This window comes from Sorex araneus, chromosome 2, assembly GCF_027595985.1.
Source record: "Sorex araneus isolate mSorAra2 chromosome 2, mSorAra2.pri, whole genome shotgun sequence".
Classification (NCBI taxonomy): domain Eukaryota; kingdom Metazoa; phylum Chordata; class Mammalia; order Eulipotyphla; family Soricidae; genus Sorex; species Sorex araneus.
Window position 1 is genome coordinate 276,914,720 of NC_073303.1, and position 72,089 is coordinate 276,986,808.

General features: G+C 47.1%; 1 protein-coding gene and 2 pseudogenes across 1 annotated transcript; 1 reads left to right on the top strand and 2 right to left on the bottom strand.

Annotated features, from left to right (window-relative positions):
- Window positions 1-20,753: 20,753 nt before the first annotated feature.
- LOC129402730 (small nucleolar RNA U3) lies at window positions 20,754-20,946 on the bottom strand (annotated as a pseudogene).
- A 3,802-nt stretch (window positions 20,947-24,748) lies between these two features.
- On the top strand, window positions 24,749-25,402 carry LOC101551274 (proline-rich protein 23A-like). Its single transcript, XM_055124787.1, has one exon. It carries the CDS (start codon window positions 24,749-24,751, stop codon window positions 25,400-25,402), a length of 654 nt encoding a protein of 217 aa, XP_054980762.1.
- Window positions 25,403-28,121: 2,719 nt separating this feature from the next.
- LOC101542382 (serine/threonine-protein phosphatase PP1-gamma catalytic subunit-like) lies at window positions 28,122-29,090 on the bottom strand (annotated as a pseudogene).
- Window positions 29,091-72,089: the final 42,999 nt, after the last annotated feature.

Sequence of the window (72,089 nt, forward strand, 5' to 3'; positions counted from 1 at the left end):
TAGTAGAGCAAGTAGGGCATTTGCCTTGCACAAGGCCAACATGGATTCCATCCTCAGAACCCCAGATGGTGCCCCCCTAAGCCCTCCAGTGTGATCCCTGAGTGCAGAGCCAGGTGTAAGACCTGAGCACCATCAGGTGTGGCAAAAAACAATAAATAAATAAATAAGACTAACCTACAAGCAGCACAAACAAGGAAGTTTTTGGAAGGTCTCCTAGAGGGGCTGCTATGTTCACAGACTGTGACCAAGGAACAGAAGGGGATGTACAGGGAAAGGGGACAGGTAACCTGACCCCAGGGTGCAGAGCTATGTACCAGCCTCTGCCACTGTGCCAGTGATCCCAGCTAAACAGTACATTGGCCATGAACGCATAGGCTAGCACATCTCCATTTGGGCTTGAATGAAGAGGTGTGTTCTCTGGATGGAATCTGATGCTGAAACGGCACAGCCAGGCATGCGGGGCTAGAGAGATGAATGAGCCAGCATGGCTTGTGCTTCCTCGGATGCTCCAAAGATCTGCAGTGGGGTTCGGCAGGCAGGGGGAGCTCTGTGGGCTAAGACGTGGGCCATCTGTGGCCCTGTGTTTGAGTGACAACCACACAGGACCAGGATTGTGGGCAGTGACCTTAGTGACCCTAAAGTCTTGTGGGCTTGGACTAAGGGGTGAGCTGTGAGGGGTCCCCAAGACAAAGGCCCAGACTGGAGGCTGACCAAAGAAAAAGTGTTGCAGAGCTCAGGAGACCCCCAAACCCTTCCCTGCCGGGCCCTGACTCCATCTCATCTTTAGCAGCTCTCGAAAGCCTCCTGTCCTTCCCGTAAGTGGGATCAGGATACCCCTCCCCTTGGCTTGTTTAGGGTTCCCTGCTTGCTCTGTCAGGACCCCGCAGTATTGCTTCAGTCTCGGAATTTCACCCACTGGCTAACAGAAATGCTGTGTGTTTATTAGCTTCCGTCCTGCTACACCTGGGCCGCATGGGTTCTGGCTGCAGCATCTCCTCACAGGGTCCTGGGTCTACGGACAAGTCACTGAACTGCCTCTGCAGGAACATGGCTCTGTGGGTCCCTCAGCCAGTGCTCCCTGAGTGCTACTCCGCGCCAGACCCAAAGTTGGTGAGAGGCTTTCTGTTTCCAAATCCGGATTCATGGAAGAGTGCAATTCTGGGATATGTGGGTCGGCCGCATGCTGGGGCCCAGCAGCTGACTTCCAGAGTGGCAGCAAGAACCCAGACAAGATCAGAGGAGGCCCTGGCAGAAGGCAGAAAGGACGGTGGATCTGGGGTGCAGAAAAGGAAGGTGTTGCTGATAAAGCTAGAGGTGGAGAGAGTTGGGGGCCCTGGGGACATGCCAAGAGAACTGGCAGGAGGGATGGTGCCCCAAAATGCTCCTGACCTTTACATACATCCCCAGCATGGGCCCAGGAGTTGGCCCAGTACATGCAGCCCACCCCACCCCTGGGTAAGACCCAGAAGCAAGTCTACCCCTTATCTCATTGTTAGAGGTGGCAGCTGGGGCCAGAGGGGACACACAATCTGCCAGAGGACAGACAGCCAGCAGAGAGGCAGCACCCACTTCTGGGAAGGCCTGCAGCCCCACACTCCAAACTAGCTCACAGCTCCCAGCCCCTCCAAGCCTGGGGACTGGTCAAGGTGGGGGCCAGGGATGGAGGGGTTTCCTGAGCAGCACCAGGGAGCGGCTGAGGGCTGAGCACTGGCCTTGCATGCAGCTTCTCCCTCCCAGTCTTGCTAGTCAAGGCCCAGGCCTTGTCTCACCACTGAGGGGCCTTGAGAACAGGGGCAGAGCTGAAGATAGTGGGTTCGCCTTCCCACCAACTGCCCTTCCCAGCTGATGCTGGGGTAAGTGTTCACTGAGAACACTGACACCAAGAGACCATAGCAGGGGAGCCCCCAAAGCTAAGGGGAGGCTCTGAGGGCTCTCTTGAGTTGGACAGGGGTGGAGAGGGGTTCTGCAGAGCATACTCATCGACACAGACTCCTTCCCACCCCCACAGAGGCAAGTGCCCTCGGAGGGCGCAACTCTGCCACTTAGAAGGGTTTGCAGGGAGGAGAAAGGCCAGGCCTGGGCTTGCAGTGGGGGTGCCAAGGGTGAAGGTGGGATTCTCAAGATGAGAGTTAAGACACCCCATTTACATCTGGGGAAACTGAGGCCAGCCAGGCAGGGCAGGGCTCTGTTCCTGGACCTGAGAGAGGAGGGCCTTTGGGGGCCAGGGTCCTGCCTAACTCACAAAGTCTGATGATCAGCAAAGAGCAGTCTGATGAGGCCCAAGTTCACTGTAGACAGGGCAGTAGCAGCTGCCAGAAGTGAGGTATGTGTCTTCAAGAGATGGGGGACTGGAGCACCCTGATTTGTGCTCTTCCTCCCTGTCACGGGCCTGTGATGTGACCACCTCCCACCCTCCCTTTATTGGCCTCGATCCCAAGGCAGATTCCCCCAGTCGCTCAGAGAGGGGTCACCCCTCATTCCTCGGATGCCCACAGGGAGGGTTCCATGGAAGTACTAGAGGAAGCGCTCAGACCTGCCCTGAAAGCCCCCTCTAACGCAAGCTCAACTGCATCCTCAGATGGACTGGCCACCACCCCGCTGCCCCAGATGGTCCCAGCAGGTCCCCAGCAAGACTTTCCCACAAAGTGTCTCCTCTTCCCTCTGAGAAAAAGCACCACGCATCCCCGGGGGTTCCAGAAAGCACTTCTCTACTTTCTTCCCTGCCCTGCCCCCCAACAACTCAGCTCCAGCCCAGGGGCTGACACAGCTTCACTGAGCACCTCTATGGGGTGTGTCAGGGCAGGGGTGCAGGGCTCACATTGATGGGCGTATCAGAGATCAGACCAGGAAGTAGCAGGGCCAATCCCGAGAATTAAACAGACTCGAATCTCAGTACATGCTCTGGTTTCCTCTTTTTCAGGCTGTGTGGCCCTAAGCAGAAAGCTTAATCTCTCTGACCATCCTTTGCTTCTGCAAGGTTGGCCTCTCCCAGAGTAGAAGTGAGGTTTCCAGGCCACACCTCTTGTAAAGGGACTTTGGAGGGGCTTGGTGCCTGCCCACACTCCAGCCCATTTGCAGTAGTTGAAGGGCAGCCAGACACCACCGGGCTTCGGGTCCAGACAGTGAAGTTCGGGTCCAGAATGTCCTTCAGAAAGCAACACAGAGATAGAGAAGCCCACGGGGGCTTGATTTCAAAGGAAAATATGATTAAGCAGGCCCGAGAAGGCTTCTGCGAAAGAATGAAAATATTTTCCTTACCGTGGCATTTGTATGTCAACAGCTGATAGCGGGAAACAGCCACCCCAAGGCCATCGCACCCCAACTGCACTGTGTGAGGGTCCCCGGGTAGGGGCCGAGCAAGCCCCCATGGCCCAGAGGGGACTTAAGGCCTTTCCCGGCCTCACTTCTCCAGCCTGGGAAATGGAACTGTCACATCTGGCCCAAGTCTGGCCCCATCATGTCTTTTTTATATAAAGATTGTATAGATGAGCCGGGGAGATGACTTAAGTGGTAAAGCATGTGGTATGCGTGAGGTGCTGACTTTGACCCGTGAATACGGCTAGGCATGGCCTCTACTTAAAGAGCTTCTATAGTTAAGGTGCACATCATTATGGCCAGGCATATATGCACATAACAACTTGGCTAATTCAGGTATCATCTCACTTTGTTGCATGTGTGTGTGCATGCATGTGTGTGTGTGCGTGGGTGCTCATGATGTGAGTGTGATAAGAACATCTTAAGTCTCTACTAGAGAAATTACAGTGTCATTATTTCTTCTAGAAAATATGCAGTTTTATTATTATGAACCCAGGCTGCCACAAATACTATTTTTTTAATTGAATCACCATGAGCTACACTTACAAAGCTTTCATGTTTGAGTTTCAGTCATACAATGATCAAACACCCATACCTCCACCAGTGTACATTTTTCAATGACCCCAGTATCCCTACCCCCTACCCCTCCCAGCCTTCCCCCTGTCTCTATGGAAGACAATTTCCCTCTTTTTCTCTCTGTGCTTATGGGCAGTATGGTTTGCAATACAGATACTGAGAGGCCATCATGTTTGGTCCTTTATCTATTTTTAACACACATCTCCCAGCCTGAATGATTCCTCCAACCATCATCGACATCGACTTAGTGATCTCTTCTCTATCCCAGCTGCCTTCTCCCTCAGCTCATAAGGCAGGCTTCCACCCAGGAGCAATCTTCCTGGCCCTTGTCTCTAATGTCCTTGGGTGTCAGTCTCATATTATAATATTTTATATTCCACAAATGACTATTCTATGTCTGTCCCTCTCTTTCTGACTCATTTCACTTAGCATGATACTCTCCATGACCACCCACTTATGAGAAATTTCATAACTTCATATAAGCATTATTATTATTATAGCAGCTGGGTTGTTCTATGCAGCATTATTATTGCCATCACTGTGCTGCCCCACACAGCATTATTTTTATAGTCACATGTTGTACCATGAGTATTTTTATTGCCATAATATTAGGTTTCACCCCAGCTCCTCCTCTTCCTCCTCCTCCTCCTCCCCTTCTCCCACCACTAGGTATCTGAGGACAATTTTACCTCTCCGGGAGATCAGGCAGTATGTTTCGTTCTGTTCTTCCTTAGCTCTGAAAAATGCTCCAAGCTTCATCCATGTGCCACAAACTGCAAAACTTCCTTTGCAAATGCTGAATACTGTTCCACTGGAGGCTAAGGCAGGCAGTAAAGGGGTGGCGGAGACCATTCACAGTCTATTTGGGCCCTATCCTGCCCCATGTGGCAACTGCAGGGCAGCAGCTGTAATTACCTGCACCAGCCCATAGGGGGCAGTCCAGTTCAGAAAGGTTGGGATTGCTCCAGTGGTCACCGAGTTTGAGAGTGGTAGATGAAGCTGAACAAGTCCACGTGGTCACCCTGACCACCAGGTCTTCCCACCAAGGGGTTCCTGCCTTCATTGTAGACCCAGGACTGGCACGGAGGTGACCCAGGGTGCTCACCTGCTCCCTGGAGGGCCACCCAGGGGTCCTGCCCGCTCTACCCTCCCAGACCCGGCAGACATAAAACGGGAGGATTCGTTTCCGCCTGTCTTCACCCGCACTTGCCTCTGCTCAGGCAACCATGACAGACTTTTACTCCCAGTGGCTCACCCCTGGGAATCTCCTTTCCCCGCGCTGTTCTCACTTCCCTCACCTGACCTCCGTCACGGCCTGCACCCTGCTGACCTGGCACATTCTTGTTGCTCACGCCCCCTGCCCCAGATGGCCCCCATGGAAACCTCCATGCTCGCCCCTCCCTCCCCTCACCTGCCCAGCTGATGCACACCCCAGCATCCCCCAGCTGCACACGGCAGGTGCTCGTGGGTGCAGGCTGATGCCAAGACCTTTGCACAGGGCTTGGATTTGCATCACTGGGTTCCTCTTTGAGGCTTCATGTGTTTGTTTGCTGGGAATTAGGGCTCCCAAGTGGTACTCAGGGGACCAAAAAGTCACTCTGGAACTGGGACTCTGGTAGGAAAAAAACATCAGCTCCATGGTCTTGTTCCATGGTTAAATGCCGACATTCGGATCAAGCTCAACTTAGCGCCAGGGGCCCACTAGGGCCCGCTGCCAGGCAGCAGGTAGTGTTGTCCTCCAGACAGAGAGATGTGCCCTCTTGTCTCCTTTGTGCCCGCACACCAAAGAAGGACAGGGGAGCTCATGCAGCCACAAATCACTCTGTTCCCCAGCAATAGCACTCACCCACTCAGTCCCTACTTTGTTCTAAAAACAATTAGTTTGTTGGTTTAAACCAATAGCCCTGAGGTTTTATATCACCTTTGGTTTCTCTTAGTGTAATCCTTGTTGCTTCAATTTATATTTCAACACCCAGCAACTTTGGATGCAGGGGATTGACATGCAGTATCTCATCTGATTCTAGTAGCTACTGCAAGGACAAAATGATATTTCCAAATCTATGGCGGAATGCCTCTCAGGAGAACCATATTGGCCAAATGACCTAATCTTCCTAAAAGCCCTATTCTGGGTCTACTTATCAGGGTAGAGGGTTCACAACGGTGCCCCCTCATACATCTGGGATGAGGATTGTTATCTAATAAGAATCTCCAAGCACAGTGCAAGGAAAGAAACCTCTTCAGTGTCTAGAAAGCATAGTTGGGACCCTGGATCCTAACTTACTCACTGATGGGCACAGAACAAGAATTCCATAAAAGCTGTTTCTTTGGCCAGTTCTTTAGAAAGACTCACAAACCACATGCTTGATGGTAAAGATAAGGATCTAGAGAGCGTGTTTCTCTGTTTGGGATGAGATAAAGCAGTCTTTGAGGAAATCATAGAAAATTCTCCTAAAGGGCTGGAGCGATACTATAGCTGGTAGGGTGCTTGTCTTGCAGGCAGCTGATCAGGGTTTGATCACCAGCATCCCATATGGTCCCCCAAGCACCACCAGAGTAATTTCTTAGTATGGGAGTAACCCCTGAGCACTGAAGTTTCAAATAATTGTGGACTTTCAAAAGTAAAAAGTATGGAAAATTTTATTTTGAAGCTGTTCTTCTTTAAGACAGAATTTCCCTTGCTGCCTAAATCCCACAATAAAATCTGGCACATAGACAGCTCCAGAGGGCCATGCCACAGGGTGAAATGGCCAATGGCCTCAGATGGACGTGAGGAAAATGTGGACAACACATGTAGCAAAGAAAGCAAAGAAAGGGGTAAGAACTCAACCTCTGCAAGTACTGGGGACCAGAAAAATGAACACAACACACTGCCACATGGATGACACCCATTCAGAGAGAGAGAGTACTTGGCTTGCTAGCTAACAGAGGAAAAATTGCATTGCTAAACAAATCCCAAATTAAAAGACAAGACAAAATGAAAGCAAAGAGAGCTCATGTGAGGCAAATAGAAAGCACATAGTAAAAACAGATTTAAGTTCGCTGGATGTAAGTAAACTAAATGTTCCAATTTAAAGACTCAGAGAGAATGCAAATAAAATCAGAAATGAAAGAGGAGCCATTATAACTGATACCGCAGATGTACAAAGATTTGTAAGAGACCACTATGAACAATTATACGCCTCCCAAATTGGACAAGCTTTAACAAATGGATCAATTCCTCGAAATATACAACCTACCAAGTTTGCAGCATAAAAAACTGAAACTCTGAGTAGAACAATCACTAGTGATTACTTTGACTCATTAACCAAAACCCTCCCGACAAACAAAAGTCCAAGGCCAGATGGCTTCACTGGTGAATTCTACTAAACATTTAAAGAACAATTAACACCCATTCCTCTCAAGCTCTTCCAAAAAGCCGATGAGTTGGGAACACTTCCAAATTCATTTTATGAGGCCAGCTTTACCCCCTATACCAAAACCAGACAAGCATTGCCACAAGAAAAGAAATTTTCAGGCACTATTCCTGATGATCATAGAAGCAAAAACCTTTGACAAAATATTAGCAAACAGAATTCAGTGCTAAAATAGGCCCTTAAATATCTTTATTTTATTCAGACTTGTGTGTTAACATATTAATGATCAGAAAAGGAATCAATTCCAGGGTTGGAAATGTAGTACAGAGGACAGGGCACTTGCACATGTCTGACCTGAGTTTGATACTGACATTCCACATGGCCCCTTGAGCCCTGCCAGGAGTGATCTCTGAAGCAACTTAAGTAGGAGAAAGACAAAAGCTGTGTAATCTCACTTATATAGAACATAAAACATTTTATCTAATAGATACAATGGGGGCTGGAGCGATAGCACAGCGGGTAGGGCGTTTGCCTTGCATGCTACCGACCCGGGTTCAATTCCCAGCATCCCATATGGTCCCCTGAGCACCACCAGGGGTAATTTCTAAGTGCAGAGCCAGGAGTGACCCCTGTGCATTGTCAGGTATGACCCAAAAAGAAAAAAAAATAGATACAAAGTATTTGTGGTTGCCAACCACCATCAGTTGGTAGAGGAGTGTGAAATAAAATGCACGTGATGAATCGAAAGACACAAACTTCTAGATAATTAAGTTCTAGGAGTATAACATGCAACATGATGACTGTAGCTGACAAACTTATATTGTAAATTGAAAGTTGCTAAGAGAGTAAATCTTAAAAGTTCTCATCAAAAACCTTTTCCAGGAGAGACACTAGCAGAGGAGTTAAGCCAGGTGGGTGTGGCCACCACTGGGCCCAGTTCTCTGGAGCCCTAGTGGGATGTGGCAGACCAAGTCCTTGTCTGGCCAAAGGCCCAGCGCTCCACCCACGCACATCTGGCTCTCGCCACTGCCAGAGAAACGGCCCGGCTTCAGGACTGATTTCAGGACAGTGAGACACCTGCAGTTGATCCTCCCAGCTCCAGTGTCCCTGAAACAAACAGCCGATATGTGACTGTGCAACACCTTCAAACTTCACAGAGTGGACAGCCCAGGAGAAACAAGAAAAGTAGATGGGGAAATTGAGTAGAGGCCCACTAAGTTCAATGAGTGAAAACAATAATACATAAGGCCAAACTCACACCTAACAGTTTAGTAAATCCCCAGACCATAACTTTTAGCATATTTTAATATATGCTGTGATAAGCAATATAAAGCAAATTAATTAGTATCTACTAAGAGAGCAACTGTATTGGGAACAACTTTTCAAATCATTGTGCTAATATAAAGTTTAAAAATTTTAAGAAAATTTAAAAACTTCTAAACTACACAAGGTGATTTATATATTAAGTATGCTTACTGTGGTCATTTCACAATATTTACAATGTCTGGTTTTGACGCTGCACACAACACACTAACATACTATTATATGACAATTATACCTCCATGTTTTATGAGAATTCCAAGAAACAGATTGGGAGCAGTATTTGACTTAAACATACATATGCTAAAAAAGAGAAATAAGCATAACTATATAGAAGGGTCTAAATATCTATATTATGTCAAATACCATATTTTGGATGATATTTGGAGGTGGAGCCTTTGAGGGTGTTTATTCATGGAAGTGAGTCCTTCATGCATAGAACTGTTGTTGTCACAGACTCCTGAGTCCTCCCTCATTCCCCAGAGCACACGGGGAGAATATCAGGGACCTCAGTGCCATTCAACAGATGTCTTATCGCTGCTACCATGACTGTGACCTTTTCAGCCTCCAGATCTGTGAGAAATAAATCTCTTGTTTATGCAAACCAATCCACAGTATTTTCTTACAGCAGTTCAAGCAGACTAAGACAGGAAAGTTCTAAGTGAAGGATTGAAAAAGAAATACTGGGGGCTGGAGCAATAGCACAGCGGGTACGGCATTTGCCTTGCACATGGTCGACCCGGGTTCAATTCCCAGCATCCCATATTGTCCCCTGAGCACTGCCAGGAGTGATTCCTGAGCGCAGAGCCAGGAGTAACCCCTGTGCATCGCCAGGTGCGACCCAAAAAGCAAAAAAAAAAAAAAATCCTATGGGGGCCAGAGCGATAGTACAGCAGGTAGGGAGTTTGCCTTGCATGAGACTGATCCAAGTTCAATTCCTGGCTTCCCATATGATCCCCCAAGCACTGCCAGGAGTTATAACACTACATGGGTTGGCACTTAGAGAAGCAATGTAGCTGCATTATCATCAGTGAGACGCTTAAAGCAAAAAGCAGCACTACTAGCAATTCATGATGACAAAAGGTTAGGTTCATCAGGAAGACAAAGAGATTCTAAATGTGTATGCAATTAATAATATTCCCTCAAAGCCTCTGAAGCAATTCTGGGCATATTAAGGGAAAGAAACAAATTCACAGAATGAGACATATGATAATCAGGGAAGCAAACGAAAGATCAATGGGAATTCATACTAGTTTTTTATTCAACTAATGGATCACTGCATTTGATATCTGTGGGAAAAAATAATTTCAAGTACACCAAAACAATGACAAAATGAGAGCCTGAGAGAGAGCTCAAGTGGTAGTGACATACCGAGCATGTGCAAGGCCCCGAGTGCATTGCCGGGCACCAAGTGCTTCCACCCGCAGCACTTCCAGGCAAAGCCCTGAGAGCCCCTGAGCAGCACACCGCCAGATGGGCATTGAATCATCAGGCCCTCCACACTGGGCTGAGCCAAGCTTGGCTGGCACACCTCTCTATTTTTGCTTGAGGTTCCTTTGGAGGTGAGGGGCCATACCCAGCTGTGCTCAGGCTTAAGCCTTGCTCTGCACTCAGGAATCACTCTTGGCAGGGTTCATCAGAGCAGGTTATGGGGAGGACACACGACCCCTTATGGGATGCCAGGGGTCAAACTTGGGTCAGCTGCATGCAAGGCAAGGGTCCTACCTACTTTGGTCTCTGGTCTCTATTTTTGAAGTGACAAAAATCAACATATTAGACCATTAAAACAGTATCTCAACACATTGAAAAGTAATGTATAACAGAATGTTCTCTAATATAATCAAGTGAAAATGAGAAAAAACAAATTCTTTAAAACACTTGTATGTGTTGAGGGGCTGGAGCGATAGCACAGCGGGTAGGGCGTTTGCCTTGCACGCGGCCGACCCGGGTTCGAATCCCAGCATCCCATATGGTCCCCTGAGCACCGCCAGGGGTAATTCCTGAGTGCATGAGCCAGGAATGACCCCTGTGCATTGCCGGGTGTGGCCCAAAAAAGCAAAAAAATAAAAAATAAAACACTTGTATGTGTTGAAACTGAGAAATAGATACTAAAATATCCAGTGGATCAAGAACATCCAAGAGAAAACAGACAATATGTTGCACCGACAATAACCAAAAAAAAAAATAGGCACTTTTTCTAAGATTGCTATATTAGTGCTTAGAGGGGAAAAAATCCAGCATTGCTTATGTTTGAAAAAAATAAAAGTAAAGAGGCTAACGAGATAGTACAGCAGGTAGGGTGCTTGCCTTGCATGCAACTGACCTAGGTCTTATCCCTGGATCCACATATGGTCCCCAGAGCCCACCAGGAGTGACTCCTGAGCACAAAGACAGCAGTTAGACTTGAGCACAGCTAGGTGTGACCCAAAAACTGAACACAAAAGGAAAAAGAAGAGTGAAAATTAGTAAGCTAAGCATTATTTATCAGAAGTTTTTGGTAAGGTATTTGGGAAAACAGCAACTGTGGTATTAACATAGCTTTTACATTTCCAACAACAACAAAAAATAAAACAAATAAAATAAAAGACCTATTGAAAAGTGAAAAAAAATAATAAAACAAATAAATGTAGCGCTATCCCATGCTCATGGAGAGTAAGTCTCCAAAGATAGCAATATTCCCAAATTAGTTAATAGATTCAATAGGATTCTAGTCAAAATCCTCACAGGATTTTTTAAATGATTTTCCAGACAGGAGAGATAGTACAGTGGATAGGGCACTTGTCTTGCACATAGCCAACCTGAGTTCAATCCCTGGCACCCTAGATTGTCCCAAGCCTTCAGGAGTGTTCCCTGAACTCAGAGCCAGTAATATGCCCTGTGCACAGCCTGTGGCCCCAAACCAAACCAAAAAAAAAAAAATGACTTGCCAAGCTGGTCCTAAAATAAATATGGTAACGTAGAGGGCCAAAATAACCAAACATCTCAGATAAAGAACAATGTTGCAGCAGTGTTTCTCAACCCTTTTTGGATCATGGTTCCTTTGGACCTTGTTACCTTCCTGTGCCACTCCCCTCTATCCAAACTAGTTGGTCTCTAGCCTTGTGCCATGGCTCCCGTTTGTGTGATTTCATCAGTGGTATCCCGGGAATATTCTAGGGGTCCAGGAAGCTCTATGACTCTCATGGCACAAAAAGCTGAGTTAGAGGACTCATACTCCCTAATGTTATGTCATTTACCCAGAAACTACAGAGAAAGCACAACGACATTAATATGCATAGGCCTACAGACCAGTGGAACAGAAGGAGAACTCTAGAAGTAGTTGCACACACAAGCAGGTCATATTTGGACAAAGATAGCAAGGTAATTTTAGAAATAAAATATTTTTGAACAAGTACGGCCAGGAGGAAGCAGAGCAGGGATTGGAATGTGAGTCTGTCCATTCCAGATCCCACAAAGCAAAACATGGGGACAGAGGAAGGAAGGGGAGAAAGGAAACTAGAGAAGAGGGTATCGAAAATCAGGGGTTAAGCATGAACCCTCTAGACTTCGCTGTCCTTCGTCTGAGGAGCCCAAAGAATACCTCATCTCTGGAGAAAGGTGGGACATATCTGAGTCTTGTGATGAGAAGGGTTCTGGAAGGCCAGGGAGTTGGCTCAGCAGCACAGCACTTGCCTTCTATGTTCAAGACTCTGAGTTTTATCCCTGGCAACACAGAAAAGCAAACGACAGATTATTTCCTGGAGATCCTATTCCAGAAGACCAACTGACCAAGATTCCCCCAGGTTGGAGCCCAGTCTGGGCCTCAGTGTCCCTAGCAGGGGATGGTGGTATGAGACCAAGGGAAGGGAAAAATCTAAAGAGGGATGGTGGAAGCTGAGCTCTACAAAAGAAATGCTGCTCCATAACAGTCTAGAGCCATTGCCTCACTTCCTGGAGATAAAGACTAGGGCCCAGAAACTGCATGGGTGAAGGTTTAGAATACATATCTAATACATTCTCTGCAAAAGCAGCTCCCTGTGGGCAGTGGGAATCCCAGATGGTTACTGATGCTAGCCACCCCGTGAACAGCCTCACTTAGGGACTTGTCTGAAGCTCAGGGCCGTCCCCTGGGTGTGGCTCCACCTGAACCCTATGTCCCATGGGCTCTGAGCCAGGCCAGGACACTACTACCCTTGGGCAAAGTTCAATTGAGGCTCCAATTGCAAGTCCTTTTCATGTATGTCTGACTAGTAAGTCTACTGCAGCCACTCGTATGGTACAGAAAAGATGATTTCCCTAAACCCCACCTCATCAAAACTTCCCTCATGTCTCCCCTTAGACTCCTCATGGCTGACCCCTCTCCTTAGTTTCTCCCACTACCTTTGGGGTCCCACGGGCTCCCGGATCCTGGGATATACTCTATTTCCATAAATCAGCCCAGGTATAGGGATTTGGACGGTCACTAAGTCATAGAAAAGAATTTGTATTTTGAACACCGTCCATTTTGCAAAAGTTTTGGAAAGTTCCTGTGGATGTCGATAAAGGAATTGGTCTTCCACTATCCTTAGTTTCATGATCCAAACTTTCATAAATAGGAAAAAACTTATTTTGTATCTGATGATCTAAATCTTTTCTTTCCTAACTTTTATAAACATGTGTAATGGGGCTGGAGCAATAGCACAGCGGGGAGGGCGTTTGCCTTGCATGCGGCCAACCTGGGTTTGATTCCCAGCATCCTATATGGTCCCCAGAGCATGGCCAGGAGTAATTTCTGAGTGTAGAGCCAGAAGTAACCCCTGAGCATCACCAGGTGTGACCCAAAAAGCAAAAAAAATAAACATGTGTAATGATGCTATTTATATTGATTTACTTGGTTAATGGTGTCCTGAAAAGCAGGATGAGCTTCTCATCTTCACTCATACTGATTTATCACCTCCCACACAGCACATGCACCAGGACTGAGGATTCAGGATTGAGACAACAGAGACTCTTCCACCACCTGCCGGAAAGCCCTATGCAGGACCCTCTGCGGGCATCAAGGATGCCATTGAGAGATACAGACACCAAGTACCATATGGTAGGTCAGCGTCTCACAGCAAAGTTGAGAGCCAAGGGCTGGAAAGATGAACACTCCTCTAAAAGGTAGAGAAGTCTAGGAAGTCAGTTCCGGAAGAGGACTCCTGAACTGCCCAAACATTTCCCCCATCCGCAAGTTCACATTTGCAATAGTAACTTGAATCAGAGGAGTGTGGGTTCATGATGGGAACATTTCAAATGTTCTTCTCCTGTTTTTTTCGGGAGTAACTGTGATCAGAGAGTAGAGTCTAGATAGACCAAAAGAGACAGGCTGCTATACAAATGAGAATGAACAATGACACTACCTCGCTAAATTGTTGTGAGAATTAAATGTCATAATATACAGAAAGCAGTCAGCATCTTATCAGGCCTATGGTACATGCTCTTAATTCCCTTTTCCCCTTCACCCGTCCCTCAAGAAGAATAGCAGAGCACATGTGCTGTGTGGTCGCACACTCTCTGACCTGAATGCAGTCTCTGGGTGGGAAGCAGTTTCAGGCTTCGATGCTATGGCAGCTTTGCTTAAATTGAATTACGTGGAAACCAGAGAAGCTTTCAGCTCTCCCAGGGAGTTCAGAAGTGTCTGCCCCTAAAGAAACTGCACACTGCACAGGAAAAGGAATTCAACTTGATAAGGAGCCATTCGGATCGCCATCTAAGGCAGCCTGAGTCTTTGAAATAAACTCATTCCTTATTAGCACACCCTGGGGATTTCCAGGACTGAGTATTATTTCTATTACATAAAATCCATTTTGGAGACTTTTTTCTTTCTTTCGAGGTCTCATGTAATTTTATCTCTCCATAACGTTGCTCCCTTTCACACATTCAGGGTCATGGACACTGATGAGAAAGGTAGAGGGAGAGAAAATGAACAAGTCATTGATCCAACCAGGGTTTGAAATAAGACACAACGCATATGATAGGCAGCTCCACATCTCTGAGAGCCTGAGAGACAAAGCCCCATATTTGGACTTTTTCTGAAAGCAATAAACCACTGAAAACCAGCTGAGGATTTAACATTGGAAGTGACTGATCAAATTTCTCTATAGAAAAGTTCACTCTGATTATAATAGAAAAGACAGATGTATGGGTGGGGAAGGACAGAGAAGGGAAGAACGGATAAGAAACAATTTAAACACTTATTCAGTGGATAAGAGAATATGACAATATGTGTGACATAAAATATAAGCAATAAAATAAAACAATTACACTTTATTAAGTTTTTAATGTTTGTGCTTTAAAAAACAACATGCATAAAATGAAAACAGAAGAAACTATTTGCAAATATGTCTAATAAGAGAATTTCTTTATGAATCTATAAAGAACTCAACAATAAAAAGGCAGAAACAAAATTTTTTAATGGGCAAAGCATTTTAGCAGACCTTTCTCTAAAAATTATGTAGAAATGACTTATAAGTATATGAAAAGATTCAAGCACAATTAGTTACTATGGAAATGCAAGTCAAAATGAGATTCCACTTCAGACCCGTTAAAGTGGCTATAACTAATGACTTGGATGTTGGTTAGGGTGTAGAGCAACTAAACCCCTCACATATAGCTCGTAGAAATAATAAATGGTCCAGCCACTTTGAAACACAGTTTGGCAGGTGATAAAAAGTCAAGCTGATTTTGTTTATAACATGGTGACTCTTTTCAATTCCTTATTAAAGCAACTAAAAGTATATTTTTAATAGAAACACAAATAAATGTTTATAAGAACTTTATTCATTACAGTCAAGAGTTAAAATAAAGGGCTGGAGCAATAGTACAGCAAGTAAGGCACTTGCTTTGCATGCAGCTCACCAGGCTTCTATCCCCAGCACTCTATATATCCCCCAAACCTGCCAGGAGTGATCTTTGAGCACAGAACCAGGGGTAAGCTCTGAGCATCACCGGTGTAGCCAAAAAAAAGTGAAAATAATATACAAGTGTGTATTGACTGATAAGTAGCAAAACAGCCTGGTATATTCATGCAGCAGACTGCTATTCAGCCTTTAAAAAAGAATGAAATACTGACATGCTACAACATGAAGGAATATTGAAAACATATTAGATGAAAGAAGCCAGTTTTAAAATCCCACCTATTGTATGATATGATTTATAATGAGTACCCTGGGAAGAAAGACAGAAAGTAGGTTAGTGATTTCCCCAGGCTCAAGGAAAGGGGGGAAATGGCGAGTGACTACATATATGCAGGAATGGTTCTGGAATTGGAGAGTGGTGGTTGGTGCAGGACTTTCTGATTATAGTAAATACCACTGAAAATACATTTTAGGGGGATGGAGAGGTGATACAGTGGCCAAAATGCTTGCCTTGCATGAAGCTCATCAGTGTTCAACTCCCAGCACCAGATATCTCGGAGCCCTTCCAGGAGTGATCCTTGATGCAGACCCAGAAGGAAGCCCTGAATAACACTGGGTGTGACCCCCAAAAAATAAAAAGAAAAAATATTTTTAAAGGGTAAACTTTAAATAGTTGAGTTATATTCAATAAATCTATTATTAAAATATTTAAAAGCATTCACTAAATTAATAAATTTTCAGCTACTGTTCTAGGCAAAAATTTTCCTCACTGGAAATAGTGAAAAAAAGCACACAAAGTCAAACCCTCATAGAGCTGATACTGTGGAATAACTGTAGTGAAAAATAAGGGTCTTCATATTATCTTGGCATGAGAGACATAAAAATTAGAAAGGAGGGGATGGAGCAATAGTACAGTGGGTAGGGCGTTTGTCTTGCGAGCGGCCAACCTGGGTTCGATTCCCAGCATCCCATATGGTCCTCTGAGCACTGCTAGGGGTAATTCCTGAGTTCAGAGCCAGAAGTAACCCCTGTGCATTGCCAAATGTGAACCAAAAAGAAAAAAATTATAAAGGAAGTGAGACATAGAGCAGATGAAAAGCAGAGAGAAAAACAAGAGAGTGGGTATGGGCAAAAGATAGGCAGAAAGAGGAGAGGGAGGTGATTGAGTTTAAGAGAAGCTCAGAATTAATGGTTTCTATGTTCAGGGAATAGATGCCAATTAGTGGTAAATCACAGGACTTCAATTCTTAAAAAAAATTTAAATATAAATGTTTTCAATTTAAAAAGAGAGACTCAGAAGTTCAGCATATTGAGCTAGCCCCATGGACAGCAGTGATGTCTAAGATGCCCCTTTCCTAGACCCACAATGATGCTTATTATCACTAAGGACATTCATCCTGCCTCCAAGATCACAGTTTCTCCATGATGGGAAATTAGACTCAGAGATCGTGATAATCCAGAAACTTCAGAAATACCTAAAAGCTGAAAATAGAAAAGATATGATTTGAAAGAGAGTCACAGCCAAAACATAAGTTCAATAGGACTTGTACATAAAAGCAGGAGGATCCTCAAAGATTCCCAAAGTTTAGAGACGATAAGAGATGTTAGATTCTGGGAGCAGGAGAGTGCTGTGGGAGAATTCTCCCCGGGTCTCCCACATGTATGCATGTCTCATAAATGGATATTGTCAGACTATGCTTTCAAGGATGCTTAAGTAGAGAATAGTATTAGGAGGCAAAGATAGTATCTCCCTCCAAAAGCAACAGTCAAGTTGTTTGTTGTCCAGAGCAATAAAAATAATGTCTCCCCCCGCCCCAAGAGGTAAAAGCTGCAGTTCACTATAAAAGATTAGGAAATCCTCAGAGGAGGCACTGTTAGCTTTGGCACCAACCTACTGCATGGGCAGCATCCACCTGAGCCAGCTGGGCTGCTGCTGTGGGACTTGGGGAGGGAAGAAAGGGGAGATTTACATTGCAATGAAGCTCGAATTGCTTGATGAGTCATGAGCAACTAAAGTCTCTGATGCACAAAGCATGTATCTTCTGCCACAAGGCACTTACTTTTCAGTTGGAGAATTGGGTAAAATCTTAGGGATTATCCTTCCCTTTATCTCTTACCTGCTAGCACTAGGCAGTAAACTCATGGTAGTCCCAAGAAATATTGGTAAGTGGGCTAAGTAGAAAATCACATAGATAAGCCATGTTTACAGTGCAGATGATTAAACACAGCAACAGGTGACCTATTTCATTAGCTATCAGGGTTATGTGGATTAAAGCACAAGCAGGTAACTCACTCTCACCCACCACTACTATGGCTAAAATTGAAAGGATAAGCAATGCTAAATATTAAGGCCAATGTGGATGAAGTGTAATTCTTACACTTTGTGAAAATATCCATTGGTAAAACTGCTTTAGAAAACTTGCATTATATATGAACGCTGAACATCACCCACTTTGTGATCCAACAATGCCAAATGTCACTCGTTGTCATATACTCAACAAAACAGCTCACAAAGGTGCCTCCAAAAATGTACATGGTGGGGCCAGAGTAATAGGACAGTGGGTAGGGCATTTGCCTTGCACGTGGTTGACCTGGGTTCAATCCCCAGCATTCCATATGGGGGCCGAAGCAGCACCAGGAGTAATTCTTAAATGCAGAGCCAGGAGTAACTCCTATGCAACACTGAGTAACTCCTGACCCAAAACAGTCAAAAATAAATAAATAGGGCAATGTAAAAACAGGGAGCCTTTAAAAAAATGTACATGGCAGTGGGTGCAGAAAGGGGAGGAACATAGAGCATGAGTGTGTTCACATAGTAAAATCCATCTGTTAAGTTCTTGGAAGTCTTTATTCACATCCCACAAGAAAAAAAAACTGAGCAAAGTGATTTTCAACAACTGTTTGGTCCAGAATTAAAGTAACAGGAAAAATCACCACCTAAAAATCTGGAGAGATGTGTTAGTGTGGAGAATCAGTCTGGCCAGGAGCAGAAGATTCAACAGTCAGGAACTGGCAGGAACATATAAATGTAAATTAAAATTGCTGAACTAGGGGCCGGAGCGATAGCACAGTGGGTAGGGCATTTGCCTTGCACGCGGCCGACCCGGGTTCGATCCCCGGCATCCCATATGGTCCCCCAAGCACCACCAGGAGTAATTCCTGAGTGCAAAGCCAGGAGTAATCCCTGAGCATCACTGGGTGTGACCCAAAAAGAAAAAAAAATAAATAAAATTGCTGAACTAGCTTGATAATTTATATTCCTGTGAAAGGACCAGGGAGATGGTTCAGGGTATGGAGTGCCTGCATCGCATATGGAAGCTCCAGGTTCAGTCTCTAGTACTACATGGTCCCCCGACACTGTTAGGAGTGACTCACAAGTTCTACCCCAGTAGTGGCCCGGGAGTACTTCCCAATGTGGCCCAAAAAAATAAACAAACAAAAAAATCTTTGGTGTGAGGGAAGATCCACTTTTAAGGATGCACACTTTCTAGAGTTCTATCTCATAAAAAGCCCCATATAAAGTCAAGAAGTGTGTGTGTGGTGGGGGGAGGGGGTATTGCTCATGCTTCATAGGAAAGAACAGGACAGTAGAAGAATTATCCATTCTGAAATATGCCAGAGGGAAAGAATCCTCCATATATTCTATTCTGTTCATGCACTCTTCATTCCATCCTCAGTGTAACTTCATTACCAGAGAGAACCTGGAGAGTAAAGACTGGCCAAGGGCAGAATAGCTTCTCTGTCACACCTCAGAGGGTGGGGATAAAAAAACTGAAAAGAATTTGAGGAGCACAGACCCAATGAAACGTGGAAATCTATTCTATTAAAATAAGGTACCTTAGTTTTTTATCTTATGCCTTATAGATCAACAGGTCTCCTTCCTAATTAATGGGGGAGCCACATCTGAAAGAATACCAAGGCTTAGATTCTACTGGCGAAGGGGATTTGAGGGAAACCCAAAGATAACTTAAAAATGGTAACAGAAGTGTCAACAAATGGTGCTGGAACAATTAAGACAGCTACATACAAAAAAATTAAAATCAAATCCTTTGTTCCAGTTTATTAAATCTCTCTTCCCTGATTTGCACACTTCAGTAAACATCAGACAAATTGCTGTTTTGAATTTATATTAGGGAAAACTCAGAAGTTCTGATGTACTTGAGGATTTCCCTGGACTTCTGTCCCATACTGATTTTACCTTTTATTATTTCTGATATTTTTATGAATCCTAATGATTGAGTCTGAACTTAGGTTCTCTGAGCAGCAATCCAGTTGCTCCTGTTCTCACTATCAGGTAGTGCCTATGACTCTACTGATTTCTGACTACCACTAAAATCTCACATTTCTTATACTTGTGAGATTAATCTGGTTCCTATGACTATGATTTGGGTTCATCTGGATGGTAACAGGACATTTGTGGTACCAATGCTCTGTAGCTGCTATAACAGTAGGTCTAGCTGGCCTGAACTTTTTCTTTTTTTTCTTTTTTCAGGAAAACACTCAGGGATGAACCAAGAGCCGCGGCACGAGAAGCAGAGCCTCCCGCCTACTGACTGTGATCCTGAGGTCTCCTAACCCATTTTGGCACCAGAGTAGATTCTTGCAGCCATGCATTTTGACTGTGAGCTGAACTACAACCTCGTGCAGCCCGGGGAGGGATTTTTTTCCCTCTCCACCCCATTTTTCTGAGCGAAAATGGCGGCAGCGGCAGCAGCCACGCGGTGAGAGCCACCCTCTAAGACCCCTCCACCAGGAGGTAGGACTTTCTTTAGTGACGTAGCCTGTAGGTGATCCTGGGAGGGGAGGTGTTCCCGGCGCGCCTTCCGCCCAGAGATGAACCAAGAGCCGCGGGCACGAGAAGCAGAGCCTCCGCGCCTACTGACTGTGATCCTGAGGTCTCCTAACCCATTTTGGCACCAGAGCAGATTCTTGCAGCCATCCATTTTGACTGTGAACTGAGCTAAAATATTAGAAACCCAAAACCCAGACTCAAAGTCTTCACTTTTACCAAGGAAGAGAAATTATTAGATGATGCTTATTCAGCAGGCCTGATTGTTGGGGAAAATTTCCAATCAACAATAGTGAGTTCTGTATGGAAATATGAAATGTACTCAATATATAGAGAGAATAATGGGAATATCATTAGCTACTTAGATGGGGGGTGGGGTGGGAGGGGGGTGTATTGGGGTTCTTGGTGGTGGTACGGGTGCACTGGTGAAGGGATGGTGGTTTAATCAGTATTTGACTGTGACTTAAACCTGAAAGCTTTGTATTTTTTTTCTTGTTTTCACGGTGGTTCAATAAAATATTTCTTTAAAAAAAAAAAAAAGAAAACACTCAGACTGCATCCTCTTCCTTTCCTAGGGAAGAGAAGAATGATCATCAATGGTAAAAGGCAACATCTAGAGCAGGTTTCATGCTCAGGAGATGATTCTCTGGCTCCTCTCATGGTTTCGGGTGCTCTACAGAAACAGAGAAGCTTCTCTAGTAATGAACTGTAGAAATGATCCCTGAAGTATATTCTTTGGTCTGAGTTCTTGCACATGGTTTACAGTTGCTGTTGTTTGGCAGTTGATGTGGCATCCTAGTTCAAATAACTTGAGCAGTGACTGGAGATGGTTATCACATGTACTCAAAAGCATATGTTCAGGGAGCTAGAGAGACAATACATTGGGTAGGGTGCTTGCCTTGCATGCAGCCAACCTAGGTTCAATCCCCAGCATTCTAATATGGTCCCCTTAGCACTGCCGGGAGAAATTCCTGAGCACAGAGCCAGAAGTAACCCCTGTGCGTAGCTGGGTGTGGCCTAACAGCAAAACAAAACAAAGATATGTTCAGCAAGCTGGTCTTTATACTTACTTATGGTGGGGAGTTGGGGCAAGAGAGAGCTTTTTGCTCTGCCACTACAAGTCTCCAGGCGACTGATTCACACCAGACTGATGGGTGGAATTCACTTCTGATGGGGTGTCTGCTACCTGCTGGGTATCTGAGATGGAAACTCCCACTTTCTTTATCAGGAATATCTTCTCCCAACTCTATATTTGGAACAACTGCACCCTGTTTTGTACATTTTCCATATCCTAATATTTTTTGATATGGTGAGTACAAATGCAAAACTGAATCTTTTGGGATCCTGTCCTCTGACTAGGTTGAAGATTAAATGGGCAGGGTGAAGAGTAAGCCTGTTAGAGTGGAGATGTAACTGTCACTGTCACTGGGCAGAGTTGAGGCCAAGAGACCCTGCTGAGCTGTGCCAACCTCTAGAATGACAACCCCCAACCTGAGTAAAAAAAAAAAAAGAAAGAAAGAAAATAGAAAAGAAAAACATTCAAACACTCAACCGACATTTCTATACCTAGCACAACAATCCTACCAAAAAACAGGCAGAACAAATAAAGCCCACAAAGAATTGAGATAATATATAGGACTAAATTATCCCAGCATACTTACCTTTTAATAAATAGCAAGCACATGCAAGCAAAAAGGAAATGACACACAAAAATTCAAATCCATAGTGAGAAATAAAGAATGCTGAAAATGAAAATATGTGAATTGATACCAAAATGCTGTAGGTAACTTCCTGTTTCCTGTCCAGGGTGTGAGAAACTAGGAATTCTCTTTCCATCTTGACATGTAACAAAATTATGCAATTTGCCACGACTTGGATATAATTAGGGGATATTGTGCTGAGTGAAGTTGGTAAGAAGGAAAGGATATGATACAACATGATCTCTCTCATATGTGGGAATTAAAGATACACAGCATGGTTGCAGCAAAGGGTAAAGGTAACACAACAGGAGAACTGATCTATACAACTGAGTTTGGAGGGTGTTGAAAGGAAGGATCCTCGTGGGGAGTGAGATGAGTACACTGGTAATGTGTATAGAGTTGGAATTATGTTCATGAAAAACTGTCATTAACGGTATTGTAAATTACAGAAATTCAGTCAATGTCTAATATCTACTAAGCACTCACTATATTTCAAGAATAATACCCTCATCATCCCATAACTGGCCTGTACATCAGATGGCATTTTCCTTTTTACACGTGAGGGAAGTGGGACTTAAAGAATATGAAGCAAGTTTCCCATAATCACCCACCCAGGAAGACCAAGTGATAAAACTGGACTGTATCTGCTCCAAGAACATTGTTAACTGCTTAGGTGTCAAGAAAGCCCCCAGATTCCTCAGAGAAGCTCCCAGAAGACATTCACAGAGCCCAGGACAAGGATGAGGTCACGGGGGAAACTGTTAAGGCCAAGTGAGCAGCAGACACCACTCAGGGACAGGCACCACCACATCCAGAGCCACTACTCTTCATACTTTGTCCTCTCTAGACTCCTCCATCTGTCTCTTACATTATGGAACATCCACCCTCACTCTTCTGATTGGCACCCCTTGCTTATAGGCTGAGGATGAATGTTCAATGGTCTCAGACAGAATTGTTAAGGGTCAGACTGAGTTTCCTGCCAACTCATCACCATCTACATACCCCACAACCCCTACTCAAATGCCAGGAGTTCAGCATTACTGGGCAGGGGTTATGGCAGCATCCTGCTTTCGCTGAAACAGATTCACCCCATCAGGGCCTGTCTCAGGTCTGGTCCTCCTGGAAACTCTCCATAGTGCTACAATGAAGAAGGGCAGTCCAGGCTTCAAAGTCTACCAGGGATTCACAGAAAGCACTGGGTTGGCCCAGAGAGTTTCAATTTCTGCTTGACTTTGCCTCCAAATAGCAGAGTCCTGATCACGAGCATAAGCCACTCAGTATCTAATCCTAACTGCTAAGTGGAAAATGTTCAGTGATCTTAGACTTCAGCATAAAAAAATGTGGGGAGAGTTATAGTTTGTCAGAATTCCTAAGTCCCCTGCTCCAGCAAGTCTGATTAAATGGGTCTGCTGAAGGAACCCCCTCAAAAAATAATTATGATTCGCATTTTTATAAAATGTGTCAGGGAACGCCAGAGTTGCCTAGTCACAGAACATGCAAATGACCACCAAGAACAGCCAGGTTTTAATTTAAAGTCCTTCCCTGAGGAACAATGTACAACCCTAAAAATAAGAATATGTAGAATACTATTTCAGAAAAGCAAACAAGAACAATGAACATGTGGTTAACAGAACTGAAGGAAAAGGGTTCCTTGTGTAGTGGAATTCTGTGAAAATTGTGCATACTCCAAAATCAGTGCTGGGTCCTTATCTTCTCAGTTTTCTGAGAAGCTGAGCCTTGCTCACCCTCCGTTGTGCAGACCCCACCCCCCTCCCTCGTGAAGAAGACCAGCTTCATCTTCACATTCCAAATCTAACTCTTGTGATTCTGGCTCCCAGACAACTTAGTTCATCCTTTTGCTGATAATCTCATGATCTGTAAATTTGTCAGAAAACAAAGATATATTCCTGCAGTTGTATATTGGATCCAATTAAACCAGGTATACTGTAGTTCAGTGAAATGGAATAATTCCTATAGTTGTGTACTGTGCACGAAACCTTATCATTAACTGCACGTAAGCCACGGTGACCACAAGAAAATGAAAAAATTCCTGAGAACTGATGTAGACAGCAGAATATTGGAGATTAGTATACTGACCCACTTCATAAGGTGGGTCATACTCCATCCTAGCATTTTCCCCCCCAAATTCCCAAAAGATCCTTCATATTTTATGAGTCGGTGGAACTGGGGTGTAGATGTGATTCAAACCCTCCCCCATCATTGGATTTCAAGAAGATGGCAGGGCACTTCCGGGAGGAGGTCTCGCGAGAAGTGGGGCCCGCATCTCTGTCCTGGGACCGCATTCCACTCCGGGATTTGAAACTGAATCTGTTTTCCGAGTCCTCTCCTCCTCAGAGATCCACTCAGGGGGAGGAAGGCCAACACCTGGTGCCGGAAGCCAAGTGCTACTCGGACACTCTGGAGTCCTGCCACCGCCTCTGCCTACAGAGACGAGAATCGGCGTCGGAAGGACGCGGGAACTGTGTAGCCTGCGTCGGGACGCGCCACAGGAAGGGGCGGGGCTTAGCCTGACACTGCGACTTTGGTGCAACTGACTTCATTCACTGCACGTCCTGGGCGTCTGGTCTCGCGTGAAGAGCCTATTTGCAGAGCATGAGGCCAGTCGACACTCAGAACCCAGACGCTGCGCTCCAGACAGGAACCCCTCCAGACCTCTGAGGCCTTGCTCAGGGGTCCAGAAACCCTCAATCTCCTGCACCTCAGCCATCTCCAGTTCGCGCCCAGCGTGCTGCCTGTCAGGTTCCGCGTGCCCCAGGAACCCATCTGTCCAGCTCTCTGTCACCTGCCAGGAACACCCGCCGCAGCTCCAGCCAGGTCATGGGCAGCCCGCAGCAGAGCCCCAGTGCTGACCCTGCACCCTGCTGGGGAGCTCAGTCTGCTGGGCGCCAACCTGCCAAGCACCCAACATGCCAGGAGCCGAGCTTACAAGACCTCGCTGGCCCCCTGGCTGCTGGCCCACTCATCTCCGTGCTGCTCCTAGCCGAGGACACGGCCCTGCAGGTACTCCTAGATGACTTCGACTTGGTGCTGGAACCCCAGCCCACAAAAGCCCTGCGAGTGTGTCTCCCGGGACACACCCTCATCCTGATCCCAGAGGCCCTAGTGCTCTGGGGGGAACACGAAGGAAGGGGCCACCAGGGCCACCTGCCTGACGAGCTGGAACCCCGCGCTTTCCTGGGCACCAATGGGGAGGTCGTGGCCATCCAAGTGGGAGCCTTCCATGCCCGTTTCCCTGAGGAGCCCCCAAGCCCACCTCAAAGCCCCATCATGCATCCTGAGCCCCAGGCCCCTATCCCAGGTCCTCACAGGAGCCCTGAAGGCCCCTACTTCAGTCTGCGCTTACACCTGCTTCAGTCCTGCCTCAGCTCAGCGCTCCAGCCCCTGCCTGCGTCTCCCAGTCCAGGGGCCCAAGAGCGTCCCATGAGTTTTCCGGATCGTCCTCGCTGCAAAGCCCGCAGGCGCCTCTTCTAGGAAGAGACCGACTCCAGCCATCCTCACTGCCAGGCTGGGAACTAAAAGACCCTTCTCCTGTATAGTAGCAGGAGGTACCTTTCCAAAGATGCAACTCTGTGGAGATCGGACTGATACGTTGCGTGCGTGCATGCGTGCGTGCATGTATTATGAATGTGTTATGAGGCGGCACTGCAGACTTCTTGTTCAGTTTGGCAGAGTATAACAATGGCAAGAAGATAATGTGGGCAAACCAATGCTGCTGACGATTCTGGATGGCAGAAAAAAAAAACAAATAAAATTGCTGTTTAGGCAATATTCTCTAGAGAGTGAACATTTTAGGGCAGCTCTAAAATCCCGAGTTTTACCTCAGGACCAGCACTTTTTTTTTCTGAAATTCTCTTCTTTCCCCTAGCACTTTACTAATGTGCCCCTTTCCTTCCGAATTCGGGTCAATATTGTATGTATTTTAGTGATCTCTGCTGAGGTCTCAGGGTAGTTTATAATACTCAAATCATTTTGACCTCTTTATGGTAGTTCTTTATGGTCCACTCATCCCTTTAGGGAACTCGCAAATACTGTATGTGGACAAGTGTTTGTTGGATACAAAATAAACTCAGAAATTAACATGTACCCTTATGTCTCAGTCTATGTCTCAGTCAACCTATGTTTCAATCAACCTATGTCTCAGTCAAACACATGGTTTGATTAAGCAGCTAAATATGTATGTAATTTTTCCCCAAAAAAGAACCAGCTCTTTTCCATCACCCTTCAAATGTTTTAACATAATTCTCCTGTTCTTGAAAAGTATAGGATTTAAACATTCTGTATTTTTATAGATTTGATATCCAGATATATTATGCATATTGTTACCAGTGTCAAATAATTTTTGTTGGTCTGCTATTCAGAAAAGTTAATTTATTTCATGATTTAGCTATTATTACTCTTGTTGGTTAGTAAAGATAATGAAAGGATCTCCAAAGTAATACAAATATTGTCATTTTCATAAGCTTCTTATATTTTATTTACTCTTAATATTTTTGTTTTGAATATCACTTCAAGCCTACGCTGAATGGTATGGTTCAAGTCCCTGTTGTCCTTGTTTTTTATTTTTTTGCTATTTTGCTTTTGGGGCCTCACCTGGTGGTGCTCAGGGTTTACTCCTGAGCTCAGGTTCTTGGCAGAGTGATCTCTAAGGGGACCATCTGGGGTACAGGGATAATACCCAAGTCTGCCAAGCACAGGGCATACACCTTACTATGACCCTGGATCCAGATAGATATAGATTTTCATGCTTTATAACAACCCACTTTCCCCCTTTCAGTTCATTGAGTTTATTTATTTATTTATTTATTTTTGCTTTTTTTTTGGGGGGGGGTGTCACACCTGGCGATACACAGGGGTTAACTCCTGGCTCTGCACTCAGGAATTACTCTTGGTGGTGCTCGGGGAACCATATGGGATGCTGGGAATCGAACCTGGGTCAGCCGCATGCAAGGCAAATGCCCTACCTGCTGTGCTATTGCTTCAGCCCCTCATTGATTTTATTATCTGTTGTCAGAATTTTGTTTATGTTAATATACAGTGGTCATTTCAAATACTGCATTTTTTACCAAGTTCGTCATTTAATAAGTCTGATATTCATTTCCATCACATGGTATTGTACACGATCATCTGTTGAAACAGATTTCTTTTTAACAGGTCTTAGTTTTAAAAAAAGTCATAGATACTGTGAGTTCTGTATAAACTGGTAGAGAGTAAGTTCCTTTGTTTTGAGTTATAAGCCTCAACATCATCGCAGAATAAAGAATGTGGCCATAGAAAGCATAACCGGTCACTCATATAGAACAGTATTGTTTCTATAATTTGAAGCTTTCTGAATGGTCGGGTTCAGGCCTGACATAACTGTAAAAAGATTACTAAGTGAATAGACTATATGGGAATTGTACAAACTGTCATTAAGTCTGATCATTAATAGCTTAACTAGCACTAAGTTCCTAATTGCTATTTGAGTCCCGAGGAGGCAGCTGTGGACAGACCCGGGTCACCTTCTACTTTGGGTGTCTCAGTGTTTCCCAACAGAAACTTTGGCTTTAGGAAAGAGTCACAAACATTTAAAATAATGGCTTTAATTGTCTTTTATATAGTAGGGAAAAGTGTGCTTTAATTAAATATATATACCAGTGATGTGGCAAGGTCGAAAAGTTACTCCTAATGTTGAAACGGCTATAAAAACTATAGTTTTTACCTGTAAAACAATGAGAGAAAAAAAGCAATCCCTTTGAAACAAAATTTTTTTAAAAATGTTCACAGTGGCTTGTATCAACAGATATGTATTATATGACAATAACATGTACAGACCGAGCACCCTAGGGCTCTGTTTATGTCCTAAAGAAAATGAGCTCTTACATTATTTATGTTTTTTTCTTTTTCCTGAATTAAAAAAAGATCAATTGTACAACAACCCCCCAGGAAGGATAACTGTCCAGGATGTATAGCATTAACACCATGATTTAAAATTGTTTGCAAAAGGAATCAAGAATTAAAAAACAGAACAAAATACTTTGTGGAATTGTAGAGTCTTTCATTTGCTGTTACAACCAGCAAATGGCATTCATTAAGACAAAAATGGAAGGGTGGGCGTGCTCCACAAACACACTATTTGAGCAAGCTGACCAATGCAAATTTCAGTTTTAAAAATGAAGGTTACAAGTCCCCGCTAGGCAGTGTCAAATGACATCTATTTCTTGGACTGCTTTGTGCTCATATCCCGTGGAGGTGTTACAGGTCTGTGGCATTCGGTTTCTTTTTCTCCGCAGGCTTTAGTATCTGAAACGAGCACATCAGCGTCTCGTCCACACTCATCAGGGCGCCGGCATTGTCAAACTCTCCACAATAAATGGGTGCGGAAAACAGAGTGACCAACTGCCTCTTGGCAAAAAACTCATATCCATCTTCAACCACCTGATGGGCTCTACTTATAAGATCCAAATCATGCTTATGGAGAAATTTTGCAACCACTTCTGCACCAAATGTGAAGGATACTCCGCTGTCATTTTCACCCCAGCCTAAGACATCTTTATCGGGGTCAGACCACAAAAGATCACAAAGAAGACCTTGATCGGTACATCAGTTGGTCGCATAACTCTCCGGATCTGCTCCATAGATGGAAGATCTGGTGATTAACCTCCACGACAGCAGAATATCTTCTCGTCCACGATGGCGGCTATCGGTAAACAGTTAAAGCAATCTGTGAAAGTTTTCCATAGTTTAATGTTGTATCTTCTTTTACCTTCGTCATAAAACCCATAAATCCTATTGATGCTGGCACCTTCATGGTTCCCTCTGAGAAGAAAACATTCTCAGGATATTTGATTTTGTAAGCCAGTAAGAGGCAGATAGTCTCCAGCGACTGCTTCCCCCTGTCCACATAGTCCCCAAGAAACAGGTAGTTGCTTTCTGGAGGGAAACCACCATACTCGAAAAGCCGAGGCCAATCATAGTACTGCCCGTGGATATCACCACATTATCTTGAGCGGTGCTTGGAGTTCGAGCAGGGTGGACTGGCTGAGGGAGGTCTCGCGGGACTTCAGTCACAGTCCTCTGATTTCACTCTCCTGCAGCTGGACATTCTTCCCAGGCTTGCCCCCCTCACTTCCAGCAGCCGTTGGATGATGCTGTCGATGTTGAGTTTGTCTATATCTGCCATCGCCTTCCCCCCGCCGACCCTCCCACAGCGGCGCCAGGGACTCACGCCTCCTCGCCCACGCACCGAGCACTGAGATGGTGGTGGTGGCGGTGGCAGCAGCAGCAGCGGGACCGCCCCCCCCAACCGCCCCGCACCCTGCGTCCTCCTTCTCTCCCCACTGGAACCACGAGAAATACTGCATTTTTCTTCTCAATACTTCTAATCGCTTGTTTTAAAATCTGACTGCCTTTTTATCACTTTCCTTATTTTCATATTAATTATATTCTTTTATGACTGTTATCTCCTCCTTATTTTTAATTTCTTTTTTTTTTTTTTTGCTTTTTTTGGGTCACACCCAGCGATGTTCAGGGGTTACTCCTGGCTTTGCAGTCAGGAATTACTCCTGGAGTGCTTGGGGGACCTTACGGGATGCCGGGGATTGAACCCAGGTCTGCCACGTGCAAGGCAAACGCCCTACCCACTGTGCTATCACTCCGGCCCCTCCTCCTTATTTTTAAAAACAATTAAAAAACTTATTTTAAATTCTTTATCAGTTAGCTCAATAATTTCCAGGGCCTCCATTCAGGATGGGAGATGCGTGCTGAAAGTAGATGATAGGCCAAACATGACGGGCCACTTAATACCTCTATTGCAAACCACAACACCCAAAAGGAGAGAGAACAAAAGGGAATGCCCTGCTACAGAGGCAGGGTGGGGTGGAGGGGATGGGGTGGGGGTGGTGGGTGGGGTGCTGGTACTATTGGTGGTGGAAAATGGGCATTGGTGGAGGGATGGGTACTCAATCATTGTATGAACTGAAATGCAAGCACAAAAGGTTGCAAGTCTGTACCTCACGGTGATTCACTAATAAAAAAAATTAAGTAATAATAATTCAAGGACCTCAGAAATAAAATACCTAATCATAAGAGTATTTCAGAAATATAATGTGTATTTACAACACTATTATGTGTTTAATATAAATATGGGGTTTAATATAATTAGGGGGGTATTGGAGCCACCCAGCGACTCAGGGTTTCTGTACTCAGGAATGGCTCCTGCAAGTGCTCAGGGAACATATGGGACACCAGGGATTCAACCCAGTCAGCCACTTTCAAGACAAGTGCCTTACTCACTGTGCTGTCTCTCTGTCCCCATAATTATGTTGTTGTTTTTGATTTGTTTTGTTTTTATAATGGCTAGGGATGACTCAAAGTTCTGGAGCACATATTCTACATTCATGTGGCCCTGAGCACTGCTGTGAGCAACCCGAGTAGATAGCTGAAAAAAACTCGTGCATTGCCCCAAATTGAATAAAAAACATCAAAAGAATATTATATACATAGTTAAATGGACACACACATATATATGCATGCGTGTGGATATATCTTCAGTTAAAGGTACCTTTTTTGCTAGGGAATGAGATTCAGCTCAGTACCAGAGTATATGCTTCACATGTATGACGTCATGGGTTTAATCCCTGGAAACTCCCCGAAATACCTCCTTGCTAAAAGTATGTGTTTTCAATGGAGGGTTTTGCCTCTATGTTGTGACCGCTGACTGACTGGGGGCAGGCAGGAGGTATTGCTGAAGATTGGGAATGGTTGTGACACTTTCTATGGAAATAAGATGAAGTTGTCTACGTATCTGGCTCTTTTTTTCCCCATATAATAGTTCCCTGAATCATGTGATGGTATAGGTAATGTTTCACCCACCATAGAACTTCTTTCAAAATTGGCGTCAAACCCTGCCACCCTTTTGTCAGGTAGATATGTGTATTATTTAAAATCCTTTCATGACATATTGATACAGAAGTGTTTTCCTCTCAAGAAACTTGATTATCAAGAAATTCACAGAAAGCAACACCTCATCCACCAGAGTTTTAACATGACAGTACAACATTTAGTCATATTTTCACTCTATGAAAGGATCACTCTAATTCTTATTTCTTTACCATTTCAACATTTTTAGTAACTTCCCTGAAGAATGAGCCCTCAAGGTTACCCATCAGGTCAAAATAATAATCTTCCATATTCTAATGTTTATGTCTTTGATTCCCATGAATCACAAAGCTCCTTTGCATCTATAATGCTTAACCCTTATTAGAAATTTTCTGCTTACTTTGCTCTGATTCAACAAAGCTAACACTATCTATGGCAGCTATATTCTTACAAAAATAATTTTTTGATAGTAAGACTTGAAAGTCATAATTACTTCTTGATCCATGGGATGCATAATGTATGCTATATTAGGGGCCATGAACCTCAACAGTGAGATTAAAATATTCAGTAACCCATGTAAACAGATACAGGTATATGTATATACAAGAGACATATATAAATAGATGCATACCATTCAGACTTTGTTCTATTCAAAAAGCAAGGAGTCGTTAACATACTTCTGATTTTCAGAATGATTGATTGATTGGAACTAGCTTTTAACTCAAGTCACTCAAGTCACATTTGCTTGAAAAGCAGCATTATCCCCTCATAAGACTGTCGGTCCTTTGAACTTTTTGAAACCAGGCACTAGCTGTTCTCCAAGTATGAGAGAAGACACAATTTACTCGCACATCACACTGTTAAATATACATTGGAAACCTGTTGTTTGGTGGGGTCACCTTCATCAGTGACCTTTAGCTCATGCTGCTTCTCCTTCTACTGTGCTTCTCCAGTAAACCACACGACCCAATGTCTGCTAGCTTCCTCACCGCTCCGTCTTCATCGACTTAAAAAGGAGGCCAAGTTTTTCTCAGGAAATGGCTTTGGCTTCAGTTTAGGCAGTGGCTTGTTTAATCTTCTATCCAGACTTCTAGCACATTTTTCATATAAAAAATAAGGCCATTTTATTTTTTTAAATAGTTCTTGTGTTCTCCAAAACTGCACCTTTAATTTCTTTTAAGAGCTTTTCCTTTTTATTCATAATATGTTTAACCCACTCAGTGCAAGAGGCCCAGCTCTTTTTTTCTACCTTACCTTCCAACCTGCCTCCTTCAGTGAGCATAATCGTTTCTAGCTTTTGAGTTAAAGAGAAAGCGCTACTCTTGGAGCTGGAGCAATAGCACAGTGGCTAGGGTGTTTGCCTTGCACGCGGCGGACCTAGGTTCAATTCCCAGCATCCCATATGGTCCCCTGAGCACTGCCAGAAGTAATTCCTGAGTGCAAAGCCAGGAGTAACCCCTGTACATTGCTGGGTGTGACCCAAAAAGCAAAAAAAAAGTGCTATTCTTCTTCCCACTCAAATATTAATATGCTTATGAATTGGACAAATTCAATATGGTTGTATCTCAGGGAAGAAGGTGACCTGGGAGGAGGATTGAGTGGGGGCTGGGGGCAAGCAGAATAATGAGAATACACACAGTATGTATCAACTACATTCATCATCATAGAGGGAAGTGATTTAAAGAGCCCTAAAACATTGAAGTTGTAAAATTCAAGATTACTGATCACAGACCACCATGACATAGAAAATAATAAATGAGAAAATTTGAAATATTGTGATAATTAGCAAAATGTAATATAGAGACATGAAGTGATGCCTTCTATCATAAAGAAAATGACCCAAACCAGCTTTTCAAATGGATTGCTTCAAAGTTTATATTTGAGGGGAACAGGAACTGCAAAGTCATAATAAACCAAAGTGGTTTTTTAAAAAAAAATTTTTGGTGGGGGGGAGGGAGTGGTCCCACATACCATTCAGGGGACCAAGGGGTTTTATATATATATATATACATATATATATATATTTGCTTGTTGGGTCACATCAGGCAATACTCAGGGGTTACTCCTGGTTCTGTGCTCAGGAATTACTCCTGACAGTGCTCAGGTAACCATAGGGATGCCAGGGGTTGAACCTGGGTTGGCTGCATGCAAGACAAACACCCCCACCAGCTGTACTATTACTCTGGCCCCAAACCGAAGTTTATTTTATAAAAATATAAACATTTTTATAGTTGTCTTGACATCCTTGATAGCAGTAGTTCTTGAATTTTTGAGTTACTTCATTCTGGGCCCTAACAATCAGAATTTAGAATCAAATAGCCATCATTTGCAATTTAAAAATTACATGCTTTGGGGCTGCAGAGATAGTACAACGGGTAAGGTATTTGCCTTGCATACAGCCAACTCAGGTTCAATCACAGGCACCCCATGTGGTCCCCTGAGCACAACCAGGAGTAATTCCTAATCACAGATCCAGAAATAAGCCCTGAATGTCGCTGGGTATGGACTGAAAACAGCACAACAACAACAAAAAATTATGTAATTCTATATAAATTCCATACAATACTGCCTTGGGGTAATTATTTACCTGCTTCTGGATATTTATTTACCCAGATAATACAAAAACACTGATTTTAGGATAAAACAACCTAAGTGCCCATCAACCATTGATTGGGTGAAGAGGATATAGTATACAATAAAATATTATTCAGCTACAAAAAAATATTAAGAGGGGAGCAGAGACGATACTGCAGGTAGGGCATTTGCTTTGCACACGGCTGACCTGGATCTGATTCCTGGCACTCCATATGTTCACCTGAGCCCCACCAGAAGTGATCCCTGTGCATATAGCCAGGAGTAAGCCCTGAACACAGCCAGGTGTAACCCAAAACAAAAATATATATATATTCTTATATACATATATATACTGTCATTTGTAATAGCATGGATAGAGCTAGAGATTGATTTCCTGGTGAAATAAGAATGATAAAGATACCCAACATTGTTTTATTCATATAAGATACATACAGAAACAAAAGAAACTAATAGAGTAAATAAGACTAAACAGAAACTTTAGACTTTAAGGCCAAATTGAAAGTTACAAAAATTAGAAAAAGAGAAGAGGTGTGAGTGACTCAAATAAAGAAGTTAATGTTACGACAAGAGATAGAATTGGACTTTTTGGGATGAGCTTTATGTGACATATGCAGAGATTTATTTCAAGAAAACCTGTTCAATGTCATGGATAATCCGAGAAATGTACATTAAAAATACAATGATTGTGGCCAGAGAGATAGTTCAGCATGTAGGGCTCTTGCCTTGCAAGCAACCAAACTGGGTTCAATCCCCCAACACCCCATACGGTCCTGCAAGCCTGCCAGGAGTGATCCCTAAGTACAGAGTCAGGAGTAAACCCTAAGCACTGTCAGTGTATCCCCCAAAAAATTCCCACGGTAACATGTCACAACACATGTTTTTCTGCATCTATTGATATGATCGTATGGTTTTTATCACAACCACCTCAATGACTAGAATAAGAAAGACCGTACCAAGTGTTAGCAAGAAAACAAAACACTGCATCACACTCTTATTACTTGTAGAAATATAAAAGGCTCCAAAGCTTTATAAACCAATTATGTTTCCCAAAACCAGTTATAGGATTTTTTAAGTAGCACATAAATATACAATATAACCCAACAACTACAGTCCTTTGAATCTGTTCAACATATATGACCATGTAGGACCACACAAGGACATGGATGTGAATGTTTACAGTGGTATTATATACAATGGTCCAACATTAGAAACAATAAAAATGTACAACTGGTTAATGGATAGAAGAAGCATCCATCAACAGATGCTATACAGCAGATAAGATAAATAAAATACCCTCTACAACATAGATACAACACATGTAACAACTGCCAGAAAGGGAGAAGCACTCCAAATTTGGCACAAGGTGAAAGAAGTCAAGTGCTAAATGCTATGTGCTATCATACATTTTATGTGATATACTTACACTTAATCTTAGCCAAAAGGCTGAAAAACAATATATACATGTATATATATGAGACCCATTTTTGCTACTGTTGTTGGCATATTTAGTATGGCATGGGTAGCTTGCCAGACTCTGGGCAAGGCGGGGGATGGTGCTTCTTTTGGGGCGATCTCTAATCATCCCTGCAGGTGTTCCCAGTCTACCGAATGTAAGTTCCTGATGACTGGCTTGCTGTAACAATTTGCATGCTTACAACACGCATCTGCCTGCATCTTCGGGCAGCGCCTGGGGCATCTGTGGCCTCAAGTTGATCTCCTTGGGGTGAATGGAGTGCGCCCAGAGGTCACTGAATAGCTGGCAGAGCAAGACTCCATCGCACAGGGTCTATGCCAGGCCAAACACCTGTGCCAAGTCCAAGTCATTCAGTGGTTGGCAGACAGTGTCCCGCAGTGTATAAACCACTGTATGCACTACTGTCACTGTTCCATGCTCGATTGAACAGTGAGATATATTTCATACATATATGAAATATTAATATATTTCATGCATATATTTTTATATATTAAATATATAGATATATTTCATACATATATATGAAATTCCGGGAGCTTGGTTTTATAGTCTCTGGATGTTGGCCATTGATGGGATTGCATGGCACCAGGGGAAGTTTCTGGGTGTGACCGCCTAGCTACTGGAAAATGGGATACCTGGGCTTTGCGACCACAAGACATCTTAATAGCCTAATTCTCCCCTTTGGAGAAACATGGCAAGCTACCGAGAGTTTCCTGCCTGGCAAGCTCCTCGTGGCGTATTCATATGCCAAAACCAGTAACAATGATGGGTCTCATTCCCTGACCCTGAAAGAGCCTCCAATATGGCACCTTTGGGAAGAATGAGTAAAGAGAGGCTTCTAATGAACAGAAACTGTACCAAGGAAGAAATACGAATGGCCAAAAGGCACATGAAAAAGTGCTCTACATCACTAATCATCAGAGAGATGCAGATCAAAACAACCATGAGATACCACCTCACACCACAGAGACTAGCACACATCCAAAAGAACAAAAGCAACCGCTGTTGGAGAGGATGTGGGGAGAAAGGGACCCTTCTTCACTGCTGGTGGGAATGCCGACTGGTTCAGCCCTTCTGGAAAACAATTTGGACGACTCTCAAAAAATTAGATATTGAATTCCCATTTGACCCAGCAATACCACTGCTGGGAATATATCCCAGAGAGGCAAAAAAGTACAATCGAAACAACATCTGCACATGTATGTTCATCGCAGCACTGTTTACAATAGCCAGAATCTGGAAAAAACCCGAATGCCCCAGAACGGATGACTGGTTGAGGAAACTTTGGTACATCTATACAATGGAATACTATGCAGCTGTTAGAAAAAAGGAGGTCAAGAATTTTGTAGTTAAGTGGATGGGCATGAAAAGTTTCATGCTGAGTGAAATGAGTCAGAAAGAGAGAGACAGACATAGAAAGATTGCACTCACCTATGGTATATAGAATAACAGAGTGGGAGACTAACACCCAAGAACTGTAGAAATAAGTACCAGGAGGTTGACTCCATGGCTTCGAGGCTGGCCTCACGTTCCGGGGAAAGGTCAACTCAGAGAAGCGATCACCAACTACATTGTAGTCGAAGGCCATGTGGGGGAAGAGAGTTGCGGGCTGAATGAGGGCTAGAGACTGAGCACAGCAGCCACTCAACACCTTTATTGCAAACCACAACAGCTAATTAGAGAGAGAAAACAGAAGGGAATGTTTTCTCTGTGGCAGGGTGGGGTGGGGGGGAGATGGGATTGGGGAGGGTGGGAGGGACACTGGGTTTACGGGTGGTGGAGAATGGGCACTGGTGAAGGGATGGGTTCCCGAACTTTGTATGAGGGAAATATAAGCACAAAAGTGTATAAATCTGTAACTGTACCCTCACGGTGATTCTCTAATTAAAAATAAATAAATTAAAAAAAAAAAAAAGAGAGGCTTCTAAAATCTCAGGGCTAGGACAAATGGAGACAGTACTGAGGCCGCTGAAGAAAATTGACGATCAACGGAATGGTGATGATGATGATATGTGAAATATTAAATATTTCATGTGTGTATACATATGAAATATTTAAAGGCATATTATAGTAGCAGGGGAATCAGGGATTGCCTAAGTTTTTGTGTATTTTTTCAACCTTGTCTTAGAGGGAAGGTGTTTATTTTTTCCCCATTGAGAATAATGCTTGCTGTGAGCTTGTGATAGATGGCTTTGACTATACTGAGGAAAGTTCCTTTGACTCCCATTTATTTTGTTGAGAGTTTTTATCATGAATGGGTGCTGAATCTTGTCAAAAATTTTTTCTGCATCTATTGATGTGATCATATGGTTTTTATCTTTTCATTTATTTGTATGGTGTGTTATGTTGATAGACTTGCAAATGCTAAAACCATCCTTAGGGATTGCCTAGGTTAGAGGATGTGGTTAACAGGAATTAAATGCAAAGCATCGTGAAGGGCCCTTTTCAGTGGCTGCAAATGTTCTTAAACTGTGTTTCAGTGAAGGCTACACAAGTCTATAAATTTACTAATATAAATAGGAAAAATAACACTTAACTCTATGACCCCACTCAGAAACTTCTTTCTCTGGCACTCAATTTCTGGATCTAAGTTCCTTCCATTTCCTTTTCCCAAGAGGACAAAGAAAGTTCTCCACTTTAGGGTTCTTGCAGAAGCCCCCTCCTGGCAAGTCTCCCCAGTGCGGCAGAGAAGGGAAGTGCAGGACTAGAGCCTGCCAGGGGGTCACAGCAAGTACTGAAGGCTGCCAGGGTGTTCGATCCCTCCTTGACATTGTCTCCAAACCACAGGGCACAAACCACCAGGGACCTGAGCCTAACTGTGTAAGAGGAAAAGGGCCAGTGATCCCAAACTTCAGCATAAAACAGAACTTGGGGAAAGAGGTTCCAGAATTCCTTGGCCTCCTGCTCCTGCAATTAGAAAGTATCCACAGAGCACTAAAATTGAGAGTATATGTATACCATTTTGTATAAAACAACAAAGTGGATAAGCGTGATTAATGAGGTCATGGGAATGGTTTTCGGGTCTGTGTAATGTCATGAATATAACTCCTATTCTAAAGTCACTTTGGGTCCTTCCTCCTATCAGCACTTATAGGAGCTGGTCACGCAAACTTTTTTCTTTTTCCGCTTTGTGGGTCATACCGGGCGATGCACAGGTGTTACACCTGGCTCTCACACCCAGGAATTACTCCTAGCAGTGCTCAGGGGAACATGTGGGATGCTGGGAATTGAACCCAGGTTGACCACGTGCAAGGCAAATGCCCTACCCGCTGTGCTATGGCTCCAACACCCCTGCCCTCCGTCCACGCAAAGTCTGGTGTGTCATCTTCACACTCCAAAACTTGCTGTGTCTACTCTAATCCTGAACACGTTGGTTAATCCTTTCTGAAGACAATTCTATCCATGGTAAACTCGGAAAGAAAAGAAAAATACACTTCAGATACACTTCTAAACGACAAGCACAAACAAATTCTTCTTTCAGTGGAAGGATAATAATTCCGATAGCACGAGAGTGGGACACAGTCTTGGGAGAGGTTGTATTATCACAGCCAGACCCAATATGATTTTTCTTTCAAACATCTCCACAGGAATCTACAGTCTGTGAGGACTCAATGGAACGGCAGCTGGTGTGTGATTCACACCTCGCATCTCCTCCCATTGGATGTAAATTCCACAGGGCACTTCCGGGACAAAGTCTCTGGGGAGGAAGGACGTTTCTCCATCCTGTGTGGGCGGTCCTCTCCCAGATGTGAAACTTGGCCTGACTCTGGTACGCACCTCCTCCTCGAGGTCCACTCAAGAAGAGGAAAGGCCAACAACTGGTGCTGGAAGCACTGTTTGTTCGCTTGGGCCCTCAATAGCCCTCCACTGCCCAGGCCTACTGGACCAATTTCACAGTCAGACCCTGGGGGGACCACACGAAGGGGTGGGCTTAGCCTGACACTTTGTGACTTTGCTGTAGCTGCTTCCTTCAGTGCCAGTCCTCGGTGTCTCCCGGGAGGACCTTGCTTCCAAACAGCGGAGCCAATCACAACTCAGAACCGAGCCGCCACGTTCTACAAAGGAATCAAAAGCTCCCCTGAGCTCAGTTCCACGTTCCGCGTTCCGCATCTTACGCGTCGTGCCCGCCTGGCACTGGGTGCATCAGTGACCCATCCTGCCAGCTCTCTGTAACTAGCCGCCAACTCCAGCCACAGCTCCGTTAAAATCATGGGCAGTCGACTCCGCACGCGCAGCGCTGACCCTGCACCCCCCTGCAAGTATCTGGACCCCCTCCCGCCAAGCGCCCAAGGCTCCAGTCCAGCCCCGACCTTCCACCCTGCAGCCCTAGCTTTGGACCCCCACCCTGACTCTGGCCACCTCGCTGCCAGGCCCGGGATCAAGAGACTCTCCTCCGCGGTAGCAGGAAGTGCCTGGCCTGGCCACAAGTGGGGAGAATGAACAAAAGCGTTGTGTGTGAGTGTGTGTGTGTGTGTGTGTGTGTGTGTGTGTGTGTGTGTGTGTGTTTGGTTTATGTAGGCTGCGTTGCAGGATTTTTTTTTTCAGATTGTCAGAATTAAACTATGAAATGAAGATAATGTAGGCAGAACAATGCTGCAGAGAATTCTGGATTCCCTCTGCCTGCGGGTGGGAACCTTCTGCCTCTGTGGAGGGAACACTTGGGCACTTCCAATCACTCTAGTTTTGCTTCAATTCTCAGGACCAGCTCTTTAAAAAAAAAAAAAATTGGTCTTTCAGCGCTTTACTGATGCACAACTTCTCTCCCCAAATAGTCATTGTTTTTCTTTTTTTATTTTTATTTTTATTTTTTTGCTTTTTTTGGATCACACCCGGTGATGTACAGGGGTCACTCCTGGCTCTGCATTCAGGAATTACCCCTGGCGGTGCTCAGGGGACCATATGGGATGCTGGGAATCGAACCCGGGTCGGCCAAATGCAAGGCAAACGCCCTACCTGCTGTGCTATCACTCTAGCCCCCTAAATAGTCATTGTTAAATAAGTGGTTTTGGCCCTAACCTCTGTGGTACTTTATGATACCCTCACCATTTTTACCTGCACCCCCTTTGCAGAATCTAGCAAATATTGTATATGGACAAACGTTTGTTGGATATAAAACAAACACAGCAATGAATTGTGTCCTCCTCATGCCATGACTATGTGAAGGCATAGTTTAATTTAAATTGTTGGGTATGTGCCCTTTTTCCTGGGCTGGAGCGATAACACAGCGGTAGGGCATTCGCCTTTCATGCGGCCAACCTGTGTTTGAGTCCTCTGTCCCTCTCGGAAAGAGCCCGGCAAGCTACCGAGAGTATCGCACCCCCACGGCAGAGCCTGGCAAGCTACCCATGGCATATTGGATATGCCAAAAACAGTAACAATAAGTCTCTCAATGAGAGACGTTACTGGTGCCTAAGCAAACAAATCAATGACAGAGACAGTGCCCTTTTTCTTAAAGAACCAAGTCTTAAATACTTTTTTAAATGTCCTGTCATGAAAAAGCATACAATTCTAAAGATTCTGTGTTTTTATAAAAACTTGAATATATTTGTACCAATATTGGGTATAGAACATTTCTCATGAGAATCTACTTTTTAGCGGAATAATTTTTTCCTAATGATCCTTTTTAATTATAAATATAAATTATATTTTTTCTCTGTGTCTGTAAATTTTTCATGGCTGGTTAATAAAGATAGTGCTATCTCCAAAACAAGAATTTATGTCTCTAATTCTATCCTTTCTCAGCACTTTACTCATGCACGACTTTTTCCCAATTAGAGTGATTATTATATTTGTATTAGTGGTTTTGGCTCTAATCTCTGTGAGAGTTTACGATACCCTCAACATTTTGACCTTGTCCTTTTAGTGGCTTTACCCCTCTGTGGAAAACCTAGCTACATGTGGTCAAATATTTGTTGGATATAAAACAAACACAACAGTGATCTCCTGCCATCCTGGTTCCATGACTCAGGGAGCACTAAATCTAAATACATTGTTGTGTATATTTTCCCAAAACAACCAATGCTTTTTCATGATTCTTAAATATTTTGTTTTATTTTATTTTATTTTATTGCTTTTTGAGTCACACCTGGCGATGCACAGGGGTTACTCCTGGCTCTGCACTCAGGAATTACTCCTGGCAGTGCTCAGGGGACCATATGGGATGCTGGGAATCGAACCCGGGTTGGCCGCATGCAAGGCAAATGCCTTACCCGCTGTGCTATCACTCCAGCCCCAATTCTTAAATATTTTAGCATAATTTATCTTGACCTAAAAAACTATTGAATCGAAACATTTTGTTTTTATAATTTTCATAACTCAAATACATTTTTACACAGCTTCTGGCATATAGAAATAGTACGTTAGGCAGGACAGATAGTAAAGATGGCAGGGTGCTTGTCTTGCACACTGCTGACCTGGGTTCAGTCCCCAGCACCCAATACCAACATTTAGCACCAAAGTCCAGGGATCTTAAACCGTGTTGTAAAACAGAATTGTGAGGAAGACAGATGTTCATGGATGTCATAAATTTCCTGTCCCATTGATTCAGGAGAAGCAATTTTGCTGTAGTACAAAGAATCTGCATTTTTTAACATATTAGCAGGAACTCTAGCACTATCTAATAGACATCACTGACCTCAACGTCCACCAGATTTAAACTTAAAAGTACTGCCCTGCGCGGGACGAGGGGGGAAAAAATAGAAAAGTTATGTAACAAACAGTGGGACTTAATATCTCTACATTCTCAGCAATGGAGAGCCATCAAATGCTTCCTTGACAGTGGGACTGTCTTCTCTTTTTTGGGGGGAAACCCTAGCAACAATAGTGAGTTATGTGTTGAAACATGGACTGTAACCAGGATAAAGCGCAAACAAAGTGAAACTTATCACGTACAAGGGCGGGGAGGGGGGGGGGGCAGGAGGGGGCGGGAGGTATAATGGGGTGGTTGGTGATGGAATATGGGCACGGGTGAAGGGAAGGGTGTTTGAGTATTGTATAACTGACATAATTCTGAGAACTATGTAACCCTCCACAAGGTGATTCAATAAAATTTAAATTTAAAAAAAAAAAGTACTGGCCTGAAGGATATTACGCAGTGTGCAAAATGACAGTATACTGTTTTCTAAAGAGCAACAAAGCAAATAATCACCACGTAGGTACTGGTAGTAGAGGGAAATGGCTCCTGGTGCTGCATAAAATTGTACAAATAAAACCTATTTTAAAACTAGTGTTGGTGGGGCCGGAGCGATAGCACAGCGGGTAGGGCGTTTGCCTTGCACTCGGCCGACCCGGGTTCGATCCCCAGCATCCCATATGGTCCCCCAAGCACCCCCAGGATTGATTCCTGAGTGCAAAACCAGGAGTAACCCCTGAGCATCGCTGCGTGTGACCCAAAAAGAAAAAAAAAAAACTAGTGTTGGGTCCTTAGATCTTTGAGGGGCTGAAACACACCCTCCCCTCTCAAGGGGACACCAGCTTCTTCAAAGGCTAGTCCCAGCTTAGTCTATTTCAAGTCTTAGGATTAATTCCAAGGATTAATAAGTGGGTTAATCATTTCTGATGATCATTTATTCAATAGCTCAATATTTGACTAAAAACAGACACACTCAGGGGCTGGAGCGATAGCACAGCGGGTAGGGCGTTTGCTTTGCACACAGCAGACCCTGGTTCGAATCCCAGCATCCCATATGGTCCCCTGAGCACCGCCAGTAGTAATTCCTGAGTGAAGAGCCAGGAGTAACCCCTATGCATTGCGGGGTGTGACCCAAAAAGCAAAAAAAAAAAAAAAACAGACACGCTCATGCAACTGTGCGTCCTTTTAGACTGTGTTCCATTAGACCCAGGGAGCTGTCGGCTGAGTGAATGGGAAATTAATTCCCATAGTACTCTATAATACAGATGGACAGGGACTGGAGCGATAGTACAGCGGACAGGGCATTTGCCTTGCACGCGGCAGACCCAGGTTCGATCCCCAGCATCTCATATGGTTCCCCCAAGCACCGCCAGGAGTAATTCCTGAGTGCAGAGCCGAGAGTAACCCCTGAACATCACTGGGTGTGATCCGAAAAGCATGGAAAAAAAAAACACCTTAAATATATATATGGACAGGTAGGGCTAGGAGAGAAGTCAGCTGACCGAGCATGCGCTAGCAGCACTACCCATCATACTCTGTCCAAACACGGTTTTCCTTCTCATACCCCGGAAGATCCTTCCTACGTTATGAGGCGTCTCTGTGATTCAAACTCTCTCACGCTATTGGACCTAAAGAAATCTCGGAGCACTTCCGGAACGAGATCTCACGGGAGAAAGGGATCATCGCTCGCTCGCTGTCCTAGGCCTCGTTGCACTCGGGGATTTGACACTGAATCTGCTTTTCGATGAGTCTCCCGCTCCCAGCGGTCCAGTGCATGAGGAAAAGGCCAAGAAGTAGCCCTGGAACCCAACTCTCCTTGGGCTCTCTCCAGCCCTGCACCACCAGAGCTGCCTGCTGAGCGGGCCCCAGCATCTGTCAGACTTGGAACCCTCCAGACCCCGTAGGGGGCCCGCGCAGGAAGGGGCGGAGCTACCTGAACTTTGCCACTCTGCTGCGAGCCTCTTCCTTCAGAGCTGACCCGAGCTCCTGGCGTGAGGACGTGGTTTCCAGACTGCGAGGACGCTCCCAGGCCGAACCCAGACGCCACCGGGAACCCAGAGCTCTGCGGATTCGCCCAGTCCCGAACGCCGCTTCCCCATTCTACTCTGCAGCCGCCTTTAGCTGGTGCCAGGCATCCTGCCCCCCTCCCCCGGGCACTGGGTGCACCCGTGACCCGTCCTGCCAGCTCTCTGCAGCCAGCCGCCAACTCCAAGCCATGGGCAGTCGAGCCCGCAGCCCCAGCGCTGACCCTGCACCCCCCGCCAAGCGCCCAAAGCTCCAGGAGGCCCCCGAAGTCGAGTTCCTGATGGTGCCCATCTGGCAAGACGTCGCTCCACGCATCTCAGTGCTGCTCCTGGCGGAAAACTCGGCCCTCAAGTTCCTCCTGGATGGCGCCGAGCTGGTGCTGCAGCCCCAGCCCACAGGGGCCCTGCGAGTGTGTCTCCCGGGGCACACCCTCATCCTGATCCCGGAGGCCCTAGTGCGCTGGGCTGAGCGCCAGGTCGGGGGCCACCAGCGCCACCTTCCCGATGAGCTGCAACCCCGCGCTTTCCTGGGCGCCAGTGGGGAGGTCGTGAGCATCCAAGTGGGAGCCTTCCGCGCTGATTTTCCAGAGGAGCCCCCCGCAGTTCCCCCACAGCCGGTTCTCCAGCAGCAGCCCCCGGTCCTCGCGCCTAGGGTGGGGCCTGCAGCGGGCCTGGTGTTCGGGCTGCATCCCGAGGTGCCCAGCGGGCCTAGCTTCAACCCTCCAGGTCCCGCCCAGCAGCCCAGGCTTTGGGCCCCCACCCCGAGTCCACCCAGAAGTTCTCGGAGCCCCTACTTCAGCCTACGCTACCATCTGCTCCAGTCCTGCCTCAGCTCGGCGCTCCAGCCCCTGCCTGTTTCTCCCAGCCCAGGGTTCCGGGAGCACCCCAAGAGATCTGCAGGTCGCCCGCTCTGCAGAGCCCGCAGGCGCCTCTTCTGGGAATAAACTGACCCTGGCCATCCCGCTCCTGCCAGCCCAGGACTGGGGACCAAGAGACTCTCCGCCTTCATGGTAGCAGGACGTGCCTGGCCAGGCCACAAGTGGGGAGAATGGACAAAAACTTTGGGTTTTGTATGAGGGGTCTGTGTGTGTGTGTCTGTGTCTGTGATTTACGTAGGCTGCATGGCAGAATTTTTTATATGGCTAGAGTTAAACAATGAAATGAAGGTAACGTGGGTAAAACGGCACTGTAGACCCATCTGAGTTACCCTCTGCCTTCAAAGTGCGCTTAGGTCGGTTCTTTGTGAAGGGAAATCTTTAGCAGCTCCAGTCACAGGAGTTTTGCTCCAAACTCAGGACCAGCATTTTGTCCTGAAAAAATCTGTTTTTTTCTAGGCACTTTACTCAGGTACAACTCTTCTCCCCAGTTAGTCATTGTTAAATTTGTGTTCGTGGGTTTTTCCTTAGTCTCTGATAATTTTGTTACCGTCCCATTTTTTTTCTGTTTTTTGGGAAACCTACAAATTGTGCATGTGATAGATGTTTGCTGGATACAGAACAAATACATGAATTTGTGCCCTCATTTTATGTGAGCATGTGATTTAATTTGTTGGTTATGTGTTTTTTTTCCTAAAGAAAAAAGTCTTAAGATAGTTAACAAAAATTTTCTGTCCTAAAAAAGTACAGAATTCTAGCAATCTTGTGTTTTCATAGTTCTAAGATATAGAATAAATTTTGAACACATGCTTTGGGGGGATTTGGGAGGTCACACCCAGAGTGCTCCAGGGTTACTCCTGGCTCTGCATTCAGGAATTACTCCTGGCTGTGTTTGGGAGACCAGATGGGAAGTTGGGATCGAACCTGGGTCAGCTAAATGCAAGGCAGATGACCTGCTGCTGATGACCAAAATGCCACCTGTTTTGTACAGATATTGATGTATAGAAATAATACATTTATCATGTTAATATGCTGTTCAGCAAATTAATTTATTTCATAATTACTCTGTAAATTCTCTATTTAAATTTATATATTTTTCTCTGTATTTGTAAAATTTTCATGTTTAGTTAATAAAGATAATGCTATCTGCAAAATGATGCAATTTTTGTCGCAAATTTCTTTCCCGGGGGAGTGGGGGAAAATGATGTAGGGAAGTGGGCACTGTTGAAGAGATTGGTGTTGATACAATGTATGCCTGAATCCCAATCATGAATAACTGTAATTTAACAGCGATTAATTCTAAAAAATTTATTTTTCCAGCACCTTATTTATGCACAACTTTTCTCCCCAGAGTATTTACTACATTTATTTTAGTGGGTTTGGTCCTGGTCTCTGTAATAATTTTATGATACTCTCACCATTTTGAGCTTATATTACTTCTTGCTACATGACTACAAACTACCAAATTATATTGAATGGTGGTATTTAAGGGCTAAAAAAATAATACAGAGCTTAAGTTGCAAATTCCTGGTGCCATATGGTGCATCATATTGACATATGTACCTCTTCCTTGCGTTTTATTTTTAATTTTATTTTCAATTATTGTTCACAATAATTGATCACATTCAATATTTCAACACCAAACCCATCACTATTACACCTCCCCACCACCTTTATTTTGAAGTTTCCCACCACCACTCAAGCCTGCCCCACAGGCAGATGCTAGATAATTTATTTTGTATTGCTTGTTATGAATAGTATAATATGTCTTTAAGGGTCTATCACAGTGATTCATCAAAAGAGCCAAAAAAAAAAGTATGAGATAACACTCAGCCACAAAAGCTGCCATGTGCTCCCGGGATTCTAAAAAATTAAACTACTAGGGTCCGGAGCCATCCCTACAGTGAGCTGCTCAGTTCCGAGATTCATTTGTGAGTCTCAGGATCATGGATGTTAATGCACTTAATTTGCACACGTGACAGCCAGGGCGTGACAGCCAGGATCCCAGAAGGGTGGGGAGATGGGAAGAGATGACTCAGTCCCAAACCCTTGAGGCCTGGCGTTTTCGGACACTGGTCCTGAACACCTGGGTTTTTCAGCAGATGTGTGAAGGACCCTGGATGGGGCTGTGAAGATCGGCCGTGAGGCTGGCGGCAGTTGGGTTCTAGAGATTTACAGCTACTGGGGTTCATCTGGTGCAGGCAGAGAGAGGATGCCTGCCCCCATCTGGTACTTCTTCCTTTCTTTCTCCCTCTCCTTTTCTTCCTTCCTTCCTTCCTTCTTCCCTCCCTCCCTCCCTCCCTCCCTCCCTCCCTCCCTCCCTCCCTCCCTCCCTTCCTTCCTTCCTTCCTTCCTTCCTTCCTTCCTTCCTTCCTTCCTTGCTTCCTTCTTTTCTTCCTTTCCTGTTTCCATCTTTCTTGGCTTCTTTCATACCTCTGTCCCTTTATTTCTCCTCTGGCTTACTTTTTATGCCACTATAGAAAGGAAATAGGTCATTCCACAATTGTGAGTCCAGAGGGATCCCCAAAATCCCCAATGATGGCCCGAAAAGGGTGATCATCATCATCCCTTGAAACCAGAAAATAGGACTTGATACCTGTCTGACATGCATAAATCTCACAGGTCCAGAGGCAAATCTCAAGACCCTCCCACACAAAAATATCATTTCACAGCAGCCCTTAAAAAAGTGAACAATAACCCCAAAACACTAAACAGATTCTATACTGTCCCTATCAAAATGTCTATGAGGGACCAGTGAGAAAGTACAGTGGGTATGGCACTTGCCTTGCATGAAGTCAACCCATATTCATTCCCCAGCACCCCATATAGTTCCCCTGAGCCCCACCATGAGTGATCCCTGAATACCAATCCAGGACGAAGCCCTGAGCACTGCAGGTATGGCCAAAAAATATCTTGATATTTTTAAAAGGCTTGGGCAAATACTGTTGAAATGTAGGTGGAGTAATAAAATGCCCTGAATAGCCAAATAAATCCCAGAAAAATAAAAGAAACTTGGAGGCTTCTTGTTCCCAAACTTTCAATGATATGTGAGAGCTAGAGTACTCAAGACAGTGTGGTACTGTAATAAAGGCAGGTCCTCAGAATATAAAGTAACAGAATGGGAGACTAGTACCCAAGAATAGTAGAGATAAGTACCAGGAGATTGGCTCCATGGCTTGGAAGCTGGCCTCACATGCTGGAGGAAAAGCAGCTCAGATAGAGAAGGGAACACCTGGTAAAGTGTGGTTGGAGGACCCTCTTGGGATGGGAGATGTGTGCTGAAAGTAGACTATAGATCAAACACGATGGCCACTCAATACCTCTATTGCAAACCACAACACCCAAAAGGAGAGAGAGAACAAAAGGGAATGCCCTGCCACAGATGTGGGGTGGGGTGAGAGGGGTGTGGAGGGGGGGTGGGAGGGATACTGGGATCATCGGTAGTTGAGAATGGGCACGGATGGAGGGATGGGTACTCAAGCATTGTATGACTGAAACACAAGCACAAAAGTTTATAAGTCTGTAACTGTACCTCATGGTGATTCACTAAAAAAAAAAAAAAAAAAAGTACTTGAGAAACCAGAGGCATATTCCTGATGGAAGAGTAAACAGGGGTCGAGCAATAATAGAGCAGGCATGCAACTTGCCTTGCAAGCAGCCAACCTAGTTTCAATCCCCAGCACCCCAAATGGTCCCCTGACCCCACCAAGAGTGATCCCTGAGTGCAGAGTGAGGAGTAATCCCTGAACCCTTTTCAGTGTAGCCCCAAAACAAAAAAACAGCAAACAGGATTGGGGGAGCAAGGAAAGCCTCTTCAACAAATGTTGATGGAAATAAATGGTCAGTCACAGGTGGGAAAAAATGAGCTCAGAATTTTTGTACCATGCACAAAAATTCAAGTCACAATGCATTTCAAGACCTGAGTCCATAAATTATACTGAGGAAAACCTACAGGAACCCTTCATCATCATCATCATCATCATCCTGTTGATCGTTGAATTTCTCGAGCGGTCTCAGTAACGTCTCCATTTGTCCTAGCCCTGAGATTTTAGAAGCCTCTCTTTACTCGTCCTTTCCAATGGTGCCACACAGGAGGCTCTTTCAGGGTCAGGGGAATGAGCCCCATCATTGTTACTGGTTTTGGCATACGAATATGCCATGGGGAGTTTACAAGGCTCTCCCATGTGGGCAGGAAACTCTCAGTAGCTTGCCAGGCTCTCCCAGAGGGAGAACTAGGTCATAAGATGTTGCAGCCGCGCATTTCCTGGGAGCTTGGTTTTAAAGTCTCTGGATGTTGGCCGTTGGTGGGATTACACAGTGCCGGGGGCAGTCCCTGAGTGTGACCTCCTAGCTACTGGAAGATGGGGAATCTGGGCAGAAGAGGCCCAGTCCCGATCCAAGCAGGCTTGGATTAAGATGGGAACCCTTGGTGACTGGCTTTCCAATCATGGGAGGAAGTTTCTCAGCGTCTCCCTCAGGTGGGGCGGAGACCCCCCCCCTCCCAGGCCCAGTGGATGCCTCAGGAGTCAGATCTTCCTCACCTAGGTTGTTCCTGTTGTCAACTCAGGCTGCGCAGGCCTCCTTTCAGCCTGGACTTCCCGGGATTTTAGCTCCTGGTGTTCACCTGGGTTCTTAGGAATTGAACTTCTTTGGGGGGAGGTGAGGATGTTTGGGCTGCAACTCAAAAAAACTATGGGGTTGGAACGCTTTGTGCATGAACCCCTGATATAATGGTATTGTAAATCACCATGCCACAAAGAGTTAAAAGGAAAAGAAAAGGTGAATAATATTAAGTATTGGTGAGGAGGCAGTCCCAACACCCAGTTGCCTGCTGCTCCCCAAAATAAGCATCAAGGGCAAGAGAAAGTAGCTTGGCTTTCCCTATTCCGGTCTCTAATAACCAGCCCTTCCACTGGCCCCCCTGCTTAGCCCCAATTCCTCCTGGACAGAAGGAAACACCCAAGAGAAAAGTAATATCTCTCCCTCTCCCTCTCCCTCTCTCTCTCTCTCTCTCTCTCTCTCTCTCTCTCTCTCTCTCCCTCCCTCTCTCTCTCTCCCTCTTTCTCTTCCCCTTTCTCTCTCTCCCTCTCTCTCTCTCTCTCTCTTCCTCTCTCTCCTCCTTGTGGGACCTAAATTCCTGCCCAGAGCACAAACCCCACCTCTATTTGGGAGCCGCAGAAAGCGGGCGATGGAGAAGGGGGCTTGCAAACTGGGGGGTTGAGGCCCGGAGAGCATGTCCGGATGAAGTGCCGCCCAGCGGAACACACGAGTCAACTTGCTCTGGGTCCCTCACTCCATCGTGGGTCCGTAAGTTCATTATTTATCCCGCCTGCTGGCTGCCAGCCAATCGCACCACCCCTGAGTTTCACACCTTGCTTGTCCAGGAGCAGGGGTTCACAGCCTTGGTCCAGGGGGAACACTTGCCTGGCCTGAGGAAAGGTGTAAAAAGAAGGAGGGACTAAATCCTGGGGGTTAGGGGGTCCACTCTATTCCAGACCCCAGCAAACGCCTGCGGGGGTCGTCGGGAGAGGGAGGCAAACCCTCCGAAGACGAGCGGGATGGAGCTGATGGCACCTTGCCCCTGGGTGCCATCAGCTTACCCAGCCTCTCCTCCCTGCACCTGTAGAACTGAGGCCCAGAGACACCTCCTCTGCTCCCTTCACAAACCTCACAGACCCCCCAGCACCCCAACCAGTACCACTGGCACATACCCGGAAGCCACAGGTGCACCCCCCGACCCATCCCCACCCTCCTCCACCAACGCTCCACCACTCCCCACTCCAGAGCCCGCCCCAGGTGGGTCCGTGGAGAAGGCGGGACTGACCCACCTCCGCAGGGGGGCCTGATAGCTCCGCCCACGCCCCCCAGACGTCAGGGGCGGAGACCGCGGCGGGCAGGCGGGGCCAAGGCTGTAAGACGCGACCCCCTGGCCGCCCCTCACTCACTAGCGGCGGGGCTCTTCTGCTGGCCGGCAGCGACCCAGGCGCCCAGACTTGCCCGCGCCCTGCGCCTCTGACTTCCTTGCAGCTCACCGCTCTGCTTGGCCTCTCTCCTCTCGCCTGTGCCGCTGACCTCAGGCCACTTGCACGTCGTTCGCCGCCTGCCGCCCGCTGACCTGCACCGGTTCGTCGTCTGCTGCCCGGCCGGTGTCCTGTCCGCCTGCCTGCCTGCCTATCACCGTTCTGCCACCGCGTTCTGTGACCGCCGCAGCGCCCACCCGATCATGCGCGCCCGGCCCCGAAGCCCCAGCGCCGAACCTGCACCCCGTCGGGATGTGCAGCCTGCCAAGCGCCCCAGATGCCACGCGCCGGACGACCCCGACTTGCCCGGACCACCTCGCAACCCGCCGGAGCCCGCCGCGGACCAGGACGCCCGCCCGCAGGTGTCTCTGCTGCTAGTGGCCGCGGGCTGGGCCCTGTCCCACGAGGACCTGGTGCTGGCGCCCCAGCCCGGCCGGCTGCTGCGGGTGTGTCTCCCGGGACACACCCTCCTCCTGGTCCCGCAGGAGACCCTGGCCGGCTGGGCCGCGCTCGGCGCCGCTGCCCCGGAGGCCGGCGGGACGCTGGGGGCCCTGCAGTTCGGACCCTTCCCCGCCGCTGACCTCCCGCTGCCGCTGGCCGCCGCCGCCGCCGTGGCCCCGACGCTGACCTTCCCGCAGCACCTCCGGCTCCAGCTCGTGCCGCTCGAGAGACGGGACGGCCTGCGCCCCGGGCCCGACAGGGGGTCTCACCCCCGTCCCGCAGGCCCCAGCCCGCAGCTCTGGCCTTGGGCCTCCACCCGGAGTCCTCACGGAAGCCCCGCAGGCCCCTGCTTCAGCCTGCGCCTGCACCTGCTCCAGGCCCGCCTCGACTCCGCCCTGCAGCCGATGCCCGCATCTCCCGGCGCAGGGAGCCAGATACGTCCCAAGTCTCTTCCCGGCCGTCGTCGCTGCAAAGCCCGCAGGCGCCTCTTCTGCCAGTGACCTTCCCGCTCCCTCTGCCATGCAACACAGGGACGCACCCACGCCTGCAACGCAAGACAAGCAAGCAACTCGTTGAATCATTGAGACTGTAACCCAAACGTGAAAGCTTGTAACTATCTCACGATGATGTAAATAAAACTTAAAATAAATTTTAAAAAAAATTAAATAAAATTTTAAAAATTAAAAAAAAAAGACAAGCAAGCAACTCTTAAGCCCACCTGCTGGAAGGGTGCTGGAGCCACTGCACGCACCCCTTTTCCACCCCAAGGGCATGCCCCCCTTCTTGGCGACACTCCTCACCCCCCTCTAACTGCAGCCCCTTCTCTGCAACGGCAGCAGCAAAAGTCAGAGACCGAACAGCCGGTTCCGGTTCTGTGGACTTCCCGGGGCCGCGTCCCAGACAGACCGGTTCCAGCAATCTTGCTGGCCAGCTCTCAGCTTCGAATCCAGAAACGCCTTCTGGTCTGAAGAATCGCATTCCCTCCTCCGAACACTTCCTAGTATGAGACAGATAGAAATCTTTCTTCTCTACGTGCCAAGATAATTTATTTGTTTTCATATTTGTTTCCTTTTGTAAGAATAAAATTTTGGAGAGGGGATGACTAAGTCAATGATGGTTGTAGGAATCGCTGAGGATGGGAGGTGTGTGCTGAAAGTAGATTAAGGACCAAACGTGATGGCCTCTCAGTATCTGTGTTGCAAACCATAATGCCCCAAAGTAGAGAGCGAGTATGGGGGAAATTGTCTGCCACAGAGGCAGGGGGAGGGTTGGAAAGGGGGGAGGATATACTGGGGACATTGGTGGAGGAGAATGTGCACTGGTGGAGGGATGCGTGTTTGATCATTGTATGAAACTCAAACATGAAAGTTTTGTAACTGCATCTCATGGTGATTCAATTTTTAAAAAAAGAATAAAATTTTGTTGAGTAAAATTTGTCCAGTTGTGTCCACAAAATAATCATTTGAAATTATCAAGATTTTTGTTTCACCAACACCTTTTTTCACGTGTTGTCTGCCATCGTAGTTTTGCATTCTTCTCTCAAAATTTAATCTGATTTTCTTCTGATTGAAGATTATCATTTCTGGTTTCCTTCCCCTACTTCCTTTGTGATTTATCACAAAAAAAATTATCACACAGGTGTTTCAAATGTGAGTAAACACAACATCCAACAGGAGAGAGAACAAAGGGTGGGGCAGAGGCAGGGTGGCGTGGTGGGGGTTGGGGTGGGGGTGGTGGGAGGGATACTGGGAATGTTGGTGGAGGAGAATGGGCACTGGTGGAGAGATGTAAATGGAATGCAAACATGAAAGTTCATAAGTTTGTAACTGTACCTCATGGTGATTCAGTAATAAAAAATTTTTAAATAAATAAATGTGAGTAAACTCGTTCTTCAGTGTCTGAAAGCTTAGTGTCTCATAGTCACTCTTAATTATGCAGTGAAGCCTTAATGCTTATTTAATTATTTATTTATTGTTTTAGGGCCCCACTAGGGCTTGCTCTTGGTTCTGTGCTCAGGAATCACTCCTGGTATGCTAAGGGGACCAGATGAGTTTCCAGGGATCTAACCTGGGTTATTTGCATGCAAGGCAAGTGCTTTTCCCATTGTACTATCACTCCAGCACTGAAGCCTTAATGGTTAGAGTCACTTCTGCCATTTAAGTTCCGTGGATGGAACTAGGGATGAATAGCAAAGCTCTTGGGTAATGTTTAACTGTCAGAGTCACTGTCACTGTCATCCCGTTGCTCATTGATTTGTTCGAGCGGGCACCAGTAACGTCTCTCATTGAGAGACTTACTGTTACTGTTTTTGGCATATTCAATATGCACGGGTAGCTTGCCAGGCTCTGCCGCTCGGGCTCAATACTGTCGGTAGCTTGCCGGGCTCTTCGAGAGGGGCAGAGGAATCGAACTCTGGTCGGCTGCGTAAAAGTACCCTAAAAAATTCTTATTAAACAAATAGAAAAGATTTGGTAAATATGAGCATTTCAAAGGTGCTTTGTAGGGCTAGAACAATAGTACAGTGGAGACAGATTTTTGCCTTGCACATCATCCATATGGTTCAATCTCCTTATGGTCCCTCAAGCACCGGCAGGAGTAATTCCTGAGTGCAAAACCAGGAATAACGCCTGAGCATTGCCAGATGTGACGCAAAAAAGCCAAAAATAAATAAATAAATAAATAAATGAAATGTGCTCTTTTTTGATGAGGGATGTGGAAAGCATTCTCTATTTTATAACAAACATGGTTTCTAAAACAACTTTAAGGGACTGGAGAAACAGTACAGCAGAAAGGACAATTGCTTTGCCCAGGGCCAACTCAGATTTCTTCCCTGGCACCCCATGTGGTCCCCTGAGCCCCAGTAAGAGTAATTGCTGAGGGGCTAGAAAGATAGCACAAGCAGGTAGGGCATTTGTCTTGCAAGCAGCCGACCCAGGTTTGATTCCCAGCATCCCTTATGGTCCCCTGAGCACCACAGGAGTAATTCCTGAGTGCATGAGCAAGGAGTAACCCCTGTGCATCACCGGGTGTGACCCCCCCCAAAAAAAAAGAGTAATCCCTGAGAGCAGAGCCAGGAGTAAGCCCTGAGCTCTGCCAAGTGCTGTCCAAATACTAACAACAAATAAAAAATAGTAAAACATAAAAAGACAACTTTGAAGAAGAAGCTTCTGCACCTCAAAAGAAACAGTGACCAAAATACAAAGACAGTCTACAGAATGGGAAAGTATATTCACCCAATACCCATCTGATAAGGGGTTGATATCAAGGATATGCAAGGCACTGGTTGAACCCCACGAGAAGAAAACATCCAACCCCATCAGAAAATGGGGCGATGAAATGAACAGAAACTTTCTCAAAGACAAAATCCAAATGGCTAGAAGGTACATGAGAAAATGCTCTACATCACTAATCATCAGGGAGATGCAGATCAAAACAAGGAGATACCATCTCACACCACAGAGACTGGCCCACATCCAAAAGAACAAAAGCAACTGGTGTTGGCGCGGATGTGGGGAGAAAGGGACTCTCCTTCACTGCTGGTGGGTTCAGCCCTTTTAGAAAACAATTTGGACAATTCTCAAAAAATTAGAAGTTGAGCTCCCATTTGACCCAGCAATACCACTCCTGGGAATGTATCCCAGAGAGACAAAAAAAAAAAGTATAGTAGAAATGACATCTGCACTTGTATGTTAATTGCTGCACTGTTTACAATAGCCAAAATCTGGAAAAAAAACCCGAGTGCCCGAGAACAGATGACTGGTTAAAGAAACTTTGGTACATCTACACAATGGACTACTATGCAGCTGTTAGAAAAGATGAAGTCATGAAATTTGCACATAAGTGGATCAACATGGAAAATATCATGTTAAGTGAAATAAATCAGAAAAAGAGGGACAGGTATAGGAAGATCGCACTCATCTGTGGAATATAAAGTAACAGAATGGGAGACTAACACCCAAGAGTAGGAGAGATAAGGACCAGGAGGTCTGCTCCATGGCTTGGAAGCCGGCCTCACATGCTGGGGCAGCTCAGATAGAGAAGGGAACACCAAGTAAAGGATGTTAGGAGGACCTGTTCAGGTTGAAAGCTGCGTGCTGAAAGTAGACTATAGACCGAACATGATGGCTGCTCAATACCTCTATTGCAAACCACAACACCCAAAAGGAGAGAGAACAAAAGGGAATTCCCCTCCCTCACCACCCTGAGGCAGGGTGGGGTGGTGGGGGAGGGGATGGGGTGGTGGGAGGGATGCTGGGAACATTCGTGGGGGAGAATGGGCACTGGTGGAAGAATGGGTAAATGATCATTGTATGACTGTAATGCAAACACAAAAGTTCATAAGTTTGTAACTGTACCCCACAGTGATTCACTAATAAAAAAGAGAATTATATAATGAATTCATACAAGGGGATAAAAGGATAAATTTTGTAGTATATGAATTCTCTTGGATTCATATACTATTGTTTATGTATGTAAATAAGATTATCTCACTCTCCAGCTTACAATGGTGGTTTCTCATTGTTACTAGAATAAAACTCAAATTCTTTCTCAAAAGCAAAAATAAATAAGAATAAAATGAGCCCTCAGACTCAAATTCCTCTCTCTCACTGATTTCTCTGATTGAGAGTCACTTGGGTGCTATGCCTCAGTTTCCCCTGCATGGATGTGACATTGTACAGGAGCTGGCTACTCTGGAAGGACCCATCAGCTGTTCAGTGCATGTCTGCATGTGTGTGTGTGCATCTGTGTGTGTGTGTGTGTGTGTGCACGCGCGCGCTGGAGTAATCCAGCCAGTGGATCATCCTCTCTCCTGCCCAGGTGCTGCCTCTGCTGTGAACTCGATTTCCATCGTGGCTCCTTTTAAACTTGTTCATCAGGCAGAGACAGTCTCAAATCTTGCAAGCTGAGACGGTATGGAAACTCCTCTCAAAAAAGCTGCCTGAACCCCCATCTTGTTCTTAGAAGGAGCTTTTCTTTTGGTATATTGATTTTTCCATCAAACAAGTAAAGACTTCGGTGGTGATTTTTCAGCCTGGAGCCCACCCTCCACCCACCTGTACATCTAACACAAGTGAGAGAAGTCCTGCTACCCCTGACACCTTGCCAAAGGGCGGGTCCACCAGCCTCCCCCCAGCCCTACCCCTCCTTTCTTTCTATTTTGATTTTTTTTATTTTTTATTAGAGAATCACTATGAGGTACAGTTACAAACTTATGAACTTTTGTGCTAGCATTTCACTCATACAGTGATCATTTACCCATCCCTCCACCAGTGCCCATTCTCCTGCACCAATGTTCCCAGTATCCCTCCCACCACCCCTACCCCACCCCCCACCACCCCACCCTGCCTCTGCGGCAGGGCATTCCCTTTTGTTCTCTCTCCTTTTGGGTGTTGTAGTTTGCAATAGAGGTATTGAGTGGCCTTCATGTTTGTCTATAGTCTACTTTCAGCTTACATCTTCCAACCCGAACAGTCCTCCCAACATCCTCTACTTGGTGTTCCTGCGCCTCCTTTCTCCCAGACTTTTTTTTTTCTTTTTGGGTCACACCCAGCAATGCTCAGGGGTTACTCCTGGCTCACTAAGGAATTGCTCCTGGTGGTGCTCGGGGGACCATATGGGATGCTGGGAATCAAACCCGGGTCGGCCGAGTGCAAGGCAAACACCCTATCCGCTATGCTATCGCTTCAGCCTGGCTCTCAGACTTCTTTTATTAAATCACCTTAATATGGATGATTTTCCAAACATTCTTGAGTAAAATAAGATCAAGTTCTCTTTTTTTCTTTTTTTTTCTTTTTGGGTCACACCTGGCAATGCACAGGGGTTACTCCTGGCTCTGCACTCAGGAATCACCCCTGGCAGTGCTCAGAGGACCATATGGGATGCTGGGAATTGAACCCGGTCGGCCGCATGCAAGGAAAATGCTCTACCACTGTGCTATTGCTCCAGCCCTCTTTTTTCATATAAAAAGCACACACACAAGAGAATCACTAATTTTTGTGAGTTATGATTTACTTGGAGATTTTTGTCCCTGTGTCACGGGTTTGTTTGTTTTTTAAATTTTTTATTAGAGAATCACTGTGATGTACAGTTAAAAACTTACGAACTTTTGTGTTTGCATTTCACTCATACAGTGATCGTTTACCCACCCCTCCACCAGTGCCCATTCACCTCCACCAATGATCCCAGACTTCTTGAACACAACATTCTCAAAGTGCTGTCCTAACCACTGCCCACGACTATGTGCATAGACCCTCTTCCTCTCCTGTGAGCCCACAGTCCCTTCCCTTGGCTGAGTAACGTCTGAGCCCAGCAGGGAAGCCTCAGAGCCTGAATCAGCAAGAATCTGAGGGAGGGATGTGACTGAAAGACAACCCCCCACCCATGGCAATTACTTCCCCAGAAGGGACTGGGGCAGGGACAGATGAGCCGACTGGTGCCCGTCTGCCTTGCCCAGGGCCCCTGAAGCCAGTCTGGAGCAAAGGTCTGCAGGGCAGCATGGAGAAGCCAAAGAGAGTGTGCAGACGGTGGAGAGAGCACGGCAGGGAAGGTGCTGGCCTTGCAGGTGGCTGACCCAGGTTCAATCCCAGGCATCCAATGTGCCTTCCTGAGTACCAGGAGTGATCCCTGAGCACAGAGCCAGGAGTAAACCCTGGGGACAGCTAGGTGTGGTTCGAAGACCAAAGAAAGAGAGAAAGATGGAAGGGGGGAGGCGGAGGAGCAAGAGGAGGAGGAGGAAGAAGGGATCACGATGATTTTCCTGTGGTCCCTCTGGTTCCCAGCTCCGCTGAGCTCTCATCGTCTCCCACTCACCAGCCTAGGACTGTGCCCGGACTGAGCTCCCAAGTTCTGTGCGGCCCTCCCTGTCCTCAGTCTTCAGTCAAGAGGCTATTGAACATCATTGATCCCTTTCCCTGTGAGCCGAGGGCATGGGGACTGCCCCAGCCCTGGGCCCTACATACTGTAAATTCTCCGGACTTAACTGCTGAGCACAAGAGCCAGCAAAGCGAGCAGAGGGCCCTCCAGTGGCAAGACCCTGAACAGGCTTCGCAGAGAAGCCACCTGGCCCTCTCAGCCCTCAGTGCTCCGGCACCCTGCAGAGTCAGGCCCGCTTGCAGAGAGGCCACTTCAAGCAGCAGGCCCGCCTCTTTCCCCACCTTGTGCTGCTAGTAGGGGGCGCTTCTGCACCTCCTTCTCCTGCATGCACCCGCCCCCCAGGCAGTGAGCGCTCTCCAATCTGCGGCGCCCGAACATCCCAGCCTGGTCTTACTTTCCCTCCTAAGCCAGCGCTTCACTGATGCAGAAACCTTCGGAAACCCCAGAGGGTTGTTCCCAAGCCCCGTCCTGAAGTGGGATTACAGTGGAGGTAAATAAAAGATTCGTTTCCGAGTCTCTGGACTAAATAAAGGATCAGGTTCTTGGTGATTGAGAGATAAAAGGAATCTGATGGGGGGGGGGGGTTGTTCGTGGAGGAGCCGATTCAGAAGTAGTTTGGAGGAGTGAGTGGGCCTAGAGCTTGGCTGTCCTTGAGGGGCAGGATCCCCGACACTACCCACCCTGGCCATCTGGTTCCACTCTGGGACAGGCCGAGCAGCGAGGGTCACAGGAGGCAGGAGCCCCTCATCAGAACCTGGGCCGAGTAACGGGCCTGCAGGAGCTCCGTGTTCTACTGCGGCATCTGTCCCGGCCACCCCAGCCTCTCCCGGAGACCTCTGCTCTACGGGACATTACCTGCAGCCTGAGATTAAACCAAATCCGCCTCCAGTGTGGAGTATTCTATTTGTTAAAAACTTGGGGCTAGGGCTGGAGTGATATAGCACAGTGGGTAGGGCATTTGCCTTGCACTCGGCCGACCCGGGTTCAAATCCCAGCATCCCATATGGTCCCCTGAGCACCGCCAGGGGTGATTCCTGAGTGCAGAGCTAGGAGTAACCCCGGTGCATTGCTGGGTGTGACCCAAAAAGCAAAAAAAAAAAAAAAAAAAACCAAAAAACTTGGGGCTGAAGCGATAGCACAGCGGGTAGGGCATTTGTCTTGCACGCAGCCAACTCAGGTTCGAATCCCAGAATCCTATATGGTCCCCTGAGCACCGCCAAGGGTAATTCCTGAGTGCAGAGCCAGAAGTAACCCCTGTGCATGGCTGAGTGTGACCCAAAAAGCAAAACAAAACAAAACAAAACAAAAACCACTTTAATTTTTTTAATTGATTGAGGTTCTATGATGCACAATACTGTTAATGGCTCTCACGCACAGGATTTCCACACCACACCCATCACCAGTGTGTCCACCTCCCTCCCTCAAGGACCCCCAAGGCCCCTCCCTTTCAACCCCACCCTACACAAGCTCAGCTATGTGGATCAGTTCTCCCATCATGCTGCCTTTGGCCCTCTTTGTGTGTCTTTAAGTCCCACACAGGAGCAAGATCCTTCTGTCTCCATCTTCTTCCTCCTGACTGACTTCATTCAGCCCCATACCCGCCAGTGCCAGCCATATCACTGCAAGCTGCCTGGTTCTGTCCTTTGTTAGAGTTGCATAGTATTCCATTGTGGATATATACCACAACTTCTTAGTCCATTCATTTGGAATTGGACACTTAGGTTGTTTCCATATCTTGGCTATTGTGCTGGGTGCTATGATGAACATAGGTGTGCATCTGTCTTTTAAATGCAAGTGCATGTATGCGTGGATAGATGCTCATGAGGGCGCCCAGCAGGGAGGAAGCTCTGGGCTTCCCTGTGTCATGCTCCAAGGCAGCAGCTCAGGGCTCTAGAACTCCACAGATAATGGGTGGGGGAGGGGGCTCATGTTCAGTTCACCTCCTGCTCTGACAACCCAATTCAGCATCACCCCAGAGTCGGGACAAGCACCAGTTGCAGAACACCCAGGAAAATTAAAACAATAGGAGGAATAGTTACAGCTGGTAGGGTGTTTGCCTTGAATGTGGCCGACCTGGATTCGATTCCTGGCATCCCACATGCCCCTCCCACCAAGCACTGCCAGGAGTAATTTCTAAGGACAGAGCCAGAAGTAACCCCTGAGCATCACTGGATGTAACCCAAAAAGTCAAACAAACAAACAACAACAAAATAAAAAGAAATGGACAACTTTAGGGAGCCAAGTGGTAGTATAGTGGTTAGTACAGAGCCAAGAGGGAGTTCTGAGGGGCTGGAGCGAGAGCACAGCGGGTAGGGCATTTGCCTTGCACGCAGCCGAACCGGCTTTGATTCCCAGCATCCCATATGGTCCCCTGAGCACCACCAGGGGTGATTCCTGAGTGCAGAGCCAGGAGTAACCCTTGTGCATCGCCAGGTGTGACCCAAAAAGAAAAAAAAAGTGAGTTCTGAGCACTGCTGGGTGTTCTCATCTACAAAAAAAAAAAAAAAAAAAAAAAACCACCTCCAGATTCCTGAGTCCCCTCCCCTCCCTGGCCCCTGGCCCCACTCCCTCTTGGCAGGGCCCAGAATCTTCAGCTTCTTGCTCCATAAAGACCAAGACTCGCATCTGTAGAGAGGGTGCTACACCAGCTCGTCTTCCTGCCACGTCCCTGGGACTCAGATAACCAGGTTTGGATTCTATGAAAGTTTCCGGAGTCGGCTTTGAAGCTGTCACTCTAGGCCTGAGGCCCCATGGATGGGAGCCACCCTCAGAGAGTCTCTGAAGACTCCAGGGCCCCCGCCAGGACTCCCTGGCTTTGCAGGTGAGGGGGGAGGGTGCAGAGGATGGAGACAACATCGCCAGCCCCCAGGTGCTAGGATTAGACGCCCCTGCCCGTGATTCGCCTGGTGCTCTGCAGGTGTAAGCCACGGCGACCCAGGGGCCCTTAGCAGACGGCTGACGTCTCGGGGTATCCAGAAGGGTTTTCACCGACATCTGAGTCCTGTTGGTTGACAGTGACTGCCTCCACGCAGAGAATTGCTCACAAACCACAAATGTCCTGTCGGTGGGTGCTGATTGCTGGTGGGGAAACTGAGGCCCAGAGAGAGTTGTCCTGGATTAGAACTTGGCCCTGGATAATTAGAACTGAGCCTTTTCTTCTTCTTCTTCTCCTTCTCCTTCTCCTTCTCCTTCTTCTTCTTCTTCTTTTTTGCTTTTTGGGTCACACCCAGTGATGCTCAGGGTTTACTCCTGGCTCTGCACTTAGGAATTATTCCTGGCGGTGCTTGGGGGACCATATGGAGATTGAACCCAGGTCGGCCGCATGCAAGGCAAACCCCCTAGCTGCTGTACTATCGCTCCGGCAGTCACAGCCTTTTCGTGCCAACTGAAGTGACCTTTCCCAACAACCCAGGAGGAGGAAGCTGAGAAATGGGTCAAAAGGAAGGACCTGGGGCTGGAGAGATAATATCGTGGGCAGGGCACTTGCTTTGCACATGCTTAGCCCAGGTTCTATCCCTGGTCCTATAAGGTCCTTGTGTACTTCCAGGAGTAATTCCTGAGTGCAAAACCAGGAGTAACTTGACCTTGCCCCTCCCCTCACCAACAAAAACAAAAACACACATGATCAAAGCCCCTCTGGTGTTCATATAAAGGGGCAAAGAAAAGAGGAGACCCCTCTTCTTTTACCCCTCCCAGGCAGAGGCAGGAGGAAGAAACCCACAAGGCAGAGCCGCCCTCCCCATCCTGTGCTCATGCCAGCGTCACAGTTACCCAGGAGAAAGCTCCGTGCTGCAGTAGAGGAAGCGATGCTGAGGGTAAGTGACTAAGCCAAGCTCAGGGGTCCCAAGAGCCTGTCCCAGTGGCCTTCTTGCTCCACTGCCCACCCACGACAACACAGGGAGGGGTGGGGGGAAGGAGGGGCTACAGCTTATACTAGGAGAGGAGAGTCAGAAAGAACTTATTTGCTATTACTATTATTGGGCCACCCCAGGTGCTACTCCCAGATCAGTGCTCAGAGAACTATGCCGTGCTGGAGATCATGCAGAGCACATGCTCAGCCCTTTAGGCCATCTCTGGATGCAGAAAGAACAGGCTTTGAAGCCCATCTCTCCCACACAGTAGCCTATGCTTTCCTTGATTTATTGTCCTGCAAAATGGGGACAGAGCAGAGCCCAGCTCCAAGAGCTGCTGTCCGCATTAGATAAAATCATGCGTGGGGGGGGGGGGGGGAATGGAGCGATAGCACAGTGGGTAGGGCGTTTGCCTTGCACGTGGCCGACCCGGGTTCGATTCCCAGCATCCCATATGGTCCCCTGAGCACTGCCAGGATGACTCCTGAGTGCAGAGCCAGGAGTAACCCCTGTGCACTGCCAGGTGTGACCCAAAAAGCAAAAAGAAAACAAAAAAATCATGCGTCAGGGAGCACTAAACCTCATCTGGCACCTCAGATGTTGCTGGGGGGCTGGTGGCTCCTCCTGACCCTGGAATGCACCTCCCGAGACGTGTCACCCGGACCACCTGCCGCGCACCCACGTGAAGAGGGTCCAGTTCTGAGATCACCCTTCACTTCTCTCAGCGCTGGGATTCAGAGCCCAGCACCCTGCAGGTGAAAGAGGGGGCAGGAAGCTGGTCTTTGGACAAGCTGGAAGCCCAGACTCAGCCGGGATTAACTGCCACAAGATGGCAGCCTTAGAAGCCAGAAACCCACCGAGCCCCAAAGGCAGCCTGGCTGGGGGCTGAGTCCCCGGGGGTAGGGCCAGGGGAGCAGAGACCCCTGGGCACTCCAGCCCAGCTCCCTCCCCCTTAGGCTGCGGGCACAAAGGCAGGGCTTTAAGGAGGGGAGGCCTCGTGCTTCTCAGACTCTGGGTGCAGGCACAGTTGATGAGGGTTAGTTTTATCTTTTTCTTTCCTTTTTTTAAGTGTCTAAGCCGCGCCCTTCCATGCTGAGGCACCACTTGCAGCTCAGGGCCTGGGGTTCGCTCCCGACAGTGCTCTCTCAGGTACTGTGTGCTGCCGGGACTGGACACGGGCCTCCTGCTGCCCTTGGGCTGTCTCACTGCCCTCAGAAGTTTCCCTCGGAGCTGGAGCTTGTGGTCCAAAGCATTTACTGCCATCAGAAATGTTACTCGAAGGCGCAAGAGCAAGTAGCTACCTGTGTCTGTGATGTGTGTAAATGAGGGAGGGACGGACACTGCAGTCCAGTTTCTGCCTGGGGGGCGGGGGCCGGGATGTGTTTGGCTGTGCTCGGGGCTTACTCCTGACCACACTCAGGGAACCGTAGGCAGCGCTGGGGGGTCGAACCTGTGTTGGCTGCATGGCAGGCAAGCACTTAACCCGGAGCTGGCTCTCCAGACCTATTTCATGTCTTTTTTTTTTCTTTTTGGGTGGGGGAAGGGGATTGCATACCTGAATATGCTCAGAGCCTACTTCTTCCTGGCTCTGCACTCAGGGATCACTCCTGGCAGGCTTTGGAGACCCAGTGGGGTGCCTGGGATTGAACCCAGGTGGGCTGCATGCAAGACAAGCTCCTTACCCCTAGTCCATCTCTCCGGCCTCTGTTTCATGTCTTTTACTGATACTTAACTGCAAAATAAGTCTTGACAATGGAAGGCTGCACGTTCTATTTTCTGTTTTGTTTTTTTTAAAATAATATCCAAAGGCACAGAGAGCGTAGACAGCCAAGACCTCTCCCCCCCAGCCTCCCCCTCTGACATCTCCAGCTGCCCCTCAGCTCCGACAGCCCCCGCCTGGTTTGAGCAGCCACACACTCAGAGCTGGCACTCAGCGTCCTCATGGGGCGCCCTTCACTGAATTCTACCAAACCTATACAAGTACCAGGACTACTACTTCCATCCCATTGTAGAAATGAGAAAACTGAGCCTCGGGGGTGGAAATATCATGTCCAGCCCGGAAGTGGCAGATCCAGGAGGCAGGTGTCATCACTGTGGCTCTGAAATGGAATTTCCAGCATCTTCATCAACCTCCATCCCCTATGTCTAGAGAAGGTCCAGGCGACAAGGACCGGAAGTGGAAGATCAGAGGCTCCATCCCAAGGGCCTTCTGCTTGGGGCAGGAACAAGAGTCAGGGTTCCTCTCTTTTGTTTGTTTTTTGGGCCACACTAGGGGTGCTCAGGTCTTACTCCTAGCTCTGTGCTCAGGGATCACTCCTGGCAGACTCCAGGGACCATACAGGGTGCCAGGAATTGAACCCAGGTCAGCTGCGTACAAGACAAGGGCCTTCCCTACTGGACTTCTTATTTATGGAAATGAATAAGGCATCATGTTATATTATATTAAATGACTTTAACTTCTTTACTTATGTCAGTTAAATCATGTAGCAAGCAATCATCACAAATAGACTTTTATTGATTTGTTTCCTGATAATTCCATTTCTTGTTCCTTTGAGTTTGATTGGAGCAAGCAATGTGAAATAACTTTGTCATGAGCCTGCCAAGGAGGCAGACAGGCTGGGGGCTGGGAGGGAAGCTGGGGACATTGGTGGAGGGAAGGTCCCACTGGTGGTGCCGGAACATTGTTCTGTTATGAACATCTTTGTAAACCATGGTGTCTTTGTAAAAATCATTTTTTTAAACTAAGAAAATCTGATTAAAATATGAACTTCAGTTAATAAAAATAGTCAGAGTTGCCATCATGAGGCTGGGGTGGTTTTCCTGGAGAAGAGTTTTAGGAGAGGAGGTTCTGGAAGGGAGTTCTCTGGGTCCAGCTCTGCCACAAGGCCGACACCACCATCTGGCCTGGTATTTCACTAGAACAAGGGAGGAGGTGGAGGCGGGGGTTACCGAGCCACTTCTGATGACACAGCCAGAGTGATATGACCTTGCCTTGGCTTTGTTGTCTACCCCCGGGTGTCCCTGTCCAGGGTAACACAATCTGTCACCTCAGGCCTCAGCCAGTACCAGGGAGCTTGGGATGAGCCTGCTTCCCTGAGACCTACAGAGGCACTTTCACAGGGCAGCTGATAAAATTGCCATTTTTGACCCTCCTTCTAGCTGAAACCCAGACACCAGCAGAGTAGCTTTTTATTTTTATTAGCTACATGATTGGAGAAAGAGTGAGGGACTGATGTCCTAATTGATTCTCCAAATAAAATCAGTGTCTGTGGAGTAATGCACCAGAGCTGACCAAGGGCGGATCCATGAGTGTGTTGGCCTATTGGGTTACCTGCCCTTGGAGCACACGGCCCTCAGATCCCCCTCTGCAGCCTCTTACTGACAGGACCAAGAGCAGACACTAAGGGAGCAGCCCTGAGGCCCTCAGAGAGAATTCCGAGTTCCCTCAGTTAACATGAGACATGTATGCTCTCTCCAGTGTCCTCAGAAATCTGAGGGACCGTGCAGAGTGAAGGGGGATTTGTGAAATATTCCCTCGTCCGGATGTGATATCTGAGGATGGTTTTCCACTGAGGGTCATATGTGAAGATGGGTAATGCAGAGAGACACAAGAACCTGAGGCCTGGCTGATGGGACTAAGTCACTGGCCTGAACAGCCTCGTGGCTTGTCTGTCTTTGGACTCTTAGAATCATTCAGTTCTTCGGACCAGTGGATTTAGGATGGTCTCTGTCAGGGATGACTGGTGGATACAGTTACACCTTTGGAAGAACTGTATGTTTTGAAAGTGGATTTTAGATAAAGCGCTGTTTTGGTGCTGTTTCTATAGGCATTTGTCGCATTTGCTGTAAATCTTTATGTAAATAATTTGAGTATTAGAAAGCAACAAATACGTTTGCTTCTGTTGTTCCATCATTGAACCATGATTAACCTTTGGAACCTGATATGTCAATCAGCTAATATGTCAAACAAAGTTTCTTTCTAATGCATGACACAGATTTGGTTTAGATTCGTTTTTATTATTTATGATCATCGTTACATTAGTTAACAATACATGGTACAAGTTAAATCTCTACTTTTGTTTGCTTCTCGTTGATTAGTCTGAGGGCCTGTTTTCACTGAACAATTTACTCTCTTACCACTGAGATGAAATGTCCCCAAACTCTGCCTCACTCAGAAAGTTCTCTATACATTGTTAGGTCTGTTGTTTTCTTTTTCCAAATATTTACTTTAAAATGTATTTATTTTTATTATCATTTAGGCGACACGGTCACCGTGTTATGGTTTTGATCCTGCTTATGGCTTTGATGCCCGAAGTCGCTACACTTTCACTACCACTAAAACACTCAGACCCGCCACCACTGTCCGCTCCCCTCACAGGCCAAGGCCAAGGGTTTGTCGTGTTGGACACTGTCTCTCCCCTATCTTGTTCTCTCTATCCCACACGTGAGTGAGATTGTCGGTATTCGTCCTTCTCCCTTAGATGCACGTCACCAGACGTGATGCCCCAGTTACAAATGTGATTCTGCTATCAGTGGTACCGGCCCTTCTCTCTCCCCTGGCCCCCTCCCTGTCTTTCCTCCCCATTCACCTCGAAAATGCTGAACAGAGTCACAGAACAGGCCCAACAGATAAAAATAACAATAGGCACCATAACAATAAATAAAAAGAACAACTGAAAAGAACAATAGCCACCACAAATCAGCCTACTTGTGTGTGGCCCAGCCAAGAGCTGAGACCACCGTGCGACCACCTCTGTGGGCGCCCTTGGGCAGTTCTGGGCACCGCAGCCATGTGGTCAGCCCCAGTGAACCTGGCAGGAAGGGTCATGCGGGCCTGAGAAATTTCTCCTCTTCCCTTGCACTGAACCCCCATACACTGTACCCCCCATGTGCACGCATGCACACACACACACACACAAACACACACACCCCTGTGTGTTGGCCCTCTGTATATGTGGAGCATTTTCAAACCCTAGAGTGTTGGTCTAAATTGCAAAAGGGAGGGAGCTGGAGCAATAGCACAGTGGGTAGGGCATTTGTTTTGCATGTAGCCGACCTAGGTTCGATTCCCAGCATCCCATATAGTCCCCTGAGCACTGCCAGGGGTGATTCCTGAGTGCAGAGCCAGGAGTAACCCCTGTGCATCACCAGGTGTGACCCAAAAAGCAAAAAACAATAAATAAATAAATAAATTGCAAGAGGGAGCTGTTACCCGACCTTCTGCAAGAGGGGTTCCATGGGGCCCCCCGACATGCTTCCAGAACATGACACCAGTTCCAAGTCCCCCACAGCTGCCATACAGCCACCCAGAGCAGTGGTGGGCAGTTTCACAGGTGGGGACCCCTCCAGTGACATGGGCACACAACCACCTCTCTGCCACATGACATCCGTCCAGCTTTCATTCCACATGACCACTCGACCCTCCAGCATCCGTGGTGGATGGTCTTCCCTCTGCCTGGGGGGCTGGCAGCAGAACACAGATTGGGGGCGTCCAGACCCTGCTTGGACTCGCATCCTGGGTCACTCCCTGGGGCTGCGATGTCAGGATGTGAGGGTCCCTGCTTAGAGCGGTGTCACCCCCAGCCCCGGGCCGCCCACGGGGGCACCCTGTTTATTTTCCTTCCCGGACACATGGGTGACTTGGTATTTGGAAAGCTCCGAGGAGACTGGAATGAGAGCCCTCGGGAGGAGGGACGGTCACCTCTCCGAGGCCTGCTGGCAATTTGGAATGTCCCTCAGAAGGCTTTTTAATAAACTTTGTTTGTGTCTGCCTTGATGAGGAACACATTTGCCCACGGCCGTGCGGGGATGTTTGCTTTCGAAGCTTCCCTTGCTTGGCCTTAGAAGTTCTTGGTGGCAGTGGCTGCCTGCGGGCCCGGGGGACTCCCCTGCAGAGGGCTGACCTGACTCCCGCTTTATCCCGGCCCCTTCGGTCCTGACCCTCGGGGACCCCGAGAAGCTCCAGTGCCCAGAGTGTGGGGGTCAGAAAGTCTGGAAAGTTCAACAGGAAAGAAGGGCCTTTTTGAAGAAGCTTCCAGGCCCAGCGCCGGTGTTTGTTGTTTTAATCCATGTCTCTTTGACTCCTGCCTCACCCCATCCGACATCAATTGTGTGAATTAATTTTAGCATCTTGTGCTGGGGACCCCCATTATAGAGAGGAAACCACAGCAGCGCCCCCTTCCCTCTGGGCAGAAGGAACGACCAGCTTCCGGCCTGGTCTCCCCACCTGGGCGGAGGGTCCTGAATGCCACGCTGAACGCTGCAGGTCATGGCAGGGTGCGCTGGGCCCAGGTGGCCTGAGCACTGAGCCCCGAGTCCTCATGGCCTGGGTGTGGGCTAGAGGGGATGCGTCCATGCTAGTCCTGGGGTACTTCCCTCTCATCGGGCTGGGGGGATGCTCAGTGCAGAGAGGGTCTGGGGTAAAGAGTTTGGCTGGCAGCAGGAAGACAGGAAATAGGGCAGCAGGGCACAGCTTCCGCTCCAGGACAAGGGGACGACATCCTAACCCCCCCCAAACACACACACCCCCAGATCATCTAGTCCAAACCATAAGAGCATGGAGAAGGGGCAGCTGAGGGAGGCCAGTGAGAGACTGAGCCCCGGTCACTGAGACTCAAGCCTGAGACCTTAGGGCAGGCAGGCGGGGTGTTTCCTGTCAGTTCCTCCACCCCTTCCTGTCTCAGTGACCCTAGATAAGTCACGGCCCCTCTTTGCTCTGCTCTCTCCTCCCTGAAACAAGGAGAGCAGCACTTTCCTTGGAAACGCTGCTTTTATGGTTCTAGATCATTTATGGTGTCTTTTTGTTTGGTTGGCTGCTTTTATGTTTTTTGGGAGGGGCCACATCCGGTGATGCTTAGGTGTTACTTCTGGCCCTGCAATCAGGAATTACTCCTGATGGTGCTTGAAGGACCATATGGGATGCCGGGGATCGAACCTGGGTAGGCCATGTGCAAAGCAAACACCCTATCTGCAGTACTGTTGCTCTGGCCCCAATAATATATGATGTCTATGTATCCAAATTCATAGAAATTAATATGGGGGAGGGTCTGAGAGATAGTACAGGAGTTAAAGTACAATCACAGTAACACCTGAGCACTGCCGGGAGTTATCCCTGAGCTCAGAGCTAGAAACAGCTCTTCAGTACTGTCTGAAGGAAGGAAAGAAAGGAAAGAGAGAGGGAGGGAAGGAAGGAAGGAAAAGGAGGTAGCTCAGTGGGAGAACACCAGCTTTCCAAGTGCCCAGCCAGTTTTCCAACCCCTCCACAGAATCTGGAAGGCAGACGTGAGAGGCGGAATGAAGTGAGGCTCTCCCCTTGCGCGTGGAGGAACCTCATTCAATCCCGAACACTGCACACGTTCCCCAAGCTTTGCCAGGAATGAACCCCGAGTACAGCTGAGTGTGAAGGAAAAAAGTTTTTTTTTAATTTTAAAAAATAATTGTTTTAATCTGGAAGCCAAATTTAGGGAAAGCAGATGGAGGGAACAGATTGTGATAGGGGAAGAGAGAGCTTCCACTTCCACTAGGCAGATAAGAATAGCAGTGACAGGAGAGAGAGAGTAAAATTGTGTACATGATTGGTTTTATCCCCACCTTAATGCATCCACACAGTAAATGCCTGATAATAGTAACTACAGATTTTCCCCGATAATTGTCACCACCTCATGTTCAGGCTCATCCTGGTTTTTTGTTTGTTTGTTTGTTAATTATTTTTATTTTTATTGAGTCACCGTGAGATGCAGAGTTACAAAGCTGATCACGTTCGGGTCTCAGTCATACAGTGTTCCAACACCCACCCCTGCACCAATGTACATTTCCCACCACCAATGTCCCAGGTTTCCCTCCCCCCTCCTCCCTCCCCCCTCCCCCAGCCCCTCTCTCTCTCTGTCTCTCTCTGTCTCTCTCTGTCTCTGTCTCTCTCTCTGTCTCTCTCTCCCACCCACCCCCACCTTCGGGGCATTATGGTTTGCAATACAGGTACTGAGAGTTTATCATGTTTGTTCTTTTACAGAGCAATCATTTCCAACTATCTTTGTCATGGTGGTCCTTTCTCCATCCCAACCGCCTCCTCCCCCCGCATTTGAGGTAGGCTTCCAACTGTGGACCAACCCTCCTGGCCCTTGTTTCTCCTTGGGTATTAGCCTCATATTATGGATCTTTTTTATATCCCACAACTGAGTCCAATCATTCTATGTCTATCCCTCTCCTTCTCATTTCACTCAGCATGATATTCTCTATGTCCATCCATTTATAAGTAAATTTCATAACTTCATTTTTCCTAACAGCTGCATAGTGCACCTTGTTTTCAAGTGTTACTAACCCAATCTTTTCTAATTTCACATAACGGTCCCAAAAACATAAAATGCATCATAAAATCCACAATGATTTTTTCAGTAAAATGTGCTGCTGCTCCTCCACCCCACCCCCCGCCCACTTTTTTTTTCCCCAAAAAGTTCTAGCCAGCTGTGTGGGGAACATTGTAAGCATAAAGCCCTACCACTCGCAATACACTAAGAGTATTGCAAATTACGGCGCCTAAATTCAAAAAAATAAAAACAAACTTTTTTTCAATTAAAAAAAAATCCTGGATGCTTATGGATGTGGTTAAGGGCCTGTGGCCATCAAAAGTCCCGGGTACAAGTCCCTTTTGAGTCTGACAGGGACAGAGGAAAGCCCTTCGGTCAAAGGGCCCCTAATCCCTTCTTTATTTCGGTTCAAAAGCACCAAAGGAGAGGAAGCTGGCCCGTGGGCGCGCAGGTCACCCTCCTGTTATGAAACCTGAGCGTCCGCAGGTCCAGCCTGGCCGGCACACCCGCGGCCCCGCATCCGGCCCCCTCGGTGGACCCCTGGGCTGGGCCCTGGCCCGCGGCCGCCTCCCAGTGCCAGCCTGCAGGGGCAGCCCGAGCCCCGCGCAAACAGCCGCGCAGCGCCGGGGAAGTGAGCGGCTGTTGACTCAGGCTAATTAGATGAGGGGCCCGCGCCCAGGCGCGATCCGGGGAGGCGAAGAAAAACAGGATTGTCGGCCCCAGGCCCCTGGGCCCCTGCTTCCCCAGCACCGCCGCATTCCTGCCCTGGCCGCCCCCTCCCCCACACCCATCCCAACCCGGCAGGGGGATGGGGCCTGGGGGTCTGGCCCTGAGCTTACTGGGACAGGTGGAACCACCCCCAGCCCCCTCGCCATCACCCCAGAGGTGGGTCCCCCCCCCAACGGTGGCCTTCCCAGGGCAGCTGATTAACGGGGATAAACCTACCCCCACGCAGGAACTCACGGGCAGAAGAGCCGAAAAACGGGGCCAGCATGGCTGAGGGCCTTCTGTAAAGAGGCGGCCACAGCTGCCAGACCTGGACCTGCCGGCCTCACCTCGAGACTGTGGTCAAGACTCCGGGATCCTGGGGAAAGTGGGGCAGGACCCGGAATGGACGCCAGGAGAGGCTTACATTCTCCATGCCATGCCCCCAGAGTCCAGGGGCTGGGATCTGTGGCCTCTGCCAGACATCGGGGTACATTATCCACTGGACAGAGGAGACCACCCCAGAAGGGGACTCTCTCAACTGGGGTGGGAGGAGGGAAGGGAAAGGCAGAAGAGGTCAGGGAGGGCTTCCTGGAGGAGCTGGCCTTTCCAGAAGTCCACAAACGGATAGGCAGGATTTGTATGGGGCATGGGGTAGCCATAGGGGGAGAGATAAAATGCAAAAATTGTCCCCAGACAGAGGAGGGGGGTGAGGGGGCGTAAGCAGGAGGGCTATAGGGGTGGTCAGCTGGGTAGGAAGCTGAGCCAGGAAGCCAGGACTGGAAGGTACCGTGGAGGGGGTCCCGAGCCCATCAGCCCTTGTCCTTGCTGTCCTCCACCCCACGTGGCTCTGGTCCCACTCGACAGTTGCTAGACCACCCAAAGCATCTCTCCTCCTGGCCTCCACACCCACGCTTCTGCCCCCCTCCCCCAAGCCTTGGTGTGGGTAGGAGAGGGGGCGAGTCAGCCGGCCATGGGTCCTTTACCTTCTAGCAGCAGATGCAGCTCCTTATGCCACAGAGCGGGGCATCCCGTACTGGGGGTCCTCAATGACCACGCCATCTCCCTAACCCCCTACTCCGCAATGCACAGTGTCAGGCCTGACATTAGCATTAGAAGGGCTTTCTTTGCTGGCCTGGCTGCTCCAGGGAGGACCCTTCCTTCCCTGGGACCCCTCCCCCCAGCATCAGGAACAAAACAGCGTTGGGGAGACTGCATCAATTCGGAGATGGTATCAAGGGCAGGTGGACCACCCCCTGAAGGAGATGCAGCCCTGAGGCAGATAGAGCGCAGGGCGTGAATGAATTCCTGTATCACACCTCAGCCCAAAATTAATTCATTAATTGAAAATTTTAAAAAGGAGGGAGTGGGCTGGAGCGATAGCACAGTGGGTAGGGCATTTGCCTTGCATGCAGCCGACCCGGGTTCGATTCCCAACATCCCATATGGTCCCCCGAGCACCGCCAGGAGTAATTCCTGAGTGCAGAGCCAGGAGTAACCCTTGTGCATT

Excerpts from the sequence above, each read along its gene's own strand:
- LOC101551274 (XM_055124787.1), top strand. The coding sequence starts at position 24,749 with ATGGGCAGCCCGCAGCAGAGCCCCAGTGCTGACCCTGCACCCTGCTGG.